General features: G+C 42.3%; 2 protein-coding genes and 1 pseudogene across 4 annotated transcripts in view; 2 read left to right on the top strand and 1 right to left on the bottom strand.

Annotated features, from left to right (window-relative positions):
- Positions 1–28149: 28149 nt before the first annotated feature.
- On the bottom strand, positions 28150–54972 carry SETD4 (SET domain containing 4). 2 transcript variants are annotated; one of them, XM_080800285.1, is made up of 11 exons: positions 54809–54972; positions 53195–53301; positions 45956–46051; positions 41671–41708; positions 39286–39374; positions 37332–37761; positions 35113–35287; positions 33091–33172; positions 31764–31844; positions 29181–29304; positions 28150–28403 (listed from the first exon to the last, which is right to left on the bottom strand). In XM_080800285.1, the coding sequence occupies exons 2-11, from the start codon at positions 53265–53267 to the stop codon at positions 28269–28271; spliced, it is 1323 nt and encodes a 440-aa protein (XP_080656411.1). In that variant the 5' UTR covers positions 53268–53301; positions 54809–54972; the 3' UTR covers positions 28150–28268. The 2 variants fall into 2 exon arrangements, with proteins under 2 accessions (XP_080656411.1, XP_080656412.1); XM_080800286.1 differs by having other exon boundaries at positions 53195–53268; positions 54809–54951.
- Positions 54973–60770: 5798 nt separating this feature from the next.
- Positions 60771–65059, top strand: LOC308340960 (carbonyl reductase [NADPH] 1). Its single transcript, XM_080800491.1, has 3 exons — positions 60771–61194; positions 61775–61882; positions 64376–65059. Exons 1-3 carry the CDS (start codon positions 60906–60908, stop codon positions 64810–64812), a joined length of 834 nt encoding a protein of 277 aa, XP_080656617.1. The 5' UTR covers positions 60771–60905; the 3' UTR covers positions 64813–65059.
- A 5816-nt stretch (positions 65060–70875) lies between these two features.
- Positions 70876–72089, top strand: part of LOC308356876 (carbonyl reductase [NADPH] 1-like) — a 4706-nt pseudogene continuing 3492 nt past the window's right edge. The window contains exons 1-2 of the transcript in view: positions 70876–71162; positions 71725–71832. The product of the transcript in view is annotated as a carbonyl reductase [NADPH] 1-like (transcript). The remainder of the gene's footprint in view (positions 71163–71724; positions 71833–72089) is intronic.

Genomic DNA, 72089 nt, shown 5'->3' with positions numbered 1-72089 from the left:
GATCCCAGGGTCCTGGGATCGAGCCCCATGTCAGGCTCTCTGCTCAGCGGGGAGCCTGCTTCCTCCTTTCTCTCTGCCTGTCTCTCTGGCTACTTGTGATCTCTATCTGTCAAATAAATAAATAAAATCTTAAAAAAAAAAAAAAAAAAGAATGGCTGAACACTTCCCAAATCTGGGAAAAGTACGGCCATCCAGGTGCATGAAGCTCAAAGGTCCCCAGATACAACCCAAAGAGATCTTCACCAAGAGTCAAAATCAAGACAAAAAGAGAACTTTGAAAACACAAGAGAAAAAAAATTAATCACATACACGGGAATCCCAATAAGACTATCAGCAGATTTCTCAGCAGAAGCCTTGCAGACCAGGAGAGGAGGTAACATATTTAAAGTGCTCAAGGAAAAAAAAAAAAAAAACTGTCAACCAATAACATTGAGGTGCATGTGCCCCTTCTTTTTACTACATCTGTACCTTTGGGGTAAATGCCCAGTAGTGCAATCCCTGGGTCATAGGGTAGCTCTATTTTTAACTTTTTGAGGAACCTCCACACTGTTTTCCAAAGTGGCTGTACCAACTTGCATTCCCACCAACAGTGTAAGAGGGTTCCCCTTTCTCCACATCCTCTCCAACATTTGTTGTTTCTTGCCAATTTCTGCCATTCTAACTGGATAAGGTGGTATCTCAGTGTGGTTTTGATTTCAATTTCCCTAATGGTTAATGATGAGGAACATTTTTTCATGTGTCTGTTAGCCATTTGTAATACTTCTTTAAAGAAGTATCTGTTCATGTTTTCTGTCCATTTTTTTACTTGATTGTTTGTTTTTTCCAACCAAGAATAGTTTACCCAGCAAAGTTGTCCTTAAGAAGTAAAGGAGAAATAGAATCTTTTGCAAACAAACAAAAGTTGAAGGAATTTACCACCATCATACCTGCCTTACAAGAAATACTAAAAGGAGTTATTGAGGCTGAAACAAACAAACAAACAAACAAAAAACACTAATTAGTAACATGAAAACAGGTAGAAGCATAAATTCACTAGTAAAGGAAAACATATCACCAAATTCAAAATACTCTAATACTGCAAAGAGGTGTATAAATCACTTTGAATTCCAACATACAGGTTAAGGGACCAAAAAAAAAGTAAAAATAACTATAGCAACAATATTTTGTTAATGGATAGATAATATAAAAAGATGTAAATTGGGGTAACAACAACATAAACTATGTGAGCAGGTAACTGGGTGGAAGATTTTTACACAACTGAAGTTATCAGCTCAAAATAGTCATAATTAGGTGGGGAGGAGACAAGATGGTGGAGAAGTAGGAGGCACCGTTTCAACCTGTCCCCTTAAGTGAACTGATTACCTACCAAAGAACTCTGATCACCCATGAAATCAGCCTGAGATTGGAATTATACACTTCTGGATCTCTACGGGGGCAGAAGACGCCAGTGGACAGGTAATGCGGAGTGAGAACATTGGACTGATATCAGAAAATGAACAAAAGGGGGAGGGACCCACCAGAAGCAACCCATTGGAAAGTAATACCCCAATACTAGAGTGCCCTGTAATTGGGGACCAGCATTAACTTAGAGTCTGGTTGAAAGCACTCAAAAAGAGCAAAAGATCTTAAGGGGAAATTGGTGAAATTGGGCAGTTAGGGACAGGGACTTAAGCCCACAGACCCAGGATGGCCACTGCTGGCAGGGAACCAGAGAGCACAGTGAAGAAGCCAGGTCTTGGTCCCTGAGCCGCAGGCATGCCTGAGAGCATCTGGGTGGCAGTGCCCATGAGGGTGAGGGAGCCTGCTGTTGTAAGGGCCTATTTAGCCAGAGCAGCTCCATCCTGAACCTCCCCCGACCTTTCAGGGAACTTACTTAAAACAAGTCCCAGAAACCGGTCCCAGGTAAGAAAGCTCAAATACAAGGGTGGGTCAGGCCAGGTGGAGGTATCCAATCGGTGGGGGCGCACACTCTCTCCCTAGCTACCAAGGAGTATGGGCCCTGCCCTTTGGGTTCCCTTTGGGCACCCATTCTGACCAAGGTGATAGGCTAGTTCAAATATCTACTATAGGGTAAATTGTAATTCAATTGGTCACTTATGTGTGACCTAGCAGGACTGTGCATCTTTCTCTGTGTTACAATCTCAGTGGTCACCTGTGCATGGCCAGGCGCAACCACACGGCCTTTGCCCTTAAAAGCTAGTCTGTAAAGAAGAGAGGGGTCGCCTCTTTGCAAGAGACGGCCCTGGCCAGTCAGTTTGATTCTCAATGCTTGGCACAAAATAAAGCTTCGCTTGACCTTTGCTTTGTATCAGTCTCACTCCTTTGATCATGGACCCATTATTGGGGGATCCAACACTGTGGACACCAGCCAGCAGAAGCACAGCCTTTTGCACTCTGCGACCTTTTGCACTGTGCGACCAGGGTCTGAGTCACGCCCTACACCCTCCCCTGAGAGAGGTGCATGCAGGTGCCAGCCAGCACTCTCTCAGACCCGGAGAATCTGAGCACTCCAGCCTGGGCCAGCAGGAAAATCTCAACACGCTATCTCTGCTTGGGACCTCTCGGGCGGTCGGGACCTTCCCAGACAGCCCGGCTAGTATTTCTCCTGGTTTTGGGTACAAGCAGGAGATCCTGTGACCCCAGAGACCGTGACTGGGGACGTGCTTTGCCAGCAGCCGAGGGGGGATTTATGTGCTCTGGAGCATCCGGAGGGGAACAGACTAAGGCTTCTCTCTGAGAGGGAGGTCTGGGTGCAGTTTGCTTTCCTCTAAACCTCCAAAGAACCGCCAAAAGCCAACAAGGGGAGAGAAAATAAATGAACAAACAAATAAAAAAAACCTCCAGAGAACAAAAGCCTGAAAAACCGGTTTCCTCAGAGCCCAGCCCCTTGATGGGAGCAGGAGGACTCAACTCTAGCAAGACACCCTGAAAACCCACACGGCAGGCCCCTCCCCGAGAAAGCCAACCAAAAACAAAAAACAAGAGGACAACCACCACTACTTCATAGATATAACTTTTATTTTTAATTCGTTCCCACTATTTGGTTCTTTATATAACTTTTTAACCTATTTACCATCACAATGAGATGTTCAGTACATCAAATTCCATAATAACCTTTTAACCTGAACTTTTTGATACATACACCTGTGTTTTTCTTTTGCTTTTCTATTTTTAAATTTATTTTATATTTATTTTATTTTATTAATATTCATATAGAGATAAGCTTCAAGGTAACCCCCTTTCTCCAATCAATGCTACCCCTATATGTAAACCAGTTTTAATCCCCCTTTATCTCAGGAAAGTTGAGTCCTTTAACAAAGATATCAAGATATATCCAGGAAGAATCAAAATAACCTTCCTTGCCCACACTGAGAATTTATAACCACCCTCCTATCTTTTTTTTTTTTTTTTAACCACCCCCCTATCTTTTTCTCCTGTCAGTGTTTCTGTGTATTTGTTTTTGTTCTGATAGTATATAATAAATCTTATACTTGGGGTTCATTTTGACAGGGTTCTTTTTTTTTTTTTTAATTTATTTTTTCTCTTGTCATCTTTTTTGTCAGTCATTTTGTTGGTCTGTTTTTGTTTGTATACATCATAAATCTTAACTTTGGGGCCCATTTGGGCTGGGCCTTCTCTTTTATTTTATCTTTCTTATTTTTTTTTCCTGTCTCTCTCTCTCTCTCTCTTTTTTTTCTTTTTTCTTTCTTTTTGGTGGGACTTCTAATTGCTCAGAAGCATTCCAGGATGCACCTTGCCTGAACCACGACTGATACATTCAGCTACACATCCATTCAGCCATCTCTCACCAAAATGACTAGGAGGAGGAATGCCCAATGGAAGAAAAATTCAAAGACTAAGCCCTCACCATCAGAGTTTTTGGATATGGACATAAAAAGTATGTCGGAAAGGGAAATAACCAGGCAATAGCTAGGTTGGAGAAAGCCTTTGATGACAAAATGGAATTGATTAGGGCAGAAGTGAAAGTCACCAGGGATAATGTTTAACAATGCTCTCAATGAGTTCCAATCTAATCTAAATTCTCTAAAAGCTAGGGTAACTAAGGCAGAAGATAGAATTCGTGATCTGGAGGACAAACAGATAGAGAAAAACTATCAGGAGGAAGCCTGGAACAAACAGCTTAGAAGCCATGAAAACATAATTAGGGAAATAAATGATGCCATGAAACATCCCAACGTCAGAATTATTGGAATCCCTGAGGGGGAGGAGAAAGAAAGAAGACTAGAAGATATAGTTGAACAAATTTTCCATGAAAATTTTCCCAATCTGGTGAATGGAACCAGCGTTCGTGTACTAGAGGCAGAAAGGTCTTCCCCCAAGAACACAGAATCTAGAAAGACCTCAATACACCTGATTGTGAAAATGATGAATTGTAATTTTAGACAGGAGCTCTTGAAAGCAACTAGGGGGAAGAAATTCCTTACATACAGAGGAAAGCCCATCAGAATAAGGTCAGACCTGTCCACAGTAACCTGGCAAGCCAGAAAGGGCTGGCAAGATGTATTCAGGGCACTAAATGAGAAGAACATGCAGGCAAGAATACTTTATCCAGCAAGACTGACATTCAAAATGGATGGAGACATAAAGAGCTTCCAAGACCGGCAAGGTTTAAAAGAGTATGTGACCACCAAGCCGGCACTGCAACAAATATTAAGGGCGGGGGGGGGGGGGTTCTACAAAAGAGGGAAAAAAACAAGAATATCATTGAACAGAAATATATGGAGACAATCTATAGAAACAAAGACCTCACAGGTAACGTGATGTCAATAAAAACATATCTCTCAACAATCACTTTCAATGTGAATGGCCTAAATGCACCCATAAAATGACACAGAGTTGCAGATTGGATAAAACAACAGGACCCATCCATACGTTGTCTACAAGAGACCCATTTTGAACCCAAGGATACATCCAGACTGAAAGTGAAGGGATGGAGAAGCATCTCTCATGCCAATGGGCCTCAAAAGAAGGCTGGGGTAGCGATTCTCATATCAGATGAATTAGATTTTTTTTTAAAGATTTTATTTATTTATTTGTCAGAATGAGAGAGAGAGAGTGAGCACAGGCAGACAGAGTGGCAGAGGGAGAAGCAGGCTCCCTGCGGAGCAAGGAGCCTGATGTGGGACTCGATCCCACGACGCTGGGATCATGACCTGTGCCGAAGGCAGCTGCTTAACCAACTGAGCCACCCAGGCGTCCCAGATGAATTAGATTTTAAACTAAAGACGGTAGTCAGAGATACAGAAGGACACTACATAATTCTTAAAGGGACTATACACCAAGAAGATCTAACAATTGTAAATATTTATGCCCCCAATATGGGAGCAGCCAATTACACAAGAAAACTGGTAATCAAGATAAGGAGTCATATTGATATGAATACATTAATAGTAGGAGATCTTACCACACCACTCTCAGTAATAGACAGATCATCCAAGCAGAAAATCAATAGAGAAACAAGAGCATTGAATGACACATTGGACCTGATGGACCTCACAGATAGATACAGAACATTCCACCCTAAAACAACAGAATATTCATTCTTCTCGAGTGCACATGGAACTTTCTCCAGAATAGACCACCTACTGGGTCACAAATCAGGGCTCAACTGATACCAAAAGACTGATATTATTCCCTGCATGTTCTCAGATCACAATGCTTCAAAACTGGAGCTCAACCACAAGTAAAAGTTTGGAAGGAATTCAAACACCCAGAAGCTAAAGACCACCCTGCTTAAGAAAGCTTGGATCAGCCAGGAAATCAAAGAAGAACTTAAACAATTCATGGAAACCAATGAGAATGAAGACACTTCGGTCCAAAACCTATGGGATACAGCAAAGGTAGTTCTAAGGGGGAAATACATAGCCATCCAAGCCTTCCTCAAAAAAATTGAAAAATCCAGAATACACCAGCTGTCTCTACACCTTAAAGAACTGGAGAATCAACAACAAATTAAGCCAACTCCACACACAAGAAGGGAAATAATCAAGATTAGAGTAGAGATCAATGAGATAGAAACTAGAGATACAGTAGACCGCATCAGTGAAACTAGAAGCTGGTGTTTTGAAAGAATCAATAAGATCGATAAACCATTGGCCAAACTAATCCTAAAGAAAAGAAAGAAGGCCCAAATTAATAAAATTATGAATGAAAAGGGAGAGATCACAACTAAAACAGAAACAATTATCAGAAATTATTATCAACAGTTATATGCCAAAAAGTTAAGCAATCTAGATGAAATGGATGCATTCCTGGAAAACAATAAACTTCCAAAATTGAATCAGGAAGAAATTGACAACCTGAGTAGACTGATATCTAGTAATGAGATTGAAGCAGTGATCCAAAACCTCCCAAAAACAAGAGCCCAGGACCTGACAGATTCCCTGCGGAATTCTACCAAACTTTCAAAGAAGAAATAACACCTATTCTCCTGAAGCTGTTTCAAAAAATTGAAGCAGAAGGAAAACTTCCAGACTCTTTTTATGAAGCCAGCATTACCCTGATCCCCAAGCCAGGCAAAGACCCCACCAAAAAGGAGAATTTCAGACCAATGTCCCTGATGAATATGAATGCTTAGATTCTTAACAAGATCCTAGCTAATGGGATCCAATAGCACATTAAAAAGTTTATCTACCATGACCAGGTGGGATTCATCCCTGGGTTTCAAGGATGGTTCAACATTCACAAATTAATCAATGCGATAGAACAAATCAATAGGAGAAGAGAGAAGAACCACATGGTCCTCTCAATTGATGCAGAAAGAGCATTTGACAAAATCCAGCATCCGTTCCTGATTAAAATGCTTCAAAGTATAGGGATAGAGGGAACATTCCTCAACTTCATAAAGTCTGTGAAAAATCCACAGCAAATATCATCCTCAATAGGAAAAAGCCTTCCCTTTGAGATCAGGAACACAAGGATGCCCACTCTCACCACTCTTGTTCAACATAGTATTAGAAGTCCTAGTAACAGCAATCAGACAACAAAAAGAATTAAAAGGTATTCAAATTGGCAATGAAGAAGTCAAACTCTCTCTCTTCGCAGATGACATGATACTTTATATGGAAAACCCAAAAGACTCCACCCCCAAACTACTAGAACTCATACAGCAATTCAGTAATGTGGCAGGATACAAAGTCAATGTACAGAAATCAGTTGCTTTCTTATACACTAACAATGAAAACACAGAAAGGGAAATTAGAGAATCAATTCCATTTACTATAGCACCAAGAACCATAAGATACCTGGGAATAAACTTAACCAAAGAGGTAAAGGATCTGTACTCGAAGAACTACAGAACACTCATGAAAGAAATTGAAGAAGACACAAAAAGATGGAAGAGCATTCCGTGCTCATGGACCAGAAAAATAAACGTTAAAATGTCTATAATACCTAGAGCAATCTATACCTTCAATGTCATTCTGATCAAAATTCCATAGACATTTTTCAAAGAGCTGGAGCAAATAATCCTAAAATTTGTATGGAATCAGAAGAGACCCCAAATTGCGAAGGAAATGTTGAAAAAGAAAAACAAAACTGGTGGCATCGTGTTGCCTGATTTCAAGCTTTACTACAAAGCTGTGATCACCAAGACAGCATGGTACTGGCATAAAAGCAGACACACAGACCAGTGGAACAGAGTAGAGAGCCCAGTTATGGAACCTCAACTCTATGGTCAAATAATCTTCGACAAAGCAGGAAAAAATATACAGTGGAAAAAAGGCAGTCTCTTCAATAAACGGTGCTGGGAAAATTGGACAGCTATATGTAGAAGAATGAAGCTCGACCATTCTCTTACACCATACACAAAGATAAACTCGAAATGGATAAAAGACCTCAACGTGAGGCAGGAATCCATCAGAATCCTAGAGGAGAACATAGGCAGTAACCTCTTCGATATCAGCCACAGCAACTTCTTTCAAAGTATGTCTCCAAACACAAAGAAAACAAAAGCGAAAATGAATTTTTGGGACTTCACCAAGATCAAAAGCTTCTGCACAGCAAAGGAAACAGTCAACAAAACAAAGAGGCAACCCATGGAATGGGAGAAGATATTTGCAAATGACAGTACAGACAAAAGGCTGATATCCAGAATCTATAAAGAACTCCTCAAACTCAACACACATAAAACAGATAATCATGTCAAAAAATGGGCAGAAGACATGAACAGACACTTCTCCAATGAAGACATACAAATGGCTATCAGACACATGAAAAAATGTTCATCATCACTAGCCATCAGGGAGATTCAAATCAAAACCACATTGAGATACCACCTTACACCAGTTAGAATGACCAAAATTAACAAGACAGTAAACAACGTGTGTTGCAGAGGATGTGGAGAAAAGGGAACCCTCTTACACTGTTGGTGGGAATGCAAGTTGGTGCAGCCACTTTGGAAAACAGTGTGGAGATTCCTTAAGAAATTAAAAATAGAGCTTCCCTATGACCCTGCAATTGCACTACTGGGTATTTACCCCAAAGATACAGATGTAGTGAATAGAAGGGCCATCTGTACCCCAATGTTCATAGAAGTAATGGCCACGGTCACCATACTGTGGAAAGAACCAAAACGCCCTTCAACGGATGAATGGATAAGGAAGATGTGGTCCATATACACCATGGAGCATTATGCCTCCATCAGAAAGGATGAATACCCAACGTTTGTACCAACATGGATGGGACTGGAAGAGATTATGCTGAGTGAAATAAATCAAGCAGAGAGAGTCAATTATCATATGGTTTCACTTATTTGTGGAGCATAAGAAATAATACAGAGGACATGGGGAGATGGAGAGGAAAAGGGAGTTGGGGGACACTGGAGGGGGAGACGAACCATGAGAGACTATGGACTCTGAAAAACAATCTGAGGGTTTTGAAGGGGTGGAGGGTGGGAGGTTGGGTGAGCCTGGTGGTGGGTATTATGGAGGGCACGTATTGCATGGAGCACTGGGTGTGGTGCATAAACAGTGAATTCTGGTACACTGAAAAGAAATTTTAAAAATTAAAAATTAAAAAAATAGTCATAATTATAAGATATATTATAAAAGTTTCATGATAACCACAAAGCAAAAATCTATAATAGATACATAAATGATAAAGAGAACAGAATCAATGAATAACACTGTAAAAAATCATCAGCTCACAAAGAGAGCAAGAAAGGAGGAAAGAAACAAAGGAACTGCAAACCAATCAGAAAAAGCAATTAATAGGATGGTGATAGTAACTCTTTACCTAAAGTCAGTAATTACTCTAAATGTAACCATTTAAATTCCCTAATTAAAAGCAAATAATGGCTGAATAGACCAAAAAAAAGGATTTAAAAAAAAAAAACAACTAAATGCTGCTCACAAGAGACTCACTTATGCTTTAAGGACAAAGGCTGACAGTAAAGGATGGAAAAAGATAGTCTGCACAAATAAAAACCAAAAGAGAGCAGGGATAGCTATACTTACATCAGGCAAACTAGACTTTAAGTCTAAAACCTAAGAGAGACAAAGAATGTCATTATATAATTATGAAGGGATCAAGTCATCAAAAGTATTTAACAACTGTAAAAATCTACATACCTAATATTGGAAAACCTATATATATTAAACAAGTATTAATAGATGTGAAGGCAAAAATAGATAGCAATGCAGGAATGGTAGGGAACTTTAATACCTCACTTTCAACAGACCATTTAGAGACAAAATCAGTAAGAAAATAATGGACTTGAATGACCCTTTAAACCAAATGTACCTAACAGACATATACAGAACATTCTATTCCAATAGCAAAAGAAAACACATTCTTCTCAAGCACACATGACACCTTCTCCAGAATAAATTATAAGGTAGGTCACAAAATAGGTATTAAGAAAATTAAGAACACTGAAATCATATCCAGGATCTCTTCCAACCACAATGATTTGAGACTGGAAATCAGTAACAAGAAGAAAGTTGGAAAGTTTACAAATATGTGTATCACACTTCTTAACAACCAATGGGTCAAAGAAGAAATAAAAAAAATCTACAAACAAAAATGAAAACACAACACACCAAAACTTAAGGGATGCAGCCAAAGCAGTTCAAAGAGGAAAGTTTATAGTAATAAATGTTTACAATAAGGAAAAAGAAGATCTCAAATAAACAACCTAACCTTATACTTTAAGGAACTGGAAAAAGAAAAGCAAACCAAGCCCAAAGTTAGCAGAAGGAAGGGAATAATAAAGATTAGAGCAGAAATAGATGAAATAAAGACTGAGTCTAAAGACTAGAGAGTGGTGCCTAAGTGGCTCAGTTAGTTAAGCATCTGCCTTTAGTTCAGGTCATAATCTCAGGGTCCTGGCATCAAGCCTTGCGTCAGGCTCCCTGCTCAGCTGGGAGCCTACTTCTCTCTCTCCATCTGCCCCTCCCCCTGCTCCTGCTTTCTCTCTCTCTCTCTCTCTCTCTCTAATAAATAAAATCCTAAAAAAAAAGACTAGAGTGGGGTGCCTGAGTGGCTCAGACAGTTAAGCATCTGCCTTTGGCTCAGGTCGTGACCCCGGAGTCCTGAGACTGAGCTCCATATCAGGCTCCCTGCTCAGTGCAGAGCCTGCTTCTCACTCTGCCTCACTTTTGCTGTCTCTCTCTCTCTCAAATAAATAAATATAATACAAAAAAAATTCTTTAAAGACTAGAGAAACAATAGAAAATATCTACAAAACTAAGTTGATTTAAAAAAAAAAAACAAAATTGACAAATATTTATTTAGATTAAGAAAAAAAGATGACTCAATAAAAATAAATGAAAGAAGAGACATTACAACTGATACCACACAAATTCTAAAGATCATAAGAGACAACTGTGGTCCATTATATGCCAACAAATTAGATAATTTAGGAGAAATTGATAAATTCCTAGAAACACATTACTTACCAAGACTGAATTAAGAAGTAATAGAAAATGTGAGGAGACCAATAACAAGCAAGGAGATTGAATTAGTAATCAAAAATCTCCCAACAAATAAAATCTCAGGATCAGATGACTTCACAGGTGAACTCTAACAAACATTTAAAAATTAATACCAATCCTTTTCAAACTCTTCAAAAAAATTGCAAAAGAAGGAACACTTACAAACTCATTTTATGAAGCCAACATCACCCTGATACTGAAGGCAGACAAGGATACCACAAGCAAAGAAAATTACAGGCAATTATCCCTGATGAACCCAAATGCAAAAACCCTCAACAAATACTAGCAAACCAAATTCAAGAACACACTAAAATGATCACACACCATGATCCAGAGGGATTCATCCATGGGATGCAAGGGTGGTTGAACACAAGCAAATCAATAAATGTGATACACCACATTAACAAAACAAAGGATAACAATCATATGATTTTAATAGATGCAGAAAAAACACTTGACAAAAATTCAACATCCTTTCATAATAAAAATTCTCAGTAAATTAGGTATAGGAGAAATGTTCCTCAGCATAATAGAAGTCATATATGACAAGCTGACAGCTACATCATATACAATGGTGAAAAGTTAAAAGCCTCTCCTCTAAGATCAGGAATAAGACAGGGATGCCCACTCTCACCATTTCCATTCAACATTGTACTGGAATTCCCAGCCACAGCTATTAGGGAAGAAAAAGAAATAAAGGCATCCAAATCAGAAAGGAAGATGTAAAGTACCTGTTTGCAGATGACATGATCTTATACATAGAAAACCCTAAAGACTCCACCAAATATACGTTAGCACTAATCAGTAAGTTCAGTAAAGAAGCAGAATGCAAAGTCAACATACAGAAGTCCATTCCGTTCCTATATATTAATAACAAACTGCCTGAGAGACAAATTAAGAAAGCAATCCCACTTAAAACAGCATCAAAAACCATAAAATACATAGGAATAAATTTTACCAATTAGATGAAGGACCTGTACACTGAAAACTACGACACTGATGAAAGAGACTAAAGAAGACACAAATAAATGTAAAGATATTCCATGTTCATGGATTTAAAAAATTAATACTGTAAAGATGTTCATACTACCCAAAGTGATCTATAGATTCAAACCCTATCAAAATATGACTGGCATCTTTCACAGAAATAGAAAAAAAAAAAAACTAAAAATTTGTATGGAACCACAAAAGACCCCAAATAGCTAAAGTGATCCTCAAAAAAAGGAACAAAGTTGGAGGCATGGCACTTCCTGATTTCAAGCTATATTACAAAGCTAGAATAATCAGAACAGTATGGTACTGGCCTAAAAACCATCACATGGAAGAGAATAGGGAGCCCAGACATAAACCCACACATACACGTTCCACTAAATTTTGACAAGGCCACCAAGAACACACAATGGGGTCTCTTCAATAAATGGTGCCAGGGAAACTAGATATCCACATGCAAAACAGTTTAAAACTGGACCCCTATCTTATCCCATTCACAAAAATTAACTCAAAACAGAACAAAGATTCAAATGTAAGACCTGAAACCATAAAACTCCTAGAAGAAAACATAGGAGAAAAGACCCTTGACATGGGTCTTACCAATGATTTCTTGGATAAGACATCAAAAGAACAGGTAACAAAAGCTAAAATAAACAAATGGGACTGCTTCAAACTAAAGAGATTCTGCACAACAAGGAAACAATCAATGAATTGAAAAAAAAAGCCTGTAGGATGGGTGAAAACATTTGCAAACTGTATGTATGATAACAAGTTAATATCCAAAATATACAAAGAACTCATACAATTCAATAGCAAGAAAAGCAAATAATATGATTTTAAAATGGGCATAGGACCTGAATAGACATTTTTCAGAAAGAAAAAAAAAAGACATACAAAAGATATATGAAAAGATGCTTAACATCATTAACCATCAGGAAAATACAAATCAAAACTACAATGAGATAACATCTAGTAGGATGTCTATTACCAAAAAGACCAGAGATCTTGATGTTGGTGAGGATGTGGAGAAAAAGGACACTTGGACACTGTTGGTGGTAGTATACTGGTATGACCATTATGGAAAGCAGTATTAACAGTTCCACAAAAAATTTAAAATTGAATTACCATATGATCCAGCAATCCCACTTCTGGGCATATATCCAAAGGAATTGAAGTCAGTATCTCGGAGAGGTATCTGCACACCCACATTCATTACAGCATTATCAAAATAGTCAAGATACTGGAACAATGTAAAGTGTGCTTCAACAGATGAATGGGTAAAGAAAACGTGGTACATATATACAACAGAATATTATTCAGCCATAAAAAAGGAAATCCTGCCACATGCAACTACATGGATCAGTCTGGAAGGCATTTTGCTAAGAGAAATAAGCCAGACTGAGAAAGACAAATACTGTATGATATTACCTACGTGGAATATTAAGTCGGGGGGGGGGGGAGCCAGTTTCATACAAATGGAGAATAGAATAGTGGCTGCCAGGGGCTGGAAGGATGGGGAAATGGAGGAGCATTGACCAAAGGGTACAACTTTTTAGCTGTAAGAAGAGTAAGTTCAGAGGAACTAATGCACAGCATGGTGACTAGTTAACGCCATGGTACTATTTGAAAGTCACTGAGAGCAGGGGCACCTGGGTGGCTCAGTGGGTTAAAGCCTCTGCCTTCAGCTCAGGTCATGATCCCAGGGTCCTGGGATCGAGCCCCGCATCGGGCTCTCTGCTCAGCGGGAAGCCTGCCTCCCTTCCTCTCTCTCTGCCTGCCTCTCTGCCTACTTGTGATCTCTGTCTGTCAAATAAATAAATAAAAATCTTTAAAAAAAAAAAAAGAAAAGAAAGTCACTGAGAGCAAACCATAAACATTCCCACCACAGAAAGAAAATAAAAGTTAACTATGTTAACTATGTGAGCTGATGAATATGTTCATCATCTTGATCTCGGTAGTCATTCTATAATGTGTACATGTATCAAATCATCATGTGTACACTTTAAGTTTATACAAATATATTTGTTAATTATTCCTCAATAAAGTTTTTAAAAATGCATCACATGTGGTTCCCATGAACAGCTAAGGCTTGGCATGGCTGCTGCCACCCTTACTATATGAGGCTTGGGAGGACCCCGGAAGCAAAGATTTATGCTGCCCGAAACAAACACACCCTTACACTTGACCCCCGTTGTGAGCGACAACCTGAATTCCCTTTTATTGCAAACATTCTGAAGTTTCCCTGTATGACAAGGGCAAACTTAGAACTGGAATTTGTTACTGTCCTAATAACTGCTTAGAACTGGGATTTGTTACTGTCCTAATAACTGCTGGGCAGACCCTGCACAGTCCTGGTTTTTGCCTTATCTTCTGACTCTAGGCACCCACAGAAGGCTTTCAAATGCCCATCGCCAGAGCTGTGTCACCAGACAGGGGCCCCTAAGATCAAAAGGAGAGTCTGCCACCCTCAGGACACATTCCTCTGAAATGGGAAGGCTGCCTTTTGGGGTCACTCACCCCTTCCCACCCCTCTGCCCTTTATGGGATGTGGGTGTCACAGTGACAGGGAGAGGGGTTGTAAAACGGAAAACCACGAGGAGAGGGCTTGGCCCCCAGGGACGCCAGGGCAGGCCCTCCTCCTCGAACTTGGGTGCTGCTTGTTCCCTTTTGTCAGTCTTCCCAATGAGGTCAAGGAAGTTACCTATTAGAACATGAAAATGAAACAAAACAAACTGATGTAAGGGGGTCTATCCCAAACCTACACTGTAGGCTGCCCATTTTGGAAACAGAAATAGGTATAGACTGGCAAGTGATAGACTTGAATTCAGGGACTCCTGGGTTCGAATCCCAACTGTAGGATGTGGATGGGTCCCCTGACCCCTCTGTCCCTCAGTTTCTTCATTTCTGGTTGAACATGGAGTACTTGCCCCACAGAGCTACTGTGAAACGAGATGGGAAATTGGATGAGTACGTTAAGGCCAGTGCAGGGAGGGGCTTAAGCTCCTGATAGTCCCTTCCTGGGCTGGGGCTACCACTTCCCTTTCTCCTCCAACTGCCTCACTTCCACTGACTCTTCTATAGAAGAATACAGTTTGGGGAGTCCATTGGGGAGACCGTCTAGGTCTCACACTGTGGAAGGAGAATGCAGACCAGTGTGAAGTCTGCTAGAATCACAAAGAAAACATGGATTCTGATGTGCCAAATCCAGGGTCCGGAGCAAGCTCCTCAGCCTTTCAAGGTTTCCACCACAAAATGAGGGGGTCTGAGTGGATCATCTTAAGGCCCTCTGTCACCCCAACCCTCTGGCAGGACCCATATTCAGAGGCCCAGCCTCGGAGTCACAGAATCTGGGGTGTGCCTAATATTTCACACATTAAGAGTCATGAGATGACCAACTAAAATCCGGGGATCAGCACCTCAGAGGGCCCTCCTCCTTCAGAATCTCTAGATCAGTGGTTCACAAACAAAGGACACTAACATCACCTGGGGCCTCAGTCCTCAGTGAAAATGCATATTCCTGGCCCTACCCTCAGAGAGTCTGTGGGTTTGGGACGGGCTTATAGAACCTGGCAGTGTCTGATGCCATGGTCAGGGGCCCATATCCTGACAAGCATTCTCTTCATAAAAGTTTCAACTTCCTATGACCCAGGTAGCTCCACTCCCACCCCATGTGGCTCTGGGCTCACTTGCCGAATACCCTCGGCCCCAATACTTCCCGTCTCTTCTGTAAAATGTGGCTAGTAACACCCTCTCTCAGGGACTGGGCTATCGTTTTTGAAGATGGGTTCCCTGGGCCATGCATCTGCTCTTCCACATATTAAGGGGTCTCTTTGCTTATCAAAAGTGCCAGGAGAGGGGCGCCTGGGTGGCTCAGTCGTTATTAAGCATCTGCCTTCCACTCAGGTCATGATCACAGGGTCTTGGAATCGAGCCCCGCATTGGGCTCCCTGCTCCCTCTCTTACTCCTCCTGCTTGTGTGTTCCCTCTCTCGCTGTGTCTCTCTCTGCCAAATAAATAAATAAAATCTTAAAAAAAAAAAAAAAAAGAAGTGCCGAGGAAGCAGATTTAAACAGGCAAGACTGTAGCATTTCAACCCTCCAAATGTTCTTCCAAGAATGACCAATCCAGCTACACAGAGCCCTGATCAGGTGAGATCGGGAGCCTCCGTACACCTGTGTGTGCCTTCCACAAACACAGTCTTTGCTGTATGAACATCACAAGCATGGCGTCTGGAGGCTGAATGAAGTTTGAATCCCAGATCTGCCCCTCAGCAGCTATGTGACCTCAGCAATAACTTAACATTTACGTTTACAAAAAGCAGGAAAATACTTCCTCATCAGATCATGGTAAGGATGGACAAGATAACAAATGTAATGCGTGGGCATTTACAGACATTGTCAGATTGACAGCCTCTGGCCTTCCTGGAGAAAGTGTTAGCTGCAGGTGAGAAGAGGGGTAGAATCCTAATTAGGCACTAACCTTATTTGTTTAAAAAAATAGGTTTACTGACATCTAGCTCATAGGCCATACCACTGACCCATTTAAAATGTACAATCCGGGGCACCTGAGTGGCTCAGTGGGTTAAAGCCTCTGCCTTCGGCTCGGGTCATGATCCCAGGGTCCTGGGATCGAGCCCCACATCAGGCTCTCTGCTCAGCGGAGAGCCTGCTTCCTCCTCTCTCTCTCTGCCTGCCTCTCTGCCTACTTGTGATCTCTGTCAAATAAATAAATAAAATCTTTAAAAAAAATAAAATAAAATGTACAATCCAATGGGCCTCAGAATTCCTGCTGAACCACGTGGCCATCACAACTCAAGAGCACTTCTGTCACCCCAGAGAGAAATCCTGCACTCTAGCCCTGGCCACCCAATCCCGGCAGTGCCCCAGCCTGCCCCAGGGAACCACTAATCTACTTCCTATCACTCTAGATTTGCCAATTCTGCACATTTCATATAAATGCTATTATATGTGATCTTTTGTGACTGGGTTCTTTCATTTAGCATGTCTTTAAGGCTCATCCGTGTTATGCCATGTATGAGTATTTTGCTCCTTTCTGTGCCTGAATAATATTCCATTTTATGGAAAAATCTCATTTTATGCATCCATTCATCAACAGATGAATCTTTGGATTGGGGCTGTTATGAACAAGTGCTATACAAACTACTATGAACATTCATGTTCAAGTTTTTGTGTGGACGTGTTTTCAAGTCTTGGGTATGTATAGCTAGGACGGGAATTGCTAGGTCATAAACTCTGGGCTACACCTTTGGAGGAACTGCCAGACTGTTGTTGAAAGCAGCTGCACCACTCGACTTCTCCCTCAGCAGTGTAAGAGGGATCCAATTTCTCTACATCCTCGACAATTTATCTTTTTTACAGCTGTCCTCGTGGGTGTAAAGTGGTAACCTTGCATTTTTATTAAGTTCTACTATACTTTTGTGAGTTTTTGAAGAATTTACTTGCCACCTCATGTTAAAACTTAACTATAGAATAGGAGGAAATTAAACAAGAAAATATCCCCTCAGGGAAAGGTTACAACATAATGATTAAGAGGGAAAGATGCCCTCTGAAAGGTGAGACAGCACCAGAGAGAGTACACAGCATTGCGGTGTGTGGTGGGCTGGCACGTTGCATACTGGCTTTGTTGTATGTGGTACACTGGCAGGGTTAAAGAAAAATGCTTCAGGCCTATTTCTTCCCTCTTACTGTTCCATTCCCTTGAATTCACAAATGACTTTCTGGATCTGTTTAAAAAAAAAAAAAAAAAAAGCCCTTTTCCAAGTGAACCAGCATGGTTACATGCCCAACAAAGCTCTCAATTAAAATGTCAGCTGACAAACCGATTTGGGTTTTATGATGCTTTGCTCCTCTGGAGAAAACCTACTGCTCAACATGAACCCATCACACAGAACGCGGCTGCTGTCTGCCAACTGAGGAGCTAAAATAAATTATTTCTGAACCCTAATGGCTCCTCTCAGGGTGGTGTCTAGGTGCTTCAGTGAAAGCCACTTTCACAGAATGAACAGCTCTGATTTCCTAGGTCATTACCAGCCTCTACCTTCAGGATGCCCCAATCTAAGGAGTGCTTCTTCTGTTTTTAGCTTGAAGGATTTGAGGTATGCCTCAAATAGCCCTTACCTTCTTGGTGTCTATCCCTTCAGGCCAAATCAGCCCTTATGGGAGGCTTAGCACCCACAAACTCTGTAATCAGATGGCAACAAGGTGGGGGGGGGGGGTAGGGTGTTGCTGTTAGGAACCTCGGCCATGCCCAAAGCACTAGCAAGGAGAAAACAGAAAAGGAGGAAGAGGGAAAGGGTGCTGGTGGAGGCAGGGCATGGGACACTAAAGAAGGAAGAAAACAGTGCTGCTGGGAAAAGATCAGCAGCGCAGCCTGCCCTCCTGTTTTGAGAGATGGGTTTGCTGGCCCTCATGATGATTTTGCAAGGACAAGCCAAAGGAGGCTGTGCTGGCACTGTCAACAAAGGGTTACCCTGCGGGCCAGACTGCCTTCCAAGACCCACAGATTCCTCGCAAGCATTGTCTACAAATAGAAAGGTTTTATTCTGATGTTTTTCAAATATGCATTGATTCAGTACGAATGATGAAACACTTCTCGTTTGTAAATGTGTAATGACTTTAGTCACTGTATCTTTTTCTAAGCACTGGACAACTAAAGCAAAACTATTACCACACAAGTCTGTGAAGTTTTTCATGTTAAGGGGGGGCTTTATCTTCAGAAGGTATAAGGCACCTTCAAGGAGGAGCTCATGTACTATATATTATATCTATATTAAGATAGTTAGGCCTAAATGTCCACAAATAAGAGACAGAAAAAATAAGCATGGTATAGCACAAGGGTCGGCAAACCATGGCCCATGACCTGTCTCTGTAAATAGTTGGACTGGACTGCAGCCATGCAACCTGTTTGTATATTGTCTCTATGTTGTACGATATAGTTGGGACAAAGACCATATGGCTCAGAAAGCTTAAAGCAATGACTACCCCTTGAAAGTTTGTAGACCCCTGGTATAGCATATCCAGAAACACACTGCAGCTAATTAAAAATAAAGTCAACACAAACTATACATATGAATAGGAAAAGATGTCCAGATACTCTGACTGCCTTCTGAAGGGAGTGGGCCCCATGTGCTTGTTTGGATTGTAGTCCACAAGGGCAGGAATTCCAGCACTGAGGAAGAATGCAAAATTGGGAGAGAAAACCAGACTCTAACTGGGGTAGGCCCTGCACTGTATGGCCCAAGTCTGGCCCCAACTTTGGAGAGGCCTGGTGGTCCCTGAAGACACCACCCCCTGCATGACTCATGCAGGGATCCCCTCAGGCCAAGGACTGGTGAGGGCCCAGGAGGAAACATCCCTTCTTCCCAACTGGTTCTGAAAACGACATGAGAAAGGGGAGGAGCAAGAAGGCAGAGGAGTAGGAGATCGAGATGTCATCAGGTCCCAGGACTTTAGCTAGACGGTTATCAAACCATTCTGAACACCTACAAACTCAACAGGAGATAGAAGAGAAGAAGAGCAGCAATTCTAGGAACAGAAAATTGACCACTTTCCAGAAGGTAGGACGTTTGGGGAAGTGAATCTGAAGCAATGGGACGATAGACAGCTGGGGGAGGGGTCAGCTCCCAGCAAGCTGTGGAACAGCGAACACAAAATCAGAACTTCTAGAAATCTGCTCCACTGAGGGACATCGCTCCAGAGGCTAAGCAGGGGTGGAGCCCTCATGGAGACAGTGTGATCTCAGGACCTGCAGGGTCACAGAAAGACCCGGGGTGTCTGAGTATGGCAAAGCTCCCAGGTGTTTGTTGGGGCAGGGAACTCAGCTGCAGAAACAGAGCTAAGGGGGGGTGGGGGCATCTCAGCTCAGGATTACCTTAAACTGTGATCCAAGGCTCAGTCGGGCCACTGCTCTTCAAGCAGGGACCCCACAAGTGGCAGATCCAGAGAGACCCCCTCCTTCCTCCTCTAAGTAGAGTGGCACGGGAGTGAGTGGCAGGAATCCGCTGGGTTTGGAGACTCCAAACAGGGCTTTGCGCCAGAGACAGAAATGCTCAGTCACAGGCCAGGTAAGCTCCAAGTGCAGCTGGAGACCATGGTGGCAGGAGAGATTGACTGCTTTTCTCTGACAGCACACTGAGGAGTGGGGCCTGGAGCTCTCAGCTCCTACAGGCCAGAGACTGTGAGGCCACCATTTTCATTCCCGTCCTCCAAAGCTGTAAGGAAAGCATCTAGGGAACAAAAGCTATCAAGAGCGAACCCAAGCAGATTGCCGAGCCTGGCCCCTGGCAAGGGTGGTGCAATTCCACTCGGGCAAAGACACATGAGAATCACTGAAATAGGCCCCTCCCCAAGAAGATCAGCAAGAACATCCAGTCAGGACCAAGCTCACCAATCAAGGAGAACAGCAGAAATCCAGAGCTAGGGGAAAGCAACACACAGAATTCATTCATCCCATGATCCTTTAATCTTTCAAAGTTAAATTCTTCAAATTTTATTTTTTTCTTACTCTATTTTAGTTTTTCCTATTTCCTATTTTAATGTTTTTTAACTATTTTATCTTATCAATATCTTTTTAAAAATCCTTTTTAACTTTCATTTAGTCATATTTTATCCCTTCATTGTAAATATCCTTATTATTTGTATACATATAGGGTTTTTTTTTTCCTTTAAAACTGTGGCATACAATTTCTTCTAATAGATCAAAATATACCCTGAATCTAGTGCATAGATTTATTCTAGTCTCCAGCCTCATCAGTCTTTCCCTTTCTTTTCTTTTTTCAACCAACTTCTTATCAATTCCTTTTTTAGAATCCTTTTTAATTTTCATCTTTAGAGTCATATTCCATACCTTCATTTTGTTCACCCTTATTTTTATATATATGTAAGTTTTTCTACCTTTAAAATTTTGGTAGGTAGTTTCTTCTAACAGATCAAAATACAACCAAAATCAAGTGTGTGGCTCTGTTCTATTCCCGAGTCATTCATATATATATATATATATATATATATATATATATATATATATAGTATATAATACACACACACACACACATTTTTTTTTCTTCTTATTTTCCCCCTTTCTTTTCCCCCCCACCCAGTTTCAGGTCTCTTCTGATTTGATTAGTGGTTATTTTTCTAGGGTTGCTGCTACCCTTTTAGCATTTTGTTCTCACTCATGTATTTTATCTGGATAAAATGACGAGGCAGAAAAACTCACCACAAAAAAAAAGAATAAGAGGCAGTACCAACAACTAGGGACCTAATCAATATGGACATTAATAATATGTCAGAACTAGAGTTCAGAATGATGATTACCAAGGTGCTAGCTGGGCTTGATAAAAGCATGCAAGATATTAGAGAATCCCTTTCTGGAGAAATAAAAGAACTAAAATATAACTAAACTGAAATCAAAAAAGCTATTAATGAGATGCAATAAAAAATAGAGGCTCTTACTGCTAAGATACATGAGGCAGAAGAGAGAATTAGTGATGTAGAAGACCAAATGATAGAGGATAAAGAAGCTCAGCAAAAGAGACACATCTACTGGACCACGAGGAGAGAATTCAATAGATAAGTGACACTATAAGATGAAACAATATTAGAATAATTGGGATCTCAGAAGAAGAAAGCAAAAGGGAGCAGAAGGTATATGGAAAAAATTATAGCAGAGAATTTCCCTAATATGGCAAAGGGAACAAGCATCAAAATCCAGAAGGCACAGAGAATCCCCCTCAAACTCAATAAAAATAGGTCCACACCCCGTCATCTAATAGTAAAACTTACAAGTCTCAGTGACAAACAGAAAATCCTGAAAGCAGCTCAGGACAAGAGGTCTGTAACATACAACGGTAGAAATATTAGACAGGCAGGAGACCTATCCACAGAGACCTGGCAGGCCAGAAAGGACTGGCATGATATACTCAGAGCACTAAACAAGAAAAATATGCAGCCAATACTATATATGTCCAGCTAGGCTGTCACTGAAAAAAGAAGGAAAGATAAAGGGCTTCCAGGACAAACAAAAATTAAAAGAATTTGCAACCACCAAAGCAGCCCTACAGGAAATATTGAAAGGGGTCCTCTAAGCAAAGAGAGAGCGTAAAAGTAGTAGACCAGAAAGGAACAGAGACAATATACAGTAACAGTCACCTTACAGGCAATACAATGGCACTAAATTCATATCTCTCAATAGTTACCCTGAATGTAAATGGGCTAAGTGCCCCAATCAAAAGACACAGGGTATCAGAATGGATAAAAAAAACAAGAACGATCGATATGCTGTCTATAAGAAACTCACTTCAGACTGAAAGACACCTCCAGATTGAAAGTGAGGGGGTAGAAAACAATTTACCATGCTAATGGACATCAAAAGAAAGCTGGTGGCAATCTTTATAAAAGAGAAATGATATTTTAAGCCAAAAGACTATAATAAGAGATAAGAAAGGACACTATATCCTACTTACAGGGTCTGTCCAACAAGAAGATCTAAAAATTTTAAATATCTATGCCCCTAACATGGGAACAGCCAATTACATAAACCAATTAATGACAAAATTAAAGAAACAGGTTGGCAATAATACAATAATAGTAGGGGACTTTAACAGCCCCCCTCCACTGAAATGGACAAATCATCTAAGCAAATGATCAACAAGGAAATAAAAGCGTTAAATGACACACTGGACCAATGGACATCGTGTAGATATATTAAGAACATTTCATTCGAAAACAATAGAATACACCTTCTTCTCTAGTGCACATGGAACATTCTCAAGAATAGATCACATTCTGGGTCACAAATTAGGTCTCAACTGGTACCAAAAGATTGGGATCATTCCCTGCATATTTTCAGACCACAATGCTCTGAAGCTAGAACACATCACAAGAGAAACATTGGAAAGAACTCAAATACATGGAAGCTAAGGAGCATCCTAATAAAGAATGAATGGGCCAACCAGGAAATTAAAGAAGATTTGAAAAAATTCATGGAAACAAGTGAAAATGAAAACACAACTGTTCAAAATCTGTGGGGCACATCAAAGGCAGTCCTGAGAGGAAAGTATATAGCAATATAAGCCTTTCTCAAGAAACAAGAAAGGTCTCAAGTACACAACCTACATCTAGACACCTACACAACCTTACACCTAAAGGAGCTGGAGAAGGAACAGCAGAGAAAGCCTAAACCCAGCAGGAGAAGAGAAATAATAAAGATCAGAAAAGAAATCAATGAAATAGAAACCAAAAGAACAGTAGAACAAATCAATGAAACTAGGAGCTGGTTCTTTGAAAGAATTATTAAGATTGATAAACCCCTGGCCAGACTTATCAAAAAGAAAAGAGAAAGGACCCAAATTAATTAAAATCATGAATGAAGAGGAGAGATCACAACCAATACCAAAGAAATATAAACAATTATAAGAACATATTACGGGCAACTATATGCCAGCAAATCTGACAATCTGGAAGAAATGGATACATTCCTAGAGACATAGAAACTACCAAAACTGAACCAGGAAGAAACAGAAAACCTGAACAGACCCATAACCAATAAGGAGATTGAAGCAGCCATCAAAAATCTCCCAACAAACAAGAGCCCAGGGCCAGAGAGCTTCCCGGGGAATTCTACCAAACATTTAAAGAAGAATTAATACCTAGTCTCCTGAAACTGTTCCAAAAAGTAGAAATAGAAGGAAAACTTGCAAAGTCATTTGATGAGGCCAGCATTACCTTGATCCCCAAACCAGACAAAGACCCCATCAAAAAGGAGAATTACAGACCAATATCCTTCATGAACACGGATGCAAAAATTCTCACCAAAATACTAGCCAATAGGATCCAACAGTACATTAAAAGGATTATTCACCATGACCAAGTGGGATTTCTTCCTGGGCTGCAAGTTTGGTTCAACATCCACAAATCAATCTATGTGATACAGTACATTAGTAAAAGAAAGAACAAGAACCATATGATACTCTCAATAGATGCAAAAATGTATTTGACAAAGTAGAGCATCCTTTCTTGATCAAAACTCTTCACAGTGGAGGCACAGAGGGTACATACCTCAGGGTCATCAAAGCCATCTATGAAAAACCCACAGAGAATATTACTCTCAATGTGGAAAAACTGAAAGCTTTCCCTTAAGGTCAGGAACATGGCAGGGATGTCCACTATCACCACTGCTATTCAACATAGTACTAGAAGTCCTAGCCTCAGCAATCAGACAACAAAAAGAAATAAAAGGCATCTCAATCGGCAAAGAAGAAGTCAGACTCTCACTCTTTGCCAATGATGTGATACTTTATGTGGAAAACCCAAAAGACTCCACTCCAAAACTGCTAGAACTCATACAGGAATTCAGTAAAGTGTTAGGATATAAAATCAATACACAGAAATCAGTTGTGTTTCTATACATAAACAGCAAGACAGAATAAAGAGAAATTAAGGAATCAATCCCATTTACAATTGCACCCAAAACCGTAAGATACCGAGAATAAACCTAACCAAACAGGCAAAGAATCTATACTCAGAAAACTATAAAGTACTCATGAAAGAAACTGAGGAAGACACAAAGAAATGGAAAAACGTTCCATGCTCATGAATTGGAAGAACAAATATTGTGAAAATGTCTATGCTACCTAAAGCAATCTACACATTTAATGCAATCCGCATCAAAATACCATCAATTAAAAAAAAATTAGGGTCTAATAGAATATTTCAAGGGTGAAAAACAAAACAAAACAAAATACCATCAATTTTTTTCAAAGAAATGGAACAAATAATCCTAAAATTCTTATGAAACCAGAAAAGACCCGGAATAGTCAGAGGAATGTTGAAAAAGAAAACCAAAGTTGGCGGCATCAAAATTCCAGACTTCAGGCTCTATTACAAAGCTGTCATCATCAAGACAGCAGGGTACTGTACTAAAACAGACACATAGATCAATGGAACAGACTAGAGAGCCTAGAAATACATCCTCAACTCTATGGTCAACTAATCTTCGACAAAGCAGGAAAGAATGTCCAATGGAAAAAAGACAGTCTCTTCAACAAATGGTGTTGGGAAAATTGGACAGCCACATGCAGAAGAATGAAACTGGACCATTTCCTTACACCACACACAAAAATAGGCTCAAAATGGATGAAAGACCTCAATGTGAGACAAGAATTCATCAAAATCCTTGAGGAGAACACAAGCAGCAACCTCTTCGACCTCAGCCACAGCAACTTCTTCCTAGAAATATCACCAAAGGCAGGGAAACAAGGGCAAAAATGAACTATTGGGACTTCATCAAGCTCAAAAGCTTTTGCACAGCAAAGGAAACAGTTAACAAAGCCAAAAGACAACTGACAGAATGGGAGAAAATATTTGCAAATGACATATCGGATAAAGAGCTAGTATCCAAAACCTATAAAGAACTTATCAAACTCAACACCCAGAGAACAAATAACCCAATCAAGAAATGGGCAGAAGACATCCAAATGGCCAAAAGACACATGAAAAAGTGCTCAACATCACTTGGCATCAGAGAAATACAAATCAAAACCACAGTGAGGTACCACTTCACACCAGTCAGAATGGCTAAAATTAAGAAGTCAGGAAATGACAGATGTTGGCAAGGATGCGGAGAAAGGGGAACCCTCCTAAACTGTTGGTGGGAATGCAGCTGGTGCAGCCACTCTGAAAAACAGTATGGAGCTCCTCAAAAAGTTGAAAATAGAGCTACCTTATGACCCAGCAAACGCACTGCTGAGTATTAACCCTAAAGATACAAATGTAGTGATCCGAAGGGGCATGTACATACAGATGTTTATAGCAGCAATGTCCACAATAGCCAAACTGTGGAAAGAACCTAGATTCCATCAACAGATGAATGGATAAAGAAGATGTGGTATGTATATACAATGGAATACCATGCAGCCATCAAAAGAAATGAAATCCTGCCATTTACAACAACGTGGATGGAACTAGAGGGTAACGTGCTGAGTGAAATAAGTCAATCAGAGAAAGACAATCATCATATGATCTCCCTGATATGAGGAATCTGAGAGGCAGCGTGAGTGGTTTGCTGGTAGGGAAGGAAAAAATAAAACAATATGGGATCAGGAGGGAGACAAACCATAAGAGACTCTTAATCTCATGAAACAAACTGAGGGTTGCTGGGGGTGGCGGGTAGGGATAGTGGCTGGGTTATGGACACTGGGGAGGGTATGTACTATGATGAGTGCTGTGAAATGTGTAAGCATGATGATTCACAGACCTGTACCCCTGGGGCAAATAATACATGTTAATTTAAAAAAAAAAAGACAAGATTAAAGATGGAAGTTCACAAATAACCATGGCTTTAAGGCAGTTTACCTACACGGAACCCCAGAATCAAGCACACATCCCCACTGAGGTGGAGCTGTGCCAGGCTCCCTGACTGGTACATTGATGCCCACTGACATGGAGGTGACAGGCCCATAGGTGTAAACCAGATCCCCCTGTCAGGACAGCATGGTACACCCTGGACAAAAATACACCCAACCTATGGACCCTGGTCCCTCTGAGGGCAGGGTGTGTGGGCAATTTCACTGTAGCACACACTAGACAAAGCATCTTAGGCAATTTTTTCAGGATAACTATGAGGCTTAAATAAAACACTGCATACCAAGGCTTGAGCACATCGCCTCACATCCAGCAATGCTAGTTTTTAATAAATGTTATTGTCTTATGTTTCAATCATAGTCCAGTTTTATGACAGGTACATATTTGCTTCTGTGATATATAACACCATCTGACTTCCTCACAGTGGTCCTGAATGTTCACTGACAGACATGAGAACACTATGAAAAGTGTAAATACTGAGCCAAGATCTAAAAAGTACTAATTAGTACACATTTTTATATAAAAACTATTCTTGGAGGGAAGTTGATAGCCTAAAATATTTTTAAAGGAAAAAAAGGGAGGGGGGAGGTAAAGACTCTTAATTAAAAATGACCAACTGTTAGAGGACAAGGGTAGATGGAGAGGAGAAGGGAGTTGAGGGAAATTGGAAGGGGAGGTGAACCATGAGAGACTATGGACTCTGAAAAACAACCTGAGGGTTTTGAAGGGGCGGGGGGTGGCAGGGTGGGGGAACCAGGTGGTGGGTATTGGGGAGGGCACAGATTGCATGGAGCCCTGGGTGTGGTGAAAAAACAATGAATACTGTTACGCTGAAAATAAATAAAAAATTTAATTTAAAAAAAAAAAAAAGAAAAAAAGAAAAAAAAATGGCCAACTGAGCCCAAAAATTCATCTCCTATTCCTCCCAAACTCCCATTAAAATGACAGAAAAGCAGCAGAATAAAAGAGTTAAACACCCACGAGAAAGAGAATGGATAAGGGACATATCTAATAAGAGATTCAAACACACTCTGGAAAACTGCCAATAGAGAGAGGTCTGCTAAGGCAGGCCCCACTCTCTCCTGTATTTAATGACTGAACATCCATTCTGTAAAAAATCAGAGACAGACAGTGCCCCGACTGTCCCTCCCACTACCAACTCCCTGGTCCCTAGTAAGTGAGGCCAACAAGGGGAGAGGCAGCATCTCCTGGGGCCTCTGCGGACATGTGTCCCAGCCGCTTAGCCTTTCCACTGGGTCAGGGGTCAGAGCTGATACACAGGGCGTCCACCCCCATTCCTGCCCAACAATCTCCTTTCCAGATTGGAAATCAGGATGGAAAGACATGGTGTGGTCTGCTCCAGCTCAGTGCAGCTGGGGGTAAAGCCCAGCTGAGACCCAGGCCAGCCCCGCATTCCCCATACTCCCCATCCAAAGCCACCCACCGCCAGCTCATCCCTAAACCTGATGGTATCAGAACATAATAAACATACAACTTCTTGCCCTTTTACAGGTGCTGAGGCAGAGGGGAAGTAGGACACCGAGTGAAAGGCCACACACAGAGCCCCTCACAGCCCCCTCTCTCCTTACAGTGCAGTGCCTCCCTCCTCCCTCTTCCTGCAGGACTGTGGTCCGTTTTGAGCATATCAGAGGCACCGTGAGGACGGCACATCCATTTCCACGTACAGCTCCAGAATCCGCAGAGCCCGCCCTGCCCACCGCCCCCCCCCCCCCGCCCACCGCCCCCCCGCCCACCCCCCGCAGATACCCTTCAATGCCTGAGGAGCAGCCACCACTCCACCCCACAAACAAAGAAAGCAAAAGGAGTAGGATTCAGTAAACAACTGTTTAATAGAAACCATTCACTGACTATAAATGATTCTATACAAAATAAATCTTTGTTTGTCACACCCACCACAGGAGGTGACCAAATGCATTCGGTGAAGTTATCTAAAAGGCGTTTGCAAACTGTTTAGAACCTCAGCAGAGGCCTGCAGAATCTTTAGCTCTTCTGTCCACAATGTTTCTACCAAAGTTAGTTGGTTTATCAAAGCCACTTCTTCATCTTTCATATGAGAAACCTGGAAAGTATTTTAAAATTAATTTTTTACTATAGTAAAATATAAACAAACGTAAAATTTACCATTATGACCACTTTTCCGTGTACAGTTCAATGGCATTAAATACACTCTAAGTGTTATGTAACTGTCACCACTAAGTGTCCCCAGGATTCCTTCATCGTCTCTAACAGAAACTTTGCACCCATTACACACAAACCCCATTCCCCTCACCCCCAGCCCCTGGTAACCTCTACTCTACTCTCTGTCTCTATGAGTTTGCCTATGCCGTCTTCTTGTATTCTGGTTTATTTTACTTAGCATTATGTCTTGAAGGTTCATTAAAATTATTTTTCAATCCCAGTAATGTTTTCATTAAAATGAGCTGGTTTCTCAGGGCACCTGGGTGGCTCAGTTGGTTAAACATCTGCCTGCCTTCAGCTCAGATCATGATCCCAGGGTCCTGGGATCAAGCTCCACTGGGGCTCTCTCTCTGCTCAGCAGGGAGTCTGCTTCTACCTCTGCCCCTCTCCCTGCTCATTCTCTCTCTCCCTATCTCAAATAAATAAAATCTTTTAAAATTAAAATAAATTTAAATTTAAAATTAAATCTTTTTGAAAAAATATTTCCCATTTAATGAAAACTACTAAATAGAAGTATTTTTAAAAGTACTTGAAAATTCATGCAATAATTTTACCTACTGAATCTATAAGCACAATGTTAACAGTCAAAAAACCCAGAAATTACATCAACACTCATCTATTTAAGGCATCAAAAGAATCCAATATTCTAGAAACATACCTTTTGCAGCATAGCATTGGTTTCCTCTATGAAATAATGGCATATTTTCTGGGCTATGACCAAACTTCTCTTCTCATTTGTATCTGAAATGATTTCCCCAAGAAGTATTTTTTTCCAGCATGTACTAAAACCAAATTGTTCAGTAAGATAATGTCAGCAGGCTCTCAAAAGGTAAAGAAGGCTTTTTACACTTCAACGAAGCATAATAAACTCATTCCATTAGCACATTCCCTGAAAGCTCCTACCACATGCAGCTCCCGCTGCAGCAGACGAGGTACAGAAGAAGGAGAAACAACTGATAATAAGAATCAAGGGGACTGACGCTCTTTGTAGGGAGGGACTGAATCTGATTCTCACTGCAATTCTGTGTCGGGCACGTAAGTGAGTGCGGTCCTGTCCACCAGGCATGGAAAGAGAGCAGAAGACGGACAGGAAGGCGACTCCCAGACAAAAGGACGAAGGGCTCAGGAGCAAAAACAGCAGAACGTTCCTTCTCTCCAAGTGACAGTCATTTCTAAACTATGACAAACTGAAGAGAACACGTTTCACAAGCTGAAAGGCTCTGGAGATGGAAAGAGGAATCGACAGTGAAGGCCTTCTGTGCATGCAGGTCATTCCCATGTTACACTGTGAAAATAGGCAGGAAATGGGGTTCCGGGGGCACGTGGAGCCAACTCTCTTCAGGCAGAGGAGTAGAAGTGTTGCAGGGTAAGCGAGAGGGAGCCACAGCAAGATGCCGAGCCGGACAGGGGCAGCGCCAAAACCACATGCTGGCAAGAAGCACCAAGCAGAGCAGAAGAGGGTGAAGGAATAAATTCTGGATGCCAAGAATCCAAAGTGGAATGGCTTAGGGGGGGAAGATAAGGTGAAAACTGCCACATCAGAATGGAAGTATACAGATGTCCCTTAGAAATTCAGGACAGCTCATAAGCCACGGAACAAAGTCTTACAAGTCTTCAGCTTCAGAAACAACAACATATAATTATCTAATTAACTCCACAATTACCTAGTAAAGAAAGCATTTAGTATTCCCATGTTAGACACAAACTAAGAACTGGGAATGGTAAGGAACTCGCCCTAGGTGACAAAGCTAAGGAGAGGTAGAAACCGCATGCGAACAACATTCAGCCAAATTGCCACCTGTTCTGCCACAACACTCCAGACCGTTAGGAGTAATTCAGAGGGAGGAAAAGAGGCCTCAGGGTGTCCTCTCAGACCTTTTGCCATGAAGGATTTACAGAAGCTTACGAGGGCACACACGAGATGAAATACAAGGTTAAGATGAATGGACAGTGAAAATAAAATAAAAGGAAAGGTGATAGAAGGAAGGATAAGATACAATCAGGATAAACTGCTGCCTTAAAATCCTGCACATTTGGACAGGCCACAAATTTGCCACTGAGTTTTCCAGCAAATAACAGAGAAAAGAAAACATATCCAATACAGAATCCACAGCGGCTGTAAGATAAAAACACACACCATCTGCTGAGAATAAACACAACTATTTCTGGTGTGGACATGAAGAGTAATTTTTTCTGAGTCCTTACAGAAAAAAAGGTAAGCATTATCCCGACAGGAGTTATTCAATGAGCACCAAATACTTCAAGGCACTGTTCCAAGGGCTAACTCTATGCATTAGCTTCTTCAATCCTCCCAACTGCTGGAGGATGGGGTCAGTATCCTCAGCAAGTCCTCCCTTCCTATGGTTCCTCTCCTGTGAGCCTTTGCTAAGCAATGCACCCAGGCCGAACGAAGTCCCTGCACTGGGCAGTGGACAGTCCTTTCCATGCTGGGGGAGGGACCGGCAGCCTCAAGGTAACATTAAGTAGCCTAACCAAGATGTGTGTCTCCACCCAGGGTTCCCCTCTACCTGCCTTCCCCCATGGAAATTTCCAGGCCTCTCCTTTAGCAGGGAGCTGGATCTGCGCACTGGGGCAGAACCCGAGGGGAGGAACTATTTGCCCCAAGGAAAAAACTACCTACTCTGGACTTCCCTTTGAACAGTGCCAAGGCTCACATTTTTTAAAATATTTACTCTAGGAAAAAAAATATATATATTTACTCTAGGGTTTCCTGGGGGGTTCGGTCAGTTGGGCATCTGACTGTTGATTTCACCTCAGGTCGTCCATGATCTCAGCATCCTGAGCTGAAGCTTGTGTCGGGCTCCACGCTAAGCACACAGAGCTTGCTTGGGATTCTCCCTCTCCCTCTCCTGCTGCTCCTCCCCCACTAGCATGTCACATGAGAATTCTCCCTCTCAAATAAATAAATAAATAAAATCTTTAAAAAAAAAAAAATCGACTCTAAACAACTGCAGGTCACCAGGGAAAAAAATACCTGAAAATAAAAAGTTCTCAGGGTCATGTACTCTGATTTTGACTCTAAAACCAGATTCCAGAAATGGTAAAAACTTAGAAGTGAAATGCTCAGGACATGGGCAAGTTCCATAAAGAATGAGCCTCCCGTTATACAATGGCATTCCTTTCTCCTCCCAGGCTGGGTATTTGCATGTAAGCCAAGAGAAGCCCCAAGATTATATACAGGTTCTAACTATAGCTCACAACCAACACAGACGACACTTACAATTCTTCGGCTTCCAGACATAACAACTTAAGAGCTGTGAGTAACCTCCAAGATGGTCCATCCCAGCCAAATGTTAAATTTCTAAAGCATAAAAACAAATAACAACACACCAGTCATTTCAGTATTTCATGACACCATGGCAAATGGCTGAAGAGCCAAACACTTTCTGAAGGGCTAAACATTATGTACCTTGTGTCTTGGTCACAAGGCAAAAGAGAAAAGTTAAGTCTGCAAATACTTAAGAATAAAGCCAGAGCAGGAAAAAAAAAATTATTTGTTTAAAAAGAAAATGTAGGGGCGCTTGGGTGGCTTGTGGGTTAAGCCTCTGCCTTAGGCTCGGGTCATGATCTCAGGGTCCTGGGATTAAGCCCTGCATCGGGCTCTCTGCTCAGCGGGGAGCCTACTTTCCCCTCTCTCTCTCTGCCTGCTGCTCTGCCTACTTGTGATCTCTCTCTGTGTCAAATAAATAAATAAAATCTTAAAAAAAAAATGTAAAAGGGGCGCTGGGGTGGCTCAGGTGATTAAGGGTCTGCCTTCAGCCCAGGTCATGATCCCGGGGAGTCCTGGGATCGAGCCTCCCATCAGCGAGCTCCCTGCTCAGTGGAAAGCCTGCCCCTCTCTCTGCTCCCTCTCCCTCTCTCTCTCTCTCTCTCAAATAAGTCTTTAAATTTAAAAAAAGGTGGGGGGGAATCAAAAAACAACTTTCCCACTAATTTCGGTAAGGAGCTAAATCTGGCTGAGGAAGCCAGAGGAAGACAGCGAGGGCCACAGGTCCCAGTGAGATGCAAGATGAAGAATCAGAGCTCCCTGGGCATCAAACAAATGGCAGCCACCACAGCCAGAGTGCCCTCACACTGCTGCTGGACCATGTAAAACTTCATTTTATTTAGAGAAGAAAATCTGAGAGAGTCTCCACTTGGCACGGAATCACCTAGCCAGCACCCCCAGTCCTGCACCCTAAGTGCCTACATCATGTTACTGAGTGACTGACAGAGAGCCAGCCTGGCGTGCAGGAGCCCAATGCCATCCCACTGACCACGTACTGGAGACAAACACCGGGCTACCAATCCATACAAACAGGGCTTTCTTTTAGTACAATAATACTTCAAGTTTGTATCTTATGTCCCCAAGTAAGTTTCTTGAAAAGTATCTTATACTTTTTGTGTGCCCCACATGAAGCACAATTTACTACACATAGTAAATGCTCAATAAATACCTATGTGTCAAGGGTACAGTCAGGAGGTATCTCATCTCTCTAGAAATGCCACCTCAATTTTCTCACCAGTTTCCTGAAGAAATAATTTTAAGAGACAGAGAAAATACTTACTCTATAAAGTCATGTTCCTTCAAAATGGAAATCTTCTTGTTCATTTGTTTATCTGTTGATGGCAGATATTTAACAAGTAGATCTACAAAAAGAAGAAAGAAAGAAAAAAGAAATTTAGGGTGTCATCAGACAAAAGTGTGGGCCTTCTACAATTACTGTCCCTTCCATCAACACCAAGACACGCAATGGGTGTTGTGCATAACTGATGAACCACTGAACACTACATCAAAAACTAATGATGTGTTACACAGTGGCTACCTGAACATAATTTTAAAAGGAGTAAAATAAAAATTAAAAAAAAAAAAGACATGTGTAAACAGTTTTACCTAATTCACACCAAAAAGCTCCAATCAAGTCCAATTCAAGGAGATCTTTATTCGCCCCTGGAAAGCTACAGAATTTCAGGGCAGGGAAGAAAACATCTATAACCTCAATACACGTTCCCACTAAGCAAATTAATCCACAAAACCTGGTAATTAAGACAGTGACAGGATGTGGCAAGTTAAACCCACTACCCACTACAAACATGAAGAATTGTTTATAATGATGTTTCCAAAAGTCAGAATTTGGAACTGGGTATTAGTGATTATAATCATAAGCAACTGAAAGTGAACATTTAAAAATTAACAAAGCTTGTTGAGATAGCAGGGTAATGACTGATTTTTCTGTTTTTAAAATCTCTTTTATATTTCTATGTTTTGGTTTTATAAATGTAAAAATAACTAAAATGTAAATTTTGTCCAAACTGTTTGCAAATCATTATTTCATGGTCAACAATATTAAAATTATTCTGATAAAAGGAGGCTAATCTCAAAGCTAGTTGTCTAAGAGACCCAGCAAGGCCCAGTTTTTGCTTTTAATTTCTATTCTGAGAAATAACACTATTATTCTGCCTATAGGATGGAGTAGTTTCACCTTGAACGAGTTTCTATTGCATACAGCTTATATTAAAACTACCCCAAATTATACAGTCAGTAAATCTCTGGCCATATTTCTTGATGGCCTATAAACTACTCCTCTGCTGCTTCAGGAGAAGGGGAAAGAAACATTTTTCTATATACTGTTATTAATACTATATTTGGAATTTCTACAGCATGAATTTAATAGCTAAACTCTTATTTTTAAAAATAGTAATACTGAAGGGGTGCCTGGGTGGCTCCGTGGGTTAAAGCCTCTACCTTTGGCTCAGGTCATGATCCCAGGGTCCTGGGATCGAGCCCCACATTGGGCTCTCCGCTCAGCGGGGAGCCTGCTTCCCCCTCCCTCTCTGCCTGCCTCTCTGCCTACTTGCGATCTCTGTCAAATAAATAAATAAAATCTTTTAAAAAAATTTTTAAAAAAATAAAATAGTAATACTGATGATGGCTAATTAGTAGGTCACAGGAAAACATAAATGAAATCAGTATTTCATCATGGCATTAACCTCCAAGACAATAACTATGTAATATATTTATCCCTGTCACAGCACCTCACACAGTAAATGCTTAAACTGGTAAGAAGAGATACTACACATGATCTTAGCCAAAAGGCCAAGAAGTAATCACACAGTAAATGCTTAAATTTAATTTTTTAACTTTTTTGTTCTCTAATCAATCCTGTATTTAGTGACAGTGATAATGTCTCAGAATAAAAACTACCATTTCTTCCCATCTTTTTAATTATTAAAATATTATATTATTATATTAACTGATTAGTAATATTAGTATGTTATATATTAAATGTTGTATTATATTCATTTCCTCAGTGGTCTTCCTTTTCTCCCATCCTACTGTCTGACCTAATGCAACAACTTTTCTCAGTTCTTCCTTTCCTCAGTAGTGACCAGAGCCTTGTTTTTCACTTCAACATTCAAATTACACGGTCAGTGAGTGTCTTCCCCCACCTAGGGGAAAATAAATGATACACATTTTAAGGTTTTGCCACTTTACTAAAACTTAAAAAAACCCACATCCCCAGATGGCGTAAAAAAAAAAAAAAAAAAAAGAACTGTATCTTCTTAGTAAGAACAAAGCTGATTCCAACCTGCTGAGACATAAACACAAGCATGAGGATTCTGGATGGACACGAATCCATACTCCAGGAGCAGCCGCTGGTTATCATGAGGGCCATAGCAGATGAACACCTGTTCGTGTTTCCTGCAGCCTGAAGCCGTTCTGACTTCATAACAGCGAGTTTCCTCATTAAATGCTGCTTTTACCTAGGCAGAAAAATTGCTAGCGATTTTTTAAAGCCAAGCACAACACTGAAAATATTAAGTTTACTGTGTTAAAGTCAGATGCAGCTTTCGAACACTCATCACAGTATAAATTCACCCACATGTGGGAACATGCCAGCCCTGCACTTGGGCTCCTGGGTGCCTCCACGTCCCCGCTTGGTGAGGGAGGGGGTCCTGCCCAAGGGCTCTCAGGATGGCCAAATGCAGGACACCTGAAAGCGGACAGGTACGCCAGAGAGTGGTTCACTAGTCACATATACAGCCTGGGTAAGGACACCCCAGCCACACGGGGGCTACGCTTGGGAACTGCGTGACCGGCAGGAGCCACAGGAAGCAGGCTTGGGAGTAACGAAGTGACCTCGTCTCCTGCGGGGAGATGTGCGCGCTCATGTGAAGAGGCGGGCAGGAAGAAGAAACCGTTAGGCTGAGGGCCGGGTGATGGGGCCTTTCCCTCTGGGTGGGGGGCATATCCAGGGAGAGCAGAGGAACTCACAGTCAGACCCCTGGGGCCCTGTGACGCCCAAAGATGTCAAGGCAACACACGAATTTCAGGCCTCACAATACACAGCGTTCAGGCAGCAGGATACTGACTGATATGGATTTTGTGACAGTTCTGTTAGTTAACAGACTGCAGAGGGAAGAACCAAGGTGACCCACCTGCCCTCCACACTGAGGAGTGGGGTACAAGAGCTGAGGTCGCCACACTACAGAGTAAACCCCAGTGAGGACAAGGAGGAGGAACGGGGCTGAAATTCTCAGCTTGCAGCATCAACAGATTAGGGCCACGGCTTCCAGTTACATGCCAAAAGCTAGCGGTAATGAGCTTTAGACCAGGGTCAACAATCTTTTTTCCATAAAGGGCCAGCGAGCAAGTATTTTAGGCTCTGCCGGGGCCACTGGGCCACATACTCACAGGCTGTAGTTTGTGGGGCCCCTACGAAAGCCGTCAAATCACTGGCTTGGAGCACAAACGCACTAACAGCCCAACAAAAATAAAGTCACCCCAGTGAGGACTGACTCAGTCCTGGGTCCAGCACCCCTTTACAGGTATGCCCCCAATATTAATTCATCAACATCAGCCACAGAAACAGCCGTCAAACCTCCATCTCCTTTGCTGAATATTGTCAGAAATGCATCTTTCTACAACAGTAGCAAGCAGACAGGCAAGGAGATTGCCTCTGCCTGAGAAAGCACAGTACGGGCCTCCCTACGCTCGCCTCGCACCAGTCCGTGGGCTAGCCGGGGGCCATCCATCTCCTCCAGGCGGGGTGCAGTACGCAGAGAAGAGCATGAGCAAGGGCCCAGCCAGTGTACCTCTAAACAGACCCTGAACAGGTGACAGGTGAGCTGACATAGGGACACCTCTGCCCTCAAAGCCAGGCACCTACCTCAGCATGCCTACACATAAGTCGTCACCTCTATGTGCCATAGCGGGAAAGAGCTGGACACGAGATCTTTGACCATCTCCCAAAGACGGATTCTTTAATGTTTCCCAGACTCCTTTTCCCCACAAATATTCAACCATTCGGTAAAGGTTTATCAAGTCTTTACTAGGTACCTGACCCTGCACTGGGTTACAGGGAGAAAAAAGGCATAGTCCCTCCCCATCCTTATACAGCTCAGAGACGGAGACAGCATCAATCAGTGATCACAGCAAAGATAAATACTAACAGCGATTCCACCAGGTGTAAAAAGGAATGGGACAGGAGAGCAGTCAGGACTTTAGTCCCCATCCTAGCCAAGAGGAAAGAGAACTTTGCACCAAAGCTGGGGGGTGAGGGGGTGCTGCTGGTTAAGGCTGTATCAGGGGATATAGTGCTGAGCTCTGCTGGCCTGGAAGGCAGAGTGGGAAAACAAAACGACAGGATGCCAGAAAGGAAAAGGGGGCTGGGAGAAAAGACAGAAAAATACCTGGCAGAGGTAGATTTACCTAAAGCCGGCAACACCTCCCTCTATGGTTTCAAAGTCAGGTTCTACATGTCAGAGTCCTTCCTATCAAACAGAACATGTTTGTCTTGTGTCTCACCTGGACATCTGGGCTGTGATTCAGCAGATCCAAGTACGGGGCGAGCGCGTAGGTGTCCGGCTCTGGAGAAAAGCATTTCCTCTGCCCATGCTTCATGTACACAGCTCTGGTGTTGACCGTGCACCAAGCCCACAGGAGGGCACTGTAGCTAAAAATGCTCTCAACAGCCTCAGAAAACAGAGGCTGCAGCGAAGAGAAAAAGTCTCTGGAGGAAGAAAAGAAGCCCTGCACACGGGCTCTCTGCTCTTCAGCCTTTGCCTTCAAAGGTTCAGGAAAAAGATTCACCACTTTTGGCTCCAAACATACGGGGCAGGTGTAGGCCTTCGGTAAAATCTCCAGGTAAGGCTTCCAGAGAGACTGGTCCCCAGCGTGCTTTTCTGAAACTAAAAAGGTGCACAGAGCCAGAAGAGGAGATGGAGGAGGCTGGCACCTTTTAAAAATACAAGCCAGATTAAAAGAATTACTTTTATTCAAAATACGGAATCAGCTAGAGACACAGGTATCCTAGTGGTTTGTTCTGCTCCCAGACAGACTGTGGCCAAACTGTCAGCGCACGCCGAGCTTACTCCGTGCACCAGGAGAGGGTTTGGTTCCTCAAGACTCTCCTCTCCAGAGCGCATCCCACCGTAAATGCCCTAAGCCAGTCACACTGATGAGTGCCAAGAACTGTCTCACTACCCCAAGTTCCAGCTTTGTTTGCAAGAGAATCCTTTTTGCAAGCAACCTCTTTGTTTCCAACTTGGTTCTCCAATTTTAAAGCTTCTGCTCCAAGTTCACTTATTTTGCTTGGATAAAGCTATCAAACTTGGTGGGGGAAAAAACTGGCGGGAAAGAACCTAGACCTGCCCCATCCAATACAGTAACCACTGGGTACACATAGTTATTTCAGTTTTAGTTATTCAAAATTAAGTAAAATTTAAAATTCAATTCCTCAGTCATCTAGGTCACTTTTCAAGTGCTCAACAGGCGGATGTGGCTAACGGCCACCACAGTGGACAACACAGAGTGAAACATTTCTACTGCAAAAGTCCTACTGTGTGACTCTTAACCTAGACAGAAAGCTGAATCACCTCATTACATATTTGCTACAGTTCTAAAGTTTTAATTCCTAAATTTACCCACTCTATTAAAAATTACACACTGCAGTATTTTTATTTGTTATCAATAAAAAGATCTCATGTTGCAGGAATCTTTTAGAAAAGTTTTCATTAAACCTTCAAAGTCCAGATTCCTATACTGCGAAAACAACCTGCTCAAAATTTCAGAATGACATAGAAAATGTTAATACTAAGAGCATCGCTGCTTTTACTCAGGCCAATAAAGATACATTTGCCCTCATAAAAACATGCCAAGGAGATTAAAAGTCCAGAACTTAGACTCTGAGAAGAAACAATACAATCTTACAACCCTCCTAATTTAGAAATCCCTTCTGCTACATACCCCACTCACGCTGTCCTCAGAAAGTTCCTGCAGAACAAAGGCCCACTATAACAAAAGCCAGAAAATAGTTCTCCTATTTTGGCCTCCTTTCTTCTACACTAAACAAAACTACACTACACTTTCCTAACATCGTAGTGGAGGGAGAGTTCAGGCAAATACAGTCAGTGTGAAAATAAGAGGAGCGTGTGGATAACAGGCTAGGGGGACTCAGGGCACTCAGAATGATGGCCATCTACTCTCTCACTTTATCTTCATTTCCTAGTAAGTGATAGATGAGGATTCAAACCCACATCCTAGGCAGCCTATTAAAACCCTTAAAAATGCAGCTTAAAATGAATTAAGAACACAACTTCAAGAACACAGTAAACCTTCTGAATCATTTCAAACGTGTATGAGGTATACAAAGGGGCTCATCCTAACAAACTGTGCCTTACTTAGAGGACTTTATCTGCCAATGCTGCAGACTTTACAAGACAAGCACTTGCACCAGACGAGCATGTGTATGTTCACTTACTTAGCAATGTACGTCCCTAAGTAGCTTCTAATCACTGTGTCCGTGGTGAGCAGGCAACTCTCGGGCAACGAAATAATCATCTGTCCCTCCTTACCAAAAAAAAAGTAAAGTTTAGAACACCTGCGCTTTGAGAAGGACCTGTGTCCTGCAGTCCACGATTATCTACTAAGAACCCAGGATAACCCAACCATAGACACCAAAGAGCCCACCAACAGTCTGTCTCCCAAGCCCGAGTCGGCGGATGCAGGCAAGTCAGCTCCAACAGCAGGTACTACAACCCCAACAAGAACGAAGGGCTCATTAGATGACTGACATCCACTAGCAGTCAGCCCTTCACCAGAAAGGAATGTGGAAACACTCTTGACAGATCCTATCACTCCTTCACTTTTAGACCAGGAAATAGTGTTATAGGAAATAGGCAGAAACCACTCAAAGTAACTCTATCTGGTGAAATCCATGTGTCCAGTGACTACTCCCAGCAAAGGCCTACTCTCCATACGACCTGTGCCAACTAGACTAAGAAAAGGGCAGCCCAGCCAGCAAAAGGGTCTCATTTTACCACCTGCAAAAGTAGAGTTTTCAGTTCCTCCCACTGAGATAGAAACACAAAGAAAAATTAAGATATCAAGTCACAGACACCAGAAACAAATAAAGCATTAAGAAGCCTGACGTTCATTAAGATCCCAGCTTCCATTATAACTGGCATCTAAGTTGGTTAAAAAATCTCAGCCAAAAATCTTCTGGGTTCAATTTCTGGTTTCCTCATCTGTAAATCAAGATCAAGCTGGACAATCACTACAGTCCCTTCCTGCTCCAACATCGCATAGTTTTCTGATTTTAATAAAGCCACTTAATAAAATGTTCTATGTCCTGACTACAGTAAATCTCTTGACCAACGCTTACCAAACCAGATGCTTAAAATCTGTGCATTTCACCAGGCGTAAAATATGTCCCAGTTTTCAAAAAGTTTAACCAAAGATCATATTTGAAAGATGTGAAGCAACTGCCAATTATCATTTCATAATCTAAACAAAGACTACCTACGTTTACTGCCATATATATGAGAAGTATATCTCCCCTCCCAAACGGAACACAATTATATGCTCCCTCAAAAAATAAAAATATTGTACGTGACAGTACTTAATATTATTGAACTGTACACTCTAAAATGGCTAAGATAATAAATTTCGTCATGGACGTTTTAAGATTATAAAGTTTTAGGGGCGCCTGGCTGGCTCAGTCGGTTAAGCGGCTGCCTTCATGATTCCAGGGTCCTGGAATGGAGCCCTGCATCAGGCTCCCTGCTCAGCAGAGAGCCTGCTTCCCTCTCTCCCTCTGCTTGCCGCTCTGCTTACTTGTGCTCTCTATCCCTCTGTCAAATTAATAAATAAAATCTTAAAAATAAAGAAAGAAAGAAAGAAATAAAAAATAAATATTTATTAAATAAATTTATTAAATAATTTTTATTTATTAAATTTAAATATATTATTATTAAATATATTAAATATTATTTATTAAATAAAATTATTTATTATTTATTATTTACATATTATATATTATTATATATTATATATTATATATTATATATTATTATTTATTAAATAAAATTATTTATTAAATAAAATTAATAAAATTAAATTTAAAAAGTAGCCTAAGAGAACTACAACATTAAAAAGGACCATTCTTTAGGCTAAATGTGTATGTGCATAGCTGGATTTCGAAGTTAAGGAACTAAAGGGGCACCTGGGTGGCTCAGTGGATTAAAGCTTCTGCCTTCAGCTCAGGTCACGGTCCCAGGGTCCTGAGATCAAGCCCCGCATGGGGCTCTATGCTCAGCAGGGAGCCTGCTTCCCTGCACCCCACCCCCACCCCACCTCTCCCCTGCCGTTAGTGCAATCCTATCGGGAGGTCACTGCGCAAGAGACCTCTCACACAGCCAGGGGGACTGTGTACCCAGTCACTGGCAGATGTGATAGGACTGGAACTTTCTTAAAAAGAAACCTGCCCTTCCTCACCCCCTTGTTCCATCTTACTGCTCAAGCTCCAGGAGCTGCTCCCTGGACCTGAGTGTGAGGGACTTCCTTTAGAATGTGGACAGAGAGCTGGAAGGAGTCTGGGCCTTCCACGGCCATGGGATCACCACACCAGCCCAGGTCTGCCCATCTAGGCTTGTTTACTTGAGAACAAAATTAACTTCCACTCCGTTACTTTGGGTTTGTCTCCCCTACGCAGCAAACTTAAAGCTAACTGACAAAATTATATTCAAACCTATCATTAGGTAAAAAATGGCTGTGTATCTTAAATATTTGTAATTTACTTGATTTGAATCACAAAAACAAAGCAGCAAAATCAACATTAGGTTTCAAGGATTAGAGAAATTCTCACCCGCAGGGACGTTTTGCTCATCAGCCCTCTTCCTGTACCTAAGACACAAAGGAAAAAAAAAAGGTAAAAATCCTACAATGTCCAAAAAAAGAAAAAACAAAAAAACTTATAATATCTTCAAGATCTTAAGGATATCATTTTAAATAAAAAAATGCAACTGAACCGGGGTGCCTCGGTGGCTCAGTCAGTTAAGCATCTGACTCTTGGTTTCAACTCAGGTCATGATTTCATGGATCATGGGATTGAGCCCCGCGTCAGGTTCTGAGCTCAGTGGGGAGTCTGCTTGAAGATCCTCTTCCTCTGTACTCCCCCATCCTGCTCTGGCTCACTCTCTCTCTCTCCCCCTTTCAAATAAGTAAATAAATCGTTTTAAAAAATGCAACTGAATCTCAAAATTACACCAAGATGAAGCTGGATCTCTCTCTCATCCTTTGACTCCCAGGGGAAAGACAAGATCAAGAAGCTGTTCTAGAAAATGTCCTGACCTCCTTTTGGGTTTACAACCCTTGAAGAGCAAAGAGTCAAGACCCAGAAGTCATCAACTTTATACACATCTGCTACCAGGAGTGTTACCCAGTAGGACTGGGTGTCCTTCAAGCTGGACCCTCTCCCCTGGGGCCAGCCCACTGTGCTGGGGGGCCTACTCCCAATGCCCACCCAATCTGAGAGGCTAAACCCTCAAACCACTTTTACCCACTACCAAAGCCAGCTTTCCCAGTGATGATCTTGAGGCCTCTTTGACTGGCTGACTAGTAAACTCACCCAGCTCCCGCAAAGCTGAGTGGACTACACCCTCCCCTCCCTGACCATGAAGGCCACTGAACTCTCCTTGACTGGGTGAGCTCAACAGGGGAGATCCAAGACCAGCCCCTCCCTGTGAGCCAAGGCCTTGGCCAGAGCAGTCACAGCACATAACTTCACCAGCTACACTGTCAACACCACTACTGTCCAGAAATTTACCCTTCTAAGCCCAAGGCTCCTTTCCTGTAACAGTCAGCAGCTCCTCTGGTACACTATGACCTATAATTATCATACCGAGTACAGAATATTCACCTTTTCAAATTCATAGTCCTTGATCTTTTTCTTTCTCTCTCAACTAGGAGGGAACATAATTCAGCAAAGGTCAAGCCCTGCAGGACTACTGGGAGCTCCCAGTTCATGGAGGGAACTCCTGACTTGATCCTGGATCAGGTGTCCAGTAAGTCTGATTTGATGAGTCCTAACTCAACTATCCACCCAGAAGCATACTGTCTGCTCAGACACATGGTTTTGCTTTCAAAAACTTATTTCATTTCTTCCATGTGTGCCATAGCAGAGTTAATCATTCCTATGGGCCAGAACCCTTCCTGGAACGAGTTACTAATGGGAGGATTTTATTTCTATGGGGTCATTCTTTAAAAGACTCATGTGCTGGGGCACCTGGGTGGCTCAGTGGGCTAAAGCCTCTGCCTTTGGCTCAGGTCATGATCCCAGAGTCCTGGGATCGAGCCCCGCATCGGGATCTCTGCTCTGCGGGGAGTCTGCTTCCTCCTCTCTCTCTGCCTGCCTCTCTGCCTACTTGTGATCTCTGTCAAATAAATAAATAAAATATTAAAAAAAAAAAAAAAAAAAGACTCGGGGCACCTGGGTGGCTCAGTGGGTTAAAGCCTCTGCCTTTGGCTCGGGTCATGATCCCAGGGTCCTGGGATCAAGTCCCACATCAGGCTCTCTGCTCAGCAGGGAGCCTGCTTCTCCCTCCCTCTGCCTGCTACTCTGCCTACTTGTGATTTGTCTGTCAAATAAATAAATAAAAATCTTTAAAAAAAAAAAAAAAAAGACTCATGTGCTAAATTAAGTGGAAATTTCTCTTCAAATACATATATGAACAGAATGTGGCATATGGAATAAATCTGGAAGATACTTCACCTGTATTTCTATAATACAGCATCCAGTAGCAGAAAACAAATCACAGTAACCTGCACTTACCAAGGCAAGGTAGGAAGTGGCCATTAGGATCTTATGAAAGGAAAACTTATTATAGACTTCCCTGCACCTGAAAATTTCTACTATCCTAAGTCCACCTCGGAGACCCAGATTTGGCCAGTTCTTTTGGTGGGCAAAAACGAATACTGGGGTCAATTCCCAAAGCATCAATCCTGCTTGCAACTTAGGAATCCTGCCTTGCCCCTCCACAAACTAAGATTAATTCCCCAGAATTTTGTATATTTTGAGAGACTCCCATAAACGTTCCCTCCTAACAGATCAAAGATAAAGGTATATAAAGCATTTAGGGAAGATATGGTGAACTCCCACCCCACAGTGTGATGACATTAAGAGGTAGGGACGTTTGGTAAATGTTTAGGTCATAAGGATAGAGCCTCATGAATGGGATTTAGTGCCTACTACAGCAGTAAGAGACCAGAAAGCTTGTCTAGCTCCCAGCTCTGTGTCATGTGAGGCCCCAACTTGAAGATGGTAATTTGCAAATCTGTAATCAGTCCTCACCAGACCCTGAACTTGCCCATACTATGATCTTAGCCTTCCCAGCCCCCAACTGTGAGGAAGGAATTGGTTGTCACCCAGTCTATGGTAATTTGTTATAGCAGCCAAAACTGAGTAAGACAGAAGGTTCCCTGACCCCAGAACTGGAACTAGTGGGCTATGATCATTACCAAACCATTGTACTTTAGCTGCTCTGTGACCATGAATCTGGAGGTGGGCCTAGAAAGAGTTGTTCCATTAAAAATGGTTAAGTCTTCATTGCTCCAAATTATAGATAATTATTTCTTTTCAGGCATTCCACTTAAACATATGCCAGTCCCCGCTTGATCATTTTAATCCTATCCTTCTTAAGTCAAAGTGACACGTGAGGCATAGATCAGCCAATGGCATAAGTCCACTCCTGACACTATTTCTCTAGACCACCTTGTGAAGAACACCATCCGGTAAAATCTAACAGTGTGGCTTTTCCTGTTTTTGTGCTTGACACATAAAAACAGAAAGTTAAACATTCTGTTAGAGGCTGACAAAAATAGTTTACCATTTTAAATAGGAGGAGCCCTAACAAGTAATGGCTCGAAGCAAGCGTTTAGGCCAAAGTCATCATAATGCACACGGAACAACTTTAGACACATCACCTCATTCAACCACGGCCACACGTGGTCAATCATTTATCTTGACGATGTATAAGGAAGTTAACCTGCTCAAAGCTAAATTACCTAATGGGTATTTAATCATTTCAGTCTCGAAAAGGAGCAGAGAGGCATACAATTTAATTTTCTATAAAAGACCCACACCTGCCCTGTGCTGTAGAACTTCAAGGCCCTGACTGCACAACTGTCTCTATGCTAAAGCAGACCCGGAATCCCTTTAAAGGTCCTCCCCGTAGTGACCTCAAGCCCACATCTGGACAGAACTGGGTGGTGCTGAATGCAGGCACACATCCAGAGAATGTTCCAGAAGAAAATGCTAACCCAAACTCCAATGATAAGCTCCTCAATTCCAGAAAATTACGTTAATCTACCTCTGCTTAGGTGACTGTTGAAGCTAGGGCCATACAGAGGGCTCCTCTTCTAACACCTGGGGAGCACACCCACAAACCAGCGGAGGGAGCAGTACCTGCTCAGGCCTCCCTAAGGACATCTGTCCTCCAGCCACACCAGCAGAGAAAAGCACCTCCTTCCCTTGGAAAATAATTTTGACTCACCTGAGCTATGCAATAATCCCATCAGCCTGCACGGCTTGAAAATCCCATGAAACCACTATAAGTATGATGATAAGGGTGTCACATTACAGAAGTGACTTCCCTATGAAGACCCAATGAAGACACTTCCCTCAGGTCTAAGTTCCAGGAATACCTGCACTTCTGTTGAGTAAACAACTTAGTTTTGTTTATAGAATACAAAGACTCAGGTAACTGATCATATAAATGGACTCGCTATTGGAAAGATAAGTTATAATTTGTGGCTGACCTCTGACAAGTATGCAAGATCTTAGAATCATGGCTTTTATGAATTATCCTTATCCCTGCCTCCTCTTATTTTTCTATTCTCATTTCCCTTTTTTTAATTTTTCATATTATTTTACCATTTTAGAATTTCTCCCCAAAAGCCATTCGATTTATTGTTAGAACAAAGTAAGGTGTAAATCAATGTTATAGCTACAACGGAGGAAGTCTGACACACAACAGAAGATGTACTCCCAGAGAGAATACCGCCCACCTTCAAGAACTACCCCTGCTTTCCGATCACCTGAGCCCACATGTCTCTTGTGCGATAAAGTCCTGAGAGTTGATGCCAGACCTTACCCGGAAAACAAGCAGGTATTAAGTTTGTATCTTCAAACTTCCTGTCTTTCAGCCACTTCTTAAACTCTATAAATTCAGGCTTGTAGCTCTCATTCACTAATCAAGAGAAGAAAGAAAAAAATGGTGATTAAAATCACTACATAATCAGAGCACCATTTATAAAAAGTAACTGTCTCAGGGGCACATGGGTGGCTCACTCAGTTCAGCATCTGACTCTTGATTTCAGCTCAGGTCAGGCTCTCAGGGTCGTGAGATCAAGCCCCACATCATGCTCCATGCTCAGCATGAAGCCTGCTTAAGATTCTCTCTCCCCCCTCCCTCTGCTCCTCCCTATACCCCGCTTATGCTATCTCAAAAAAATTAAATAAATAATGAAATAAAAAGTAACTATCTCAGACAGACGGTCATATCATAAAAGAGAATAAATAACACCTAAATAATGTAAACTAAAAGCGAAAAACCATGCAATCATCTCAAAGAAGCAGGAAAAGCATCTGATAAAATCTAATATTCATTCCTGATAAATAATGCCAATAAGCAAGGAAAGAAAAGAATTTCCTCAACCTGATAATGACTGTCTAACAAAAAATCTATAGCTAACATAATGATGAAAAATTGAGTGCTTTCCCCCTAAGATCAGAAACAAGCCAAGGAACAAGACGCTTCCAGTCACCACTGTACTAGTGGTTCTAGCCAGTATAAATGAAAGAAAAATAAATAAAAGGCATCAATTATGGATTGAATTTTGTACCCTCAAAATTTGATGCTCAAGTCCTAATCACCAGTACTTCAGAATATGACTTTAGAGATATAGGGTCTTTATAAAAGAAATCAAGTTAAAATGTAGTCATTAGGGTGGCCCCTATTCCAATATGACTAGTGTCATTATAAAAAGGAAAAATTTGGACACAGGCATGCAAAGAGGGAAGATGATAGAAGAAACACAGGGAAGACACTGTCTACAAGCCAAGGAGAGGCCTGGAACAGATGCTTCCCTCACAGCCCTGGAAAGAAACCAATCCTGCTGACACCTTAATTTTGGACTTCTAGCCTTCAGAACTGGGAGATAGGGAAATATACAGCTATAAAGGCTTATATGAAAAAAGAAGACCCAATTAAAAAAACAGGCAAAGGTGGGGCGCCTGGGTGGCTCAGTGGGTTAAAGCCTCTGCCTTCGGCTCAGGTCATGATCCCAGGGTCCTGGGATCGAGCCCCGCATCGGGCTCTCTGCTCAGCGGGGAGCCTGCTTCCTCCTCCCTCTCTCTCTTCCTGCCTCTCCGCCTACTTGTGATCTCTGTCTGTCAAATAAATAAATAAATAATAAATAAATAAAATCTTTAAAAAAAAAAAAAAAAAAAACAGGCAAAGGAAAAAAAATTAAATTAAATTAAAAATAAAAATAATAAAAAATAGGCAAAGGACTTGAAGAAACATTTCTCCAATGATGGTATACAAATGGTGAATAAGTATATTAAAAAAGTTCAACATCATTAATCACTTGGGAAATGCAAATCAAAACTACAATGTATATCACCCTATATCCATTAGGATGGCTACCACCAAAAAAAACACAAAAAGTGCCAGCAAAGATGTGGAAAACCTGGAACTCTTGAGCACTGTTGGTGAGAATGTAAAATGGTATAACTGCTATGGTGACTGCTCAAAAAACTAATAGAAGTGACCCAGCAACCAATTCTGGATATACATCCAAAATAGAAAGCAGGATCTCGAAGAGGTATCTGCCCATGTTCATAGCAGCATTATTCAAAAATAGCTAAGAGGCAGGAAAAAACAACAAATATCTATCAACAGGTAGATGGATAAAGAAAATGTGGCATATATACAATGGAATATTATTCAGCCTTAAAAAGGAAGGAAATTCTGACACATGCTACAACATAGATGAATCTTGAGGGCACTACGTTACGTGAAATAAGCCAGTCACAAAAAGACAAATACTGTATGATTCCACATACGTAAGCTATCTAGAATAAGTTCACTGAAACAAAAGGTAGAATGGTAGCTGCTAGGGGCCAGGGAAAAGAGGGGAATGAGGAGTTACTATTTAATGGATATACAATCCCAGTTCTGCAAGATGAAAAGAGTTCTGGAGATCGCTGGACAGCAATGTGAATGTACTTAACACTACTGGACTACACTTAAAAATAATTAAAATGGTAAATTTTACAGTATGTGTATTTTACCACAATTAAAACAAAAAATTTTTTAAAAGATCTCAAGTCGCGGCGCCTGGGTGGCTCAGTGGGTTAAAGCCTCTGCCTTCGGCTCAGGTCATGGTCTCAGGGTCCTGGGATCAAGCCCCACATCGGGCTCTCTGCTTGGTGGGAAGCCTGCTTCCTCTTCTCTCTGCCTGCCTCTCTGCCTACCTGTGATCTCCATCTGTCAAATAAATAAATAAAATCTTTTTAAAAATATTTTTTAAAAAAGTCAATAACCTTAATAAATAGAGAAACAGACCTTCTTTATGGGTTGGCAAATTCTTCTCAAAGGGAGAAATAAGTTCAATATGATCCAAATAAATTTAAAGCAGGCTTTTTTTGTTTAAAAAATGACAAAATGATTCTAAAATCCATATGGAAATGCAAAGGGCCTACAATAGTCAAAACCACCTTGAAATACTGATTTCAAAACTTATTATAAAGCTATAGTAAATAAGATTATGTGACACTGTCATCAAGACGAACAAAGATGGGCACCTGGCTGTCAGTTGGTTAAGCGACTGCCTTCAGCTCAGGTCATGATCCTGGAGTCCCAGGATCGAGTCCTGCATCAGGCTCCCTGCTCAGCAGCGAGTCTGCTTCTCCCTTTGACCCTCCCCCATCTCATGCACGTGCACGCTCTCTCTCGCTCTCTCTCTCAAATAAATTTTAAAAATCTTTTAAAAAAAAAAAAAAAGACTAACAAAGAAATCAGTGAAGTGGAATAGAAAGTCCAAAAACAGACAGAGACATATATGAATAATTGATTTTTAACAAAAGTGCAGAAGTAATTCAATGGAAAAGGGTTAGTTTTTTCAATAAATGCTGAAACAATTGGACCTAACTAAGGAAAAAAAATAATGATAATAATAATAATGAACTATTCCTATCTTGTACAATATATAATATTAATTCAAAATTAATCACAGACTTAAATATAAAGCCTTAAACTATCAAACTCCTAGAAGAAAACATAGTAGAAAGTCTTTGCTACCTTGGGTTATGCAAATTTCTTAGGTACAACACAAAAGGAAGATCCTAAAACAACAAATTGATAAATAAGATTTTACCAAAATTTCAAATTTCTGTTCCTCAAAAGAAAGACACTGTTAAGGGCATTTTAAAAAGCCAAAGAATGATTAAAAATACTTGCAAAACACCTATCTGATAAAATATGTGTATCCACAATATCTAAAGAACTCTCAGTAGTCAAGAAAAATAAAGGAGTCAAGAAAAATAAAACAAGAGGGGCGCCTGGGTGGCTCAGTCCTTAAGCATCTGCCTTCTGCTCAGGTCATGATCGCAGGGTCCTGGGATGGAGCCCTGCATTGGGCTCCCTGCTCAGCGGGAAGCCTGCTTCTCACTCTCCCACTCCCCCTGCTGTGTTCCCTCTCTCGCTGTGTCTCTCTCTGTCAAAAAAATAAACAAAATCTTAAAAAAAAAAAAAAAAGACATTTTTCCAAAGAAGGCACACAGATGGCCAACAGACACATGAAAAGATCCTCAACATCAGTCATCATCAAGGAAATGCAAATCAAAACCACAATGAGCTATTACTTCACACCTGTGAGAATGGCTAAAATCAAAGCACAAGAAACAACAAGTGTTGGAGAGGATGTGGAGAAAAAGAAACGATTGCACACTGTTGGCAGGAATGCAAACTGGTACAGCCACTGCGGAAAACAGTTAAGGAGCTTCCTCAAAACATTATAAATAGAATTATCGTATCATCCAGTAATTCCACTACTGGGTATTTACCCAAAGAATACAAGAACACAGGGCGCCTGGCTGAATCACTCGTTGGGTGTCTGCTTTCAGCTCAAGTCATGATCCCAGGGTCTTGGGATCGAGCCCTACATTGGCCTCCCTGTTCGGCGGGGAGCCTGCTTCTCCATCTCCCACTCCCCCTGCTTGTGTTCCCACTCACTGTCTCTGTCAAATAAATAAAGTCTTTCAAAAAAATAAAAAATAAAGATATGTACACCCCTGTGTTTACTGCAGCATTATCTACAATAGCCAAGATATGAATGCTACCCAAGTGTTCATCGAGAGATGAATGGAAGATTACTCGGCCAAAAAAAGAATGAAATCTTGCCACTTACAACAATAGAGATGGATCCAGAGGGCATAATACTAAGTGAAATAAGTCAGTAAGAGAAAGACAAATACCCTATGATTTCACTCCTATGTGGAATTTAAGAAACAAATGAACAAAGAAAAAAGATAAAATAAAACACAAACCCTCAGGAGTGCCTGGGTGGCTCAGTGGGTTAAAGCCTCTGCCTTCGACTCAGGTCACGATCCCAGGGTCCTGGGATCGAGCCCCGCATCGGGCTCTCTGCTCAGCGGGGAGCCTGCTTCCTCCTCTCTCTCTCTGCCTGCCTCTCTGCCTACTTGTGATCTCTGTCTGTCAAATAAATAAATAAAATCTTTAAAAAAAAAAAAACCCTCAAATTCAGAGAGCAAATCATGGTTGCCAGAGGTGAACTGGGTGAGGGGCTGGGTGAAAGAGGTGAAGGGGATGAACAGCACACTTATCCTGATGAGCACTGAGTAAAGTACAGAATTGTTCAATCACTATATTGCACACCTGAAACTAGTATAATACTGTACATTAATTATACTGGAATTTTAAAAATTAAAAGTCATAAATAAATAAATAAGAATTAGCATTTTTAGCTCAAAAAATAAAAGAATGAAGTGCAAAAAATATATAGAAGAGAATTTATACTAAGATGGTACAGTAAAAAACCAATGTGTAGAAATCAATAGCCACCACAAGTACAAACAAGAGCCAGTGAGATGTAATGGAAAGTAATGCCTTACTTACCATAACTACAAAACAAAATTTTAAAAAGGAAAAAAATAAAAAATAAATGAAAAAGGAAAAGAAAAGAAAAGAAAAAGAACACCAGCTAATAAAAAACATGGGCAAAAGATGGAACTCTCATGAACTGTTGAAAGAAATGTGAAGTTATACAACCACTCAGAAAAACAGCTGGGTAGCTTCTTTAAAAGATAAACCTACACCCACCATATGATTCAGTCTTTCTAGTCCTAGGTATTTACCCAAGAGAAAAGAAGTCATGCATCCATGCAAAGACTTGTATGCAAATGCTCATAACAGCTAAAAATGAAAACAAGCCAAATGTCCATCAACAGAATAAACAAATCATGGAATATATTCAGCAATTAAAAAACAAGGAGCTACTGATACACACAATTATCTCAAAGTAACTATGCTAATAAAAGAGGCCAAATACTGTGTTATTATAATATCATTTGATATACTATATGATCATATAAACTATTTATCATCTAAACTATAAAATGCAAATAAATTGATACTGACAGAAAGCAGATCAGTTATGGCCTGGATGGGTGGGGTAACAGGTAAAGAGGGACAAAAGGATTACAAGGGGAAACAAGGAAACTTCTTGAGCTGGATGGATATGTTCATTATCTTGATTGTGCTGATAGTTTCCTGTGTTAACATACATGTCAAAATCTATCAAATTATACACCCTAGGGGCGCCTGGGTGGCTCAGCGGGTTAAAGCCTCTGCCTTCGGCTCAGGTCATGATCCCAGGGTCCTGGGATCGAGCCCCGCATCGGGCTCTCTGCTCAGCAGGGAGCCTGCTTCCTCCTCTCTCTCTCTGCCTGCCTCTCTGCCTACTTGTAATCTCTGTCAAATAAATAAATAAATAAATCTTTAAAAAAAAAATTATACACCTTAATATTGACATTCATTGTATGTCAATTATACCTCAATAAAACATTTTTAAAAACATGATTTTAAAAAATCCAAGATAAAAGCTTTCCAAAATACCCTACCATAAACTAGAGAATAGATCTTACAGTAACAACATTTAATCAGTGAGCGTTTAATCAGCAACTACTATAGACACAGCACTATGTTGACCACAGTAGGGAATGTTCAACATGTTCTTCAAATACAAAAGCTGACAACTTAGGTGGAAAATAAGACTTCCATAAGAAACAACTAAAAAACCGTAGGTCCTTAAGAATAACACCCAATAAGCATCGTAACAAAGGGTGATGTCAGTGAAAACTGAAAATGACATTACCAAAAATGTAAGATCTCACCTCAGTCTTAAAAGTTGGAGAAAAACTGAATAAGCAGGGAGAAGGAAAACAGGTGCTCTAGACTAAAGGATTATGAGGAATGGCACGGCAGAGGTAGACATGTGTGCGTTGTGCCCAGGGAGAGGTACGGAGAAAACATACTTCTGGTACAGGAGGGGCAGGATGGAGCCCACAGATACCATGCAAAAGGGAATAAAAATCCCTGGAGGCTTTTAACCCAAAAAAGGCAACATATGAATAGTTCCTTAGGAAAGTGAGATTCACAGCAACAACTGGATAAAAGCAAGGAAGAAAAACAAGGGTCTAAGTAAACCATCATCTTCCAGGAATGAAAGAGAGAGGGAGAAGTTAACCTAAGAAAAACTAGATGATATTTAGTAGGACCTTGGCCACAGAGAGCAAAGGAGGAAAACAGTAAAAAGACTCCTTCAGATGGTGCTGACAGGCTTGGGGTCAACTAGGAGTTTTACTAATTTTTCTGACGGGCTTGGAGTCAACTAGGAGGACTTTTATTAATTTTTATTAAAAATAACTGCATTTATTTAGTACTTTCCAGCTCGCCAAGCACTTCCACATGCAATGTCTTGTTCAGACTCTGTTACACTGAATCTGAAATGATGAATTTATATCCAAACACTGATATTCTACAGATAGCTGGAGGTCAGAAGAAAAGTCAGGACTAGAAATGAAAACCTGGGAGTCATCCCTAGAGAAGACATAGTTGAAAGCAATGAGAAACATATTCACAGTCCCACTAGGGTTTAGAAGTACATAATGGCACTGTTAAAAAGAGTATTCTTTAAGAAATATTCTCTTTGAACATTGCCCATGTGCCTTTGAGAAAAGCGATGTGTATCTGTCAACACCACTCAACCTTCTTCGCACCACTGGCACCAAAAGATCAAAACTGTACCTCCTCTTGATACAGAACTTCTGAAGAGTTTCTGTCTTCTGATCCGGCTTGTTCTTCCTCTTCCCCTCTTCATCCTAAAATTTTCAATTTCTGTTCAGTTGTCCAATCTAAAACAAAAAGCATCTTCTTTGCCCTCCTTTCCAATTGTATGACAAACACTATTCTTTGTACCTACAAGGATTTAAATACACAAACTTATATGATTTGGTAAACCATTTCTCTAAAAAGCGTCTTAGTACACAAACATTTATACTGTCAGCTAAATCATGATTCTTTGTGCAGTAAGGGAATGCCTATTATATCAGTCCTTCCAAAATGGTTTTATCTTGAGGTCCTACTAAATGCTGATTAATCATCCAAATCCTGGAAACTGATTTCCCAACTGCATGCTTTGGTGACTTACATACCTCCATTCTAATCAACATCTACTGAGCACCAACCCAACACACTTTTTAAAAAACAGTAGCCATGAAGCCCTCATCAGCCAGGAAGTCTTGGGGTGGGGGGGAATCTTCTTTTAAAAAGATCCTCTCTTAATATGAAGGAAATAATGATTTGTTCTTAGAACGAGGATACTGAAATCAATACAAGTAAAGGGGGGGGGGGTTTGCAACAGACTGGGGAAGGAAAGGAGGCCATGAAAAGCAGACAGAACAAAGGAATGATCGTAAAATCTAAAATTACTATTTTAGTTTCTACATGCTATGTCTCTGAAAGCATAAAAAATGAAATACATTAACCACACCAGAAATGATACAGTCAGTGGAGTGGAGTATTATGCAACCATTAATAGGAAAAAGGTATGTGCTAAAGCGTCCGAATGTTCAAGACACAGTAAATGAAAAATAAAGTTGCAGAACATTTAAAGATCCCTTTTGGGTTTGCTTTTGACACATTCAGTATGTTCACAAAACAAGAGAAGGAAGGATATTCAAAAACGTGCCTGAGGAGGCAGCTTTTACTATTACTTTTGTATCCTCTTATTCTGTGACTTGTCTATATATGAGCACATAAATCACGTAACATGAATATTACTTGTGTGCATATATGTGCATTTTAACCACACAACTGGTTTCGAAGTCTACTACTAATAAATAGCGGACAGAAAAAAGTAACGGGCACCATTAACATCCCACGGCGGCAGTGGAAGGCTCCCTGATCTACCCAAAGGCTCGAGCTGGGTCCCGGAGCTAACCGCGGCTCGTTCCCCCCGGTGTCCAGAGCCTCGCCAGTACTGGGACGCCCGGTGACAGCACGGCTAACCCCCCGGCCTCGCTCCCACCAGCCTTGGACTCGCACTTGAGGCTCAGCCTCCGGCCCTAGAGGGACTAACTCCCGGCCGCAGGCTCCTGAACATCCCCCAGCGCGTCTCAACCGCGGCTTCTGGGGCGACAACCGCCGAAGAACGTGCAGATGACGGGGGGGTGGGCGGGAGGAGGCGGAGATTACTGCAGGGCGCAGCAGAACGCCAGGCCTGGTGGGCGTCTGCGAGCTGAGCGGCTCTTTTCACAACAAACAATGAAAACGTAAGGAAAGCTCCAGCACCACCCGCTCCGGGACCCGGGCACCCCGCGTCCCCCAGCTTCCGTCCCCCCGTAAGTCCTTTCGGCTCACCTAGCGACGAGGCGGCGGGCCCAGCGCGCGTAGAAACCCAAAGAGGACCCCAAAAGTACTCGAGTTAAAGAGCGGGCGCAAGCAGAAGTGGTAGACGCCAAGCGCAGGCACGCCCGCCTGCAGTCTTCACCAACCCAAATCCTCAGTCTCCACCCGGAAGTCACGCGACGCTGTGCCACCGCCCCCGGGCGTGCGCCAGCGCCTGCGCCTGCGCCTAGTTTCCCGGAAGCGCCGCGGCCGTCCCTCCCCGCGCCTAGTTTCCCGGAAGCGCCGCGGCCGTCCCTCCCAGCTGGCGCGCGGGGCCGGGGTCGGGGGGGTGTCCGGAGTAAATAAACCCCAGGGTCGGAAGGCGGGGAAACTGCGTTCTGTAACGTCCGCGTGCGCGGTCTTATTTTTAGAAGAGAAGAGGGTCCTGGTGGACGCGCAGCCTCGCAAGGCCGGGCCGGTAAAGCAATGGGCTCCCGTGTTGCTCCCTCCGTGCTTCGACCTCCGCCTCGCCTTGGGGCTCAACGTCGGGCCCTCCCCGGCCGCCTTTGCCTCCGCCCCGCCCTGTTCTCGGTCGGCCAGGGCCTGGCGTCGCCCTACTTGACTGACTTGAGCCTCGCTACCCCAGTCCCAGCCTTAAAGAGTTCCTGGCTATGGAGCTCAATTTCTGCCCACCGCCTGCCCACTATATTCTTAATGACTTGCTTCCCAGGAGTACAGTATGAAGAGGGACGAAAGTTAACTCCAGTGGAGAAACCTGGCAGATAGTGCCTTGGTCAGGTGATGAGAATTAACGGTGATAAATCATGTTGAAAGCGTGCTCCCCAAATATAGGAAGGGTACTTCACCTCTATGGTGTTCCTCCCCAAAACCCATAACCCCAGTTCTTCCTGAGAAAAATATCAGACAAACCCAAAAACACCCAACCACGTACTTTGACAAAATCATGAAAAACAAGCAAACTCAGAATCTCTCATAAACAAACCAAACAAAACTAAGGAGACATGACAGTTACACGTAATGGTGGTATTCTGGAGGGCGTCCTGAAATAGAAGAAAAATATTAGAGGGAAAGCTAGTAAAATCCAAATAAAGCACACAATTTAATACTACCGTTGAATGTTGCTTTTTTACTTGTTAATAGATGTTAATTATAAGGCGAATTTGATGAGGAATTCTCTACTACATATGCAACTTTTCAACAAATATATTCTAAAATTAAGTTTATTGAAAAGTAAATGGGGGGATAGGGACCAGCTGGATGGCTCAGTTAACCATCTGACGCTTGATTTCAGCTCAGGTCATGACATCAGGGTTGTGAGATGGAGCCCTATATTGGGCTCTGTGCTGAGCAGGGAGCCTGCTTAAGACTCTCTCTCTCGGGGGACGCCTGGGTGGCTCAGGTCATGATCCCGGCGTCCTGGGATCGAGTCCCACATCGGGCTCCTTGCTCGGCAGGGAGCCTGCTTCTCCCTCTGCCTCTGCCTGCCACTCTGTCTGCTTGTGCTCACTCTCGCTTCTCTCTCTCTCTCTCTCTGACAAATAAATAAATTAATTTAAAAAAAAAAAAAAAAAAGATTCTCTCTCCGGGCGCCTGGGTGGCTCAGTGGGTTAAAGCCTCTGCCTTTGGCTCAGGGTCCTGGGATGGAGCCCCACATCGGGCTCTCTGCTCAGCGGGGAGCCTGCTTCCTCCTCCCTCTCCGCCCGCCTCTCTGTCTACTTCTGATCTCTGTCAAATAAAATCTAAAAAAAAAAAAAAAAAAAAAAAAATTCTCTCTCTCCTTCTCCCTCTGCCCACCCCCCACCACTAAAGCACATGTCTTAAAAAAAAAAAAAAAAAAATACTAAGGAAAGAAAGAAAAAAGGGGGAACTGGAAATAGGTGGCTCCAGATTTGGACCCATGATTCAATGCTGTCATCAAGGATCAAGGCTCTAATTTTCCACAATGCCATTCTTAGGAAGTTAGCTACTCGCCTATTAGTTTGTTTCTTCATAGTGTCAAGACAGCATTGCTGCAGCTCCAAACATCACATCCTCGAACAAATGAATTCAAGACAGGATTAAAAAGATCCAAAGAGACAATATTTCCTTTTATGAGGGAGGAAAATAGTGCATATTCCCATTTTCTAGATAGGAATTGGCAAAAATTCTCTCCTTGAGCAAACTCTAGCCAGACTCTTCTGAGCCTTTCTCTGAACTAGACCTTGGTCTTGACCTATAAAATCTACAAACGCAGTACATTGATTTCATCCCCTCCGCTCCCCACACACACATTAAAATTATATTTTTAAAAAGCAAACACTAACAGTTTCTGAGAGCTCAAAGCTGCATCCCTCAGATGACCCTAGCCCTCTTTAACTTACTCAAGGCTGCCAAAAAGAATTTACTATTTGTTTTAGCCAAAAACTGATAATAAGCCCTTCACCACCTTTTGTTAGAGCATTTACTTAAGAGGATTTACAATCTGACTCCTACAACTCAGTAGTGTTTTTCTCAAGGACTTAAAAGCCATTCCTTTGAAATATAATCATCAGAAAAGATAGGGCCTCTGTCTCCCAGTCTCTGCACAGCCTACACAGTTGGCTTAACGACATTTGCACTGACCCACTCTATAATTTTTCATTTCTCCGACTCTAGTCAAGCCCCTCCATTTCCTGTCCCTACTCCCTTATTCTCTCTTTAAAACCCTCAGCCACCTCTGTACAAATCCAAGTTGAGTTCAGTTCATGCTGGAACCACTTCCCTGTTTCAATAGTATATTACTGATGAACTCTGTCCTTACCACCTTAAATAGTATCCAGTGTTGTTTACCTTTGACAAAATTAATTGCTGAGAATTACATATCTACTAAGGATCTCAGCTACAGTTTGATTCTGCAAATCAAAACCATGCTCTACCCTTTTAAGAAGGGTTATTGAACATCCTAAACAAGCAAAATATGTAAGAAGAAAAGCCGGTGCCAAGTGCAGCTCTGTGAGTGTAAATGATCACGGGCAAAGGAAGAGCCTGAGAGCTTAATAACTTGTCATTTAACAGTACTGTTTTCCTACATCTTTTATGTTAACAGACACCATAGAACTGGATACTCTTAAACAAATAAAATGACTGCTTTCAACCAGTGGATGGTAAAGATGTGAGTTTATTCCACAAGTTAAAAGATGTGATAAACATTCCTTCTCCACATAGCAGCCAGGATGATCTCAGAGTTGACTCACAACTAAGCAATATCTTCCAAGCTAGCTCGTACTACAGAGATCTGGGGCCTCCAACTTTACTCTTTGTTTCATTTCTCAAGTTGTTCAGAAGTCAGACAAGGTGCTATGTATGGAAATTGGTAGGGGCTTCACAAACACACCGCCAGGGTCAAGACCCAAATTTGACAAGGAGGAAAAAAAATTAAAAGTTATCTGCTTAATTCACTGGCTTTAAATTAGCATGCTTTTCAAAAAAAAGTTTCAGAACGTTCCCCATGCTCAAATCTGTCCTTTCCTTGGTGATTCTTCCCATGTTCTTATGCTTACAAAGTCCTTTTCCCACAAATTTTAGTTATATTTTCTTTTACCTGTTTTATGGTTTCATTTATATAACTGTAAATTGAAAAAGTAAGAAATCACTTTTTTCTCATTTTAGAAATTAACTGAGGACATTGTGCAATTATCACTCCCTTTCCCCAGTACCATTTTTGGAATAATTTTTTGTTACTCTCGTAATTGTTAATACCACTTTCATCATATGCTAAATTCTTACTTCTCCGTGATATTTTATGTATTGTATTTTCTTGAGTGTCCTGCCTCCTTGACCTGTAAAGTCTTGTGGGATCAGTACTAAAAGGATAAACAAATCAGGTAGAAGATATAATTCACGGCCCTTTTGGAATTTGCCTTTTGAAACAGCAGGCCCTCACCATGAGCAGTTTCCTGCATACCATATGCCAGCTGTGAATGGCTCTCTTAGTGAATTTAACTCCTCCCACTTCCTTCTAACACTGGCTCAACCCAGCTAGAGAAGAAAGCATCCTGCAGTGGGGAGAGAGGCCAGCAAATGACCCACCAAGTAAGTACACACTTAGATAAAAGAAAATCCAAAACAAAGATCTTAGTTCTCCCAAGTTAAAAAAAAAAAAAAAATCCCCAAAGGTTACCCTGCACAATGTCATCTATGTAACATTTTTAAAACAATTTTTAAAATGAGGAACAGGGGCACCTGACTGGCTCAGTCCATAGGGCATGTAACTCTCGATCTCAGAGGTGTGAGTTCAAGCCCCACATTGGGCAGAGAGCTTACTTAAAAACAAATAAGTAAATAAAAATCTGGGGCACCTGGGTGGCTCAGTGGGTTAAAGCCTCTGCCTTTGGCTCAGGTCATGATCTCAGGGTCCCAGAATCAAGCCCGCATCCGGGCTCCCTGCTCAGCGGGGAGCCTGCTTCCTCCTCTCTCTCTCTCTCTCTCTCTCTCTTTCTGCTTGCCTCTCTGCCTAGTTGTGATCTCTGCCTGTCAAATAAATAAATAAAATCTTGAAAAAAATAAAAAAATAAAATGAGGAACAGATTACTGGTTCCCAGGCAATGGAGTGGGAGGGTGGGCAAGAGAGATATGTTTGGCTATAAAAAAGCAACACTGGGGGTCCTTGTGCTGATAGAAATGTTTTATATCTGGACTACAGTGCTGGACAGACAAACCTACATTGATAAAATTGTACAGATCCAAATACACACACTAGTAAGTACAAGTAACACTGAGGAAATCTGAATATGATTGGTGTGTTGTTTTGATGTCAGTATCCTCATTAGGATACTGTACTATACTGCTGCAAAACCTTACCATAGAGGAAAACTGGATAAAGTATAAGGAGTCTCTGTATTCTTTTTTACCACTGCATGTGAATCTGCAATTATCTCAATAGAAATTTAGGTCAAAGAAAGCCAGGGTCTTTCCCAGATTGTTAGTTTTGTTTTGTCAGTTTTGTTTTTTGCAACTGCTTGGAAACCCACCTTGAAATTGCAGCATAATTGGAATCTATCTAAAGCATTGCTTGTAACTTTCTGTTGTGATGGAAATACTATAGATCTGCACTGTCCAATACAGCATCCACTAACACATGTGACTACTCAGCACTTGAAATATAGCTAAGGCAACTGAAGACTGAATTTTAAATTGTATTATTTTGATTAAATTTACATTTAAATAGCCACTAGTGGCTGTGACTCCTTTACAGGGACAGTACAAAAACGAGATTTTATTTTTTTATAATCCCCTATTCCTCTGGGTAAATAGGAAATAAGAGGAAGAAAAATTATTTCCCACCACTGAACTAATTCTCGAAGTTTCTGGGGATCCATTTCCTCACTTTGAAACTGGGAAAATAAGATGAACCCTGACAAGTTAGAGTGTGAGAAAGGGCTTCAAAGCCCCCCTCCCACCTATACCCTGCAGGACCTTGTAAGTAATTTGACAAGTAACTTGATGAGCCTGTAAACAACTAGGGAGGTAATCCTGTGACTAATCAGTGAATGCTCCCCACTATTATGTAAAAACCATACAAGGATTAGCAAGTAGATTTGCTTTCAGGTACTTAAGAAAGAAAACAACACACACATGATCCCTTGCCATGCTGCTCCTAGCTTATTCCATAACTATAGTTCCAAAGACTTCAGTTCAAGAGATTTTCTTTAAACATCAGGAGAAAGAAAAAAAAAAAAGTCTAGACAAATACGCTATTTCTTCAAGTGCACACGCAAATAGTTTAATGGGAGAATACGAGGGAAAACTCATGGAGAACCAAGAACAAAGCTTCGGTTTAGATCTAAACAGTGAGTGACTCTGCGAAATAGAAGCCTTACCCCCACTGCAGGGCGGGGCGGTAGTCGGACAGGCCCGGGCACCCGCCGCCAGTTTTGCAAATCAACCTATTATCCCTACCCATTCTCCTCCGGCTCGGGGAAGGTCCCGGGAAGCCACGCCCTAAGGGGGCGCGTCCGGCCCGGCAGCCCCTAGCAACCTCGGGCTTCGCGCAGGCGCGCCGAAGCCTGCGGGTGAACTCAGGGGCGCCGCGCGGAACAAATTCCATTTGACGGCTCTCCAGGCCAGTACTTCGTGCGCCCCCCACACGGCCATGTCGTCCTACAGCCGCGTGGCGCTGGTGACCGGGTCCAACAAGGGCATCGGCTTCGCCATCGTGCGTGACCTGTGCCGGCAGTTCTCGGGGGACGTGGTGCTCACGGCGCGGGACGAGGCGCGGGGTCGCGCGGCCGTGCAGCAGCTCCAGGCCGAGGGCCTGAGTCCCCGCTTCCACCTGCTGGACATCGACGACCTGCAGAGCATCCGCGTCCTGCGCGACTTCGTGCGCAAGGAGTACGGGGGCCTGGACGTGCTGGTCAACAACGCGGGCATTGCTTTCAAGAGTAAGGGGATGCAGACTAGGAGGGGAGGTGGACCCCCGGAGCTCCTCCTACCAGGGTGGACTCCATCTGTTGGGGAATCCAGGCGATCTAGCTTTTAATGACTGTGGCATCCAAAATGGCTCCTTAGGGCAGGGGGAGGGCTGGAGGGACAGCACTGGGACACAGGCAGAGTCCAGCAGAAATTGCCCCGCTTATCAGCTGCCCTGCCTAACAGCCTGAGTGACCTTTGTGTTTCCTCGGATTACTGGGGATTTTTTCCAAGTTGTCAGAAAGTTTCTGTCAGACTGGACTTTAGGACAGTTCTCTTATTTTTTTACTGCATTTTGTAATAAACTAGAAAACTGCGCAAATTGGTAAGGCGATCCCACGCCTTCACCCAGCCTTCCCCAATGGTGCCGTCTTATACCACTACAGCATTATCAAATGTGAAAATTGTCAGTGGCACGATACTGTTAACTAGATGCCAGTTCTACAAAAAATTCAACACATTTCGCATGTACTTTTTTAATATATAGCATTCTCTGGAATTTTCCCACAAGGCTTCTACTAATGCTGCTTCTCTCTTTTTCCCCCTGGGAAGCTAATGATCCCACACCGTTTCATATTCAAGCAGAAGTGACCATGAAAACAAACTTCTTTGGTACCCGAGATGTGTGCACAGAACTCCTGCCTCTGATGAAACCCCAAGGTGAGCCTGATGAGGGGCCCAAGCTGTGGTGTTTCGGTGAATGATCTGGCCCCGGCCTCTCTGACCTCTTCTACAGGACCCTAACCCCTCTCCTTGCTCAGCCGCACCGGCCTCCTTGCTGTGTCTCCAACTGGACCAGTGTCCCTCTGTCTCAGGACCCTTACACACTCAGCCCGCAGTCAGCAGTGCCCTCTGTCCCGCTGGTCCATCACAACTGCCTCTGTCTTATCCTTAAAGTCTTCATTCAGATCTCTCCTCAGAGAGACCTTTTACTCCCTCAGTGCCACTCACAGAGGAAGTTCCCTAAGGATTCCTTCCTGGACCCTTTCTCTCCGCCAACCCTTTCACCCAGGATTTTACTACGACTAGTGGACTCCTCACTCTCCAAACTTCTCAGGCCCTCCTAACATCGGTCACCTGCCTAGAACATTCCCAGAGCTCCAGACACACATATTTCTCTTCCTGCCTTTCCTTCTCCTCAGGATGCCCTCCCAGACACTGTCCAGCCTGGGTGCAGACCCCTCCCCATGGCCACCAAGAGACCTGCACACTCACATGTGCAGAGCTAATGATGGCCACAGGCCAGAGGTACATCTCCGTGCAGATGGGGCATCTGTGATAGTGGATGTCTCTTGTTGCCTAAACCACTGTTCATGCCTTTATCCTCATTCCCCCCCCCTCCCACCTCCCTCTTCCACCTGATATCCCATCCCCATTCACCTTTCAAAGGGACATCAAGTTCAGCCTCTGTGCTTGTCCTGACTAACCTGCAATGATACTAGTCCAAGAAGTGCCTTCCCTCTAGTCCACTCCTATTGCCACAGGAGAAGGCTGCACAAGTCTAGAATGAGTGGGTTGTTTCACCCGCTGCACAATGCAGCTATCTATGTTCACTGTCCCTCCAGTTTTCCCAGATGGGGAAGGCACAATCCACTCCATTATGCCCTTAGGAATTCTGACATAAAAATTTAAAGCTATAGTTACATGGTTTCTTGATTAGAGATTATCCCTGCTTTCCATTCCCATACTTGCACCCCTCATCCTGGGAACATGGTAAGAGTAGGAAGAAAAGGAAGTTGAGGTGATGTGGGGAAGAATGGTGAGGTCAAGTCAGCATCCTCCCCCATACCCTCTCCCCAGAATCCCCGGTGAAGCAGAAGAATCTGTCCAGTGGGGAAGGTCCCTTGGCACCCAGCCCCTCGTGTTGAGTGTGAGTACATGTTCATGAATGTGTCTAAGCCCCACATACCTTTATCTCGTGTTGACGACAGCCAAGGATTCAGATGCCTGTTCCAGTTCTCCGTGGAACCACTTCTCTGCATATGGAAATGTATTGCTTGGCCTGCAGAAACGATAACACCTTAGGACAAATTTGCACAGCGTCTTCTGTTCTCATCCTGCTATGCTGCTTAAGCATTGGCATCTTCTTCTGGGTTTCTCCAAAGCTGGGTCCAGAAATAGTGCCTTGACTTGTCCGGACCACCTGTTTGGAGCCTCCCAAGCTACTACCTTCAACCTAACTTGCCACCTATGTGGAAGGCCTTCCCCTTGGGCAGTCCCTCCCATACCTATCTCCAGTCTTTGTCTCTTTTGCTGAGAAATGGAAGAGTCCTTAGCATTTTGCCGGGGGTGGGGGAGGGGGGCTCACAGGGTGCAGAGTCTATGTCAACAGTTACCCCAGCTCTGCGTTTCTGCAACTCTCCCATTTCCACTCCTCTCAGGGACCAGATGGCCATTTCATAAAGGCCTACCAGGATATCCACTTCCTGGTTCCACTCCCATTCCAGTCCTAGAAGAGGTTCTTCTGAGGGGCGTTGACTTGTCCAACTTTATTCTGCCCCCTAAATAGTTGCCATAGGGACTTCCATAGGCCATGCCCTCTACGGGCTTCCTTCAGTCCCCCTGTTTTCCACTGCCTCTCTCCATGACTGAACTCTCAGGCCATAACACATGCCCAAGTTCATAAAAACTCCATCGTAGACAAATCACCGTGCAAGGCAGGCCACTAAACTAATTTGTTTTTACCATCCTCAAACAGAGTAGCAGCCTTCCAAACCAGATGGAGCCTGCCCTCCTTACACCAATCAGCTCCTTACTTGTACAGACCTATTTGAGACCACTCCCCAAGTGACCATGAGAGCTTCAGGTGGTCGCAAAGGTGGCCTTAGGGAGAAAGAGGTAATCCACTCTTAAATGCAAGGAGTGTCTCCTTATATCCTCCTTAACCATGTTCTTCCTTACAGGATTTCCATTTTCCTGTGGAACATAGGCTCAGTGCCCTCCCCCTTGCATTTCTCAGACTTCATCAGAGACGTTATGGGTATAACAACTTCCAAGACCGTATCATAGTCTTCACACATACAGGCAGTCTTCACTGATGCTCAGAGCAAATTAATAAAGTCTCGAGTGGAGATTTTCTGTACAAAATCTTGGTGAAATTGGCATTTGTCATTCTTGAGCCTTTCGACGTAACGTTGTGTATCGTTATTTCAGGCAGAGTGGTGAACGTGTCCAGCATGGTGAGTCTGCGGGCCCTGAAAAATTGCAGCCCAGAGCTGCAGCAGAAGTTTAGAAGTGAGAGCATCACAGAGGAGGAGCTGGTGGGGCTCATGAACAAGTTCGTGGAAGACACGAAGAAAGGTGTGCATAGGAAGGAGGGCTGGCCTGATACTGCCTATGGAGTGACAAAAATCGGCGTCACGGTCCTCTCCAGAATCCATGCCAGGATCCTGAGTGAGCAGAGGAAAGGGGACAAGATCCTCCTGAACGCCTGCTGCCCTGGGTGGGTGAGAACAGACATGGCAGGACCTAAAGCCACCAAAAGCCCAGAAGAAGGAGCAGAGACCCCCGTCTACTTGGCCCTTCTGCCCTCAGATGCGGAGGGGCCTCATGGGGCGTTTGTTATGGAGAAGAAAGTTGAACAATGGTGAGGTGAATTCACAGCTCTGTCCACGGATCCCCTTAGGATACCCCTCCTTTGACCAAAAGGACTCTTCCACTATCAGTAATATCCCTAACCACAGCAAAAAAGGTATAAAATATCCCTGCTGAGTATTCAATTTCAGGAGGCTACTAATTCAGGGAAGGTTCTTTTGATTTCTTCTGTGATAGAGGCACAGAATGAAATCAATGAAATAATGAACCACAGAGATGAATAAACGTTCCTGTATAAATGCCGATTTGTGCAGACTCTTTATATGCTGAGAAGTCGTCTACACTGAATAAGATCAAGAGAAGTTAGAGTTTCACTCAAGGGTAAGCAAACATTATACAAAGAGGCAGATAGTAGTATGTTTAGCTTTGCAGGTGACACACTCCTGTCAGATCGCAGCTCTGCTGCTGTAGCATGAAAGTGACCACAGACAATATACAAATGTTACAAACCAGTGAGCATGGTTGGATGTGACGTGAAGCCTATTGTGCCAGCCTCTAGTATAGCATGAAGGGAAGATACCCCCTGTAGTTTCTGAATATCAAACTCACTGGGGAAAAAACCATTTCCAAGTGTGAAATGACAGCGGGAACTTAGATACATCCATAGGATGCTCTGAGACACTGGAGAAAATTGAGTATGGGTTGGGTATGGACAATGAGTCCCTGAGAGTGCAGCCCAAGACACCAGTGCGACAAGAAGATTCTTACTGCCCCATCCAAGCCTGGCTGCCTGGGGGCCGCACTGAACATCCACCGCATGCCTCCCCTCACAAGAACATGCATGTTGGAAAGGGGCCTCTACTATACTATTTTTCACTCTTCACCAAGGATTTTCAGCCTCAGCCAAATGAAAGATGAGAGACCCTAAAAGCAAGGGTGGGGTCCTTATTTTAAGTTTTTCCCCTTAGAAGGGCTGATAATAACCTCCCTGTTATTTTCCACTTAAGTGTATAAGAAAGCAGCTAATTTCTACGTATTGATTTTGTATCCTGCCACATTACTGAATATATGAGTTCCAGCAATCCAGGGATGGGGTCTCCTGGGTTCTCCACATAAAGTGTCATGTCATCTGCGAAGAGACAGTGTTTGACTTCTTCTTTGCCAATTTGAAGGCGGTTTTTTGTTTGTTGGTTTGGTTTGGTTTGGTTTGGTTATCTGATTGTGTTACTAGGACTTCAAGTACTATGTTGAACGGTAGTGGCCAGAGTGGGCGTCCTTGTCATGTTCCTGATCTTAAGGGAAATATTCTCAGCTTTTCCCTATTGAGAATGGTATTTGCTGTGGGCTTTTCATAGATAGATATTATGAAATTGAGGAATGTGCCCTCTATCCCTACACTCTGAAGAGTTTTAATCAGGAAAGGATGCTGGATTCTGTCAAATGCCTTTTCTGCATCCAGTAAGAGGACCCTGTGGTTCTTCTCTCTTCTCTTATTAATGTGTTCTGTCACATTGGTTGTGATAGAACAAATGTTGAACCACTCTTGCAACTCAGGTAAATCCCACCTGGTCATGATGGATCATCCTTTTAATGTACTGTTGGATCCTATTAGCTACTATCTTGTTGAGAATCTTGGCATCCATATTTATCAAGGGTATTGGTCTCAAATTATACTTTTTGATGGGGTCTTTGCCTGGTTTGGGAATCAAGATAATGGTGGCCTCAGAAAGAGTCTGGAAGTTTTCCTTCTGCTTTTATATTTTGAAACAGCTTCAGGAGAATAGGTATTATTTCTTTTTTGAATATTTTGTAGAATTCCCCAGGAATCCATCAGGTCCTGGACTCTTGTTTTTTGGAAGGTTTTTGATCACTGCTTCAATCTGATTACTGGTTGTCTATTCAGGTTACCAATTTCTTCCTGTTTCAGTCTTGGAAGTTTATAGGTTTCCAGGAAGGCATCCATTTCTTCTAGGTTGCTTAACTTATTGGCATATAGCTGTTTATAATAATTTCTGATGATTATTTCTATTTCCTTGGTGTTAGTCATGGTCTCTCCCCATTCATTCATAATTTTATTAATTTAGGGCCTTTCTCTTTTCTTTTGGATAGGTCTGCCAGTGGTTTATCAATCTTACTAATTCTTTCAAAGAACCAGCTTCTAGTTTTGTTGATGTACCCTACTGTATTTCTGCTTTCTAATTCATTGATGTCTGCTCTAATCTTAATTATTTCCCTTCTCCTGCATGGGTTAGGTTAATTTGTTGTTGATTCTCCAGTTATTTAAGGTATAAAGATAGTTTGTGTATCCAGGATTTTTTTTTTTTTTTGAGTGAGGCTTGGATGGCTATGTATTCCCCCCTTAGGACTGCCTTTGCCATATCCCATAGGTTTTGGACTGACTGTTACCATTCTCATTCGTTTCCATAAATTGTTTAAGTTCTTCTTTGATTTCCTGGTTGACCCAACCATTCTTAAGCAGGATGGTCTTTAGCTTCCAAGTGTTTGAATTTCTTCCAAACTTTTTCTTGTGGTTGAAACTTGCCAGTTTCAAAGCACCATGGTCTGAGAATATGCAGGGAATAATCTCAATCTTTTGGTATCAGTTGAACCCTGATTTGTGACCCAGTATGTGGTCTATTCTGGAGAAAGTTCTATGTATGCTCAAAAAGAATGAGTATTCTGTTGTTTTAGGGTAGAATGTTCTGTATATATCTATGGGGTCCATCGGGTCCAGTGTGTCATTCAGTGCTCTTGTTTCTTTGTTGATTTTCTGCTTGGGTGATCTGTCTATTGCTGAGAGTGGAGAGTTAACATCTCCTATTATTAAAGTATTATTATCAATATGTCTATATTTTGGTTTACAGTTGGCTTAGGTAGTTGGCTACTATCATGTTGGAGGCATAGATATTTACAATTGTTAGATATTCTTATTGGGCAGACCCTTTAAGAATGATATAGTGTCCTTCTGTATCTCTGACTACAGTCTTTAGCTTAAAATCTAATTTGTCTTATTTGAGAATTGCCACCCCAGCTTTCTTTTGCAGTCCATTGGCATGAAAGATGGTTGTCCATCCCTTCAGTTTCAGTCTGGATGTATGTTTAGGTTCAAAATGAGTCTCTTGTAGACAGCATATGGATGGGTCCTGTCTTTTTGTCCAGTCTGCAAACCTGTGCTCTTTTATGAGAGCATTTAGGCCGTTCACATTGAGAGTGATTATTGAAAGATACAATTGTATTGTCATCATGTTGCCTGTGAAGTCCTTGTTTCTATAGATTATCTCTGTATTTTTCCGTTCTATGTCACTCTTAGGGCCTTTCTCCTTTTATAGGAACCCCCCCCCTTAATATTTCTTACAGGACCAGCTTAGTGGCCACATACTCTTTCAGTATCTGCTGGTCCTGGAAGCTCCTTATCTCTCCATCCATTCTGAATGACACCTTTGCCAGATAAAGAATTCTTGGCTGCATGTTATTCTTATTTAGTACCCTAAATATGTCTTGCCAGCCCTTTCTGGCTTGCCAGGTCTCTGTGGACAGTTTTCACATTATTCTGATGTTCCTCCTTTTGCACGTAAGGAATCTCTTCCCCTGACCTGCCCTTAAGATGATATCCTTGGTTCTAAGATTAGTGTTTTACTACTACATGCCTGGGCATTGGTTTATTCTCCTCGATCTTGGAAAGTGTTCTCTCTGCCTCTAAGACACAAATGCTTGTTTCATTCCCCAGATTAAGAAAGTTCTCAGCTAGGATTTGTTCAAATATATCTTCTAGTCTTCTCTCTCTCTCCACCCTCTCAGGGATCCCAATAATTCTGATTTTAGAATATTTCATGGCACCATTTATTTCTCTAATTCTGCTTTCAAAGATTTTAAGCTGTTTGTTCCAGGCCTTCTCCTGTTCCTTCCTTAATGTCAGTTTGTCTTCTAGATCACTAATTCATTCTTCTGTCTCATTTACCCTAGCTGTAGAGTATCTAGATTAGATTGGATCTCATTGATAGCATTTTTAAGTTCTGCCAGATCAACTCTCATTTCTACCTTTAGAGAATCTATGTCATTAATGGTTTTCTCCATCCTAGCTATTGTCTGCATAACTGTTACCCTGAAGTCTATTTCCAACATCTTGCTTATGTCCATATCCAATAGTCCTGTGTCTCTGAGTGTTTCCTATGTTGGGAGTTCCTCCTCTTAGCCAGTTTGTTGAGGGGTTGTTGAGGGAATGTACAGAGTCCAAATTATTGACCACAACCCAAGCAAGATGCACCTGTTTTATAGGGTCCTTAGGGTTGCTGGCTTCTTGTTCTTCCAGCCTGTCCTTTGGGGAAGGGGCCTACCATGCTGTTATTCAGGCAACCCTGTTTGAGCAGAGTTGCCCTGTTCCCTGTGGGGGGGATAGGCTCTGTGGAAATCAGGTTTGGGGGCCTTTTGTTCTCAGGTGACTTTCCCTGGAGGCTTTCCACATCTCTTCTGAGAGAGCAGAAATGACCATATCCAAACCTCTGTCTCAAAAGTCTGTTCTAGGGGCGCCTGGGTGGCTCGGTGTGTTAAGCCTCTGCTTTCGGCTCAGGTCATGATCTCAGAGTCCTGGGATCGAGCCCCACATTGGGCTTTCTGCTCAGCGGGGAGCCTGCTTCCCCTCTCTCTCTCTGCCTGCCTCTCTGCCTACTTGTGATCTCTGTCAAATAAATAAATAAATTTTTTTTAAAAGTCTGTTCTACAGAGAGCTCTCCAGGCCACACTGTCTCCATTTCTGTCTTTGCTGCCAAAAACCACAGGGCCCTGGGTTGTGCACCCCCACAGCAGCACTTCCAGCCCTTGCTTCCAGGTCCAGGCACATTGCTCCCCTTTGTGCTTCTAAAACCACCAGCCATCCCCAGTTCACGTTCATTTCCCAGAAACTCCAGGTTTCAGTATTGGGGGTGGGAGGGGGAGTGTCCTAAAGTACTTTCCCTGCTGCTACCAGTCCGCAAGTCTGTGCCTGTTCCCCAGCATGGGAGACTTTTGAGCTCCAGCAGAACAGAATCCCAGGGGCTCCCTCCCCCTTCTGTTTATCTTCCCAAATCTGCCAGCAGAATCACTGCTCCCTGCATCGTACCTCTAGACCAACTGCCTGAGATATTCTGTTTGTAGAGATCCAGATATATCTTCTTACATCACGGGCTGATTTCATAGGTGTTCAGAATAGTCTGGTAGGTATCCAGTTCAATTCAGGGTACCACCTGAAATGGAGTTCCCTACTCCTCTGCCATCTTTGCATCCCCTTATTTGCATTTCTAACCTGACAAATGAAGAATATGAATGTCTACAAGAAGACATAGGATCTCCGCTGCAAATTTGCCAAAATACTCTAAGGTCACATAGGTCTTTTTTTCCTTGATATTTTAAAACACCCAATTATATAAAATACTTTTAACTGTGACTTAAACTCAACCAAAAAGTAGGCACTTTAGCCAGATGGAATTATGTAACCATTAAATTAATCATTCCAATCATACCTTGGTCCATGGTGGCTTCACAAACATCCCCTGCCCACAACCAAGTCTCAGAACAGTATCGAATTCTCTAGTTCTCCCTCTTGAGTCTCTCCTAAGAAAGGAAGGGGACCTGTAGCTTCAGAAGCACTTTCCCTATGCCAGATATTTCACTGCATTTTGGAAGAATCCAACTATTCCAATTCTGCAGAGGATGGACTCATTCCCAAGACAATCTATCTACTCCTTTTATTCCTTTTGAGGTTTCCCCAAAATTATTTTAGGTCAGCCACCGTGAATCTCTAGTCCCTTATGACCATCACCAACCACCTTTCTTTGGTGAGAATTTTAGTCCAACCCCAACCATTGTTTACCTCAGAGGAGGGACCCTAAGAGGGTGGAGTCTAGGTTGGGCTGAGAGTGCAGGGAGGGACAAACCTGATATAGTGTTATTAGGAAAACTTCTAAAACATTTGGCCCCTCCTTCAATGGGGGGACAGAGGCGGGGCCTTGGACATACAGTGCTACAACCTAGAATACACTTCTACTGGCATCTCTGACAGTGATAGACCCACAGCAAATTGGCTCACCACAAGGGCACTGCTTGCTCTCCATGCAGCCACGTCATTGTCCCCATGATGGGCACTGGTAACAGGGGCCAACAAGGGCATTGGCTTTACCTTTGTGCAGGACCTGTGCCAGCAGTTCTCAGGGGATGTGGTGCTCATGGCACGGGATGAGGCACAGGGCCAGGTGGCAGGAAACACCTCCAGACCAAGGGCCTGAATCCCTGCTTCCACCGTCTGGACATCAACGACCTGCAGAGCATCCATGCCCTGCGTCAATTCGTGACACAATGGTTGGGGTTGGACTAAAATTCAAGGATTACAGGGGCCTAGACATGCTGGTCAACAATGCAGGCATCGCATTCAAGGGTAAGAACACAGGAGCACTTAGGGCTGGAAACCTCTCTTACAGGACCTTCCAGTGTGGGCTGGGTATGGTCTCTGAATGTTACTGGAGGGCTTAAAGCTCCAGTAGGATCTAGAAGGGCCTCCCTAGGGGAAGAATCCAGACTGGAGGCACAGGGAGAAAAGAAGCCTCTGGGGGTTGCAAGCCTTTAAAGCTAAAGAACCATGGTATTGCCATGTATTAATCTCAGGGACCTGATAGAGATTTTTGCAAGCTTCATTCGGTTTGGACCAGAGCCATTCAGTACATGTTTAGCCTATTTTGTAATAAACACAAATTACAAAGAGACATACACAGAAATCCCACTGGGCACACTTCCCTTAGCCTCCTAGAATGATACCAACTTACCAAGCTACACAGCATTAACACAGCAGATATGACACACTGGGAAAATAGAGTTCACTAATGCAGATCTTAATGAGAATTCACCAGATTACATGTAGAAAGAAACAAATGTTACTGTCACTCATGGAATGTTCTCAGATGGCTATTACTTCTTAATCTGTTGTCCTCTTCCCCTAACAGCTGGTGATCCCACACCCTTTCATATTCAAGCAGAAGTGACCATGAAAACAAACTTCTTTGGTACCCGAGATGTGTGCACAGAACTCCTGCCTCTGATGAGACCCCAAGGTGAGCCTGATGAGGGCCCCAAGCTATGGTGTTTCGGGAATGAACTGGCCCCTGCCTCTCTGGCCTCATCTACAGATGCTGGCTCCTCTCCCTGCTCAGCCACACCCACCTGATTACTGTGTACACCTGGACAGGTGTACCTCTGCCTCAGGATTTACAGTCAGCAGTGTCCTCTGTCTCACTGGTCCTTCACAGCTGGCTCTGTCTTATCCTTCGAGTCATCATTCAAAAAACTCCTCAGAGAGATCTTTTACTCC

The sequence above is a fragment of the Martes martes genome (assembly GCF_963455335.1).
Source record: "Martes martes genome assembly, chromosome: 1".
Classification (NCBI taxonomy): Eukaryota; Metazoa; Chordata; class Mammalia; order Carnivora; family Mustelidae; genus Martes; species Martes martes.
The sequence above is the reverse complement of the archived record's forward strand: the minus strand, read 5'-3'. Positions and strand labels throughout refer to the sequence as shown.

What these genes read in the sequence shown, in the direction of transcription:
- SETD4 (XM_080800285.1), bottom strand. Translation starts at nt 53,267, where the DNA reads ATGAAGAGGGGAAGAGGAAGAACAAGCCGGATCAGAAGACAGAAACTC. An exon ending in AATACCTGCTTGTTTTCCGG is followed by an intron (nt 41,709 to 45,955) that starts GTAAGGTCTGGC and finishes TTTGTGTCTTAG; the next exon opens with GTACAGGAAGAGGGCTGATG. An exon ending in TTGTGTTTATGTCTCAGCAG is followed by an intron (nt 33,173 to 35,112) that starts GTTGGAATCAGC and finishes TTCTTTTTGTAG; the next exon opens with ATCTACTTGTTAAATATCTG.
- LOC308340960 (XM_080800491.1), top strand. Translation starts at nt 60,906, where the DNA reads ATGTCGTCCTACAGCCGCGTGGCGCTGGTGACCGGGTCCAACAAGGGC. An exon ending in CGCGGGCATTGCTTTCAAGA is followed by an intron (nt 61,195 to 61,774) that starts GTAAGGGGATGC and finishes CCCCCTGGGAAG; the next exon opens with CTAATGATCCCACACCGTTT. An exon ending in GCCTCTGATGAAACCCCAAG is followed by an intron (nt 61,883 to 64,375) that starts GTGAGCCTGATG and finishes TCGTTATTTCAG; the next exon opens with GCAGAGTGGTGAACGTGTCC.